Source organism: Lathyrus oleraceus, chromosome 6, assembly GCF_024323335.1.
Source record: "Lathyrus oleraceus cultivar Zhongwan6 chromosome 6, CAAS_Psat_ZW6_1.0, whole genome shotgun sequence".
NCBI lineage: Eukaryota > Viridiplantae > Streptophyta > Magnoliopsida > Fabales > Fabaceae > Lathyrus > Lathyrus oleraceus.
This window is the reverse complement of record NC_066584.1, coordinates 3264805-3336893: the sequence shown is the minus strand read 5'-3', so window position 1 is coordinate 3336893 and position 72089 is coordinate 3264805. Positions and strand designations below refer to the sequence as shown.

The following is a 72089-nucleotide window of genomic DNA, read 5'->3' as shown; positions in this document are numbered from 1 at the left end:
ATGATAACAAAGGATGAAACCAAAAGTGGTACCCTAACGAAAAGTTTCTAAGTGTGCAGGGTTTTAAAGAAAGAAGAAACAAATCTGATGATATCATCAGATGCAAAACAAGATCAGATGCAAAATCTCAAGTATCAGAAGTATCTAAAGAGGAATCTCATTCAAGAAGCTCTGACTCTGGACAAAATCTCAAGTATCAGAAGCATCTGAACATGAAGTAAAGTCTAGAAGCTCTGACTCTGAACAAATGCCTTCTGAAAATTCTGAAGTTATCAGCGATTTCTGAACTCTCAAGAGATAACATCAGAAGCAAGTTTCTCCAGATACACAAAGACTCTAATCAGAATTGTTAATCATGATGAAGTAACGTTTAAGCCAAGTTAAAGTTCTGCAAATGGATTTCCTCAATTAGAAAGAGACGTTAATCTCCACTTCCAAGAGAGAAGATACTAATTGTGGTAAGTAGTCACTTCTAAGTGAAAAAGTCTACTGCAGAAGCTATTAATGGAATGGCGTAATTACATCTCAATATCCAACAGATTCAACGCTACTTCAACTCTACTTCAACTCCTATAAATAGAGAAGAAATCTCATTCAGTATACACGAAGAAATCACTAGCCAAAACTATACTGAAATCATATCACGCTCAAGAAAAACATCTTTGTTCTTCAAAGATTTTCACTAAGCTTTTGCTTATCAAGTGAAAAATTTGTTCTTAAGTTTGTAATATTTGCTTTCTTAGAAGCACTCTAGATTACACATCTTGTATCTTATTTTTATTTGATTTCCTCAAGTGACTCTTTGTAGTCTGTAGACTTGAGAGGACTAAGAGATTTTCTTCTCTCTTAGGGGTTGTTTGTAATCTTTCAAGATTAGTGGATTAAGTCCTTGTTGAAGGCGAAATCACCTTGGCCGGGTGGACTGGAGTAGCTTTGTGTTATAAGCGAACCAGTATAAAATCATTGTGTGATTTCATTTTGCAAAAGCGCTTATTTTTCAAACAATTCAAACCCCCCTTTCTTGTTTTTCTCACCTTCAATTGGTATCAGAGCTCCGGCTCTGTTATTGATTTTCAAATCAAACACTTAACCGTGTAGAGAGATCCAGTGCGAGAAAAACAAATGGCCCACTCAAATGAGAAAGATTCTTACAATGCCAAGCCTCCTGTTTTTGATGGAGAAAAGTTTGATTACTGGAAAGATAGAATCGAAAGTTTCTTTCTGGGTTATGATGCTGACCTCTGGGACATTGTCACAGATGGATACAAACCTCCAACCTTAAATGGAGCTGAAGTTCCCAGAAGCAAAATGTCAGAAGATCAGAAACGTGAGTTCAAAAATCATCACAAGGCCAGAACAATACTTCTAAATGCTATATCATACAACGAATACGAAAAGATCACCAACAGAGAGACGGCTAAAGATATACTTGACTCTCTGAAGATGACCCATGAAGGAAACTCCCAAGTCAAGGAGACGAAGGCTCTGGCGTTGATCCAGAAATATGAAGCCTTCAAGATGGAAGATGACGAAGCTATAGAAGCTATGTTTTCCAGATTCCAAACTCTTATTGCAGGTCTTAAAGTGCTAGACAAGGGATATACGACTGCAGATCATGTTAAGAAGATTGTCAGAAGTCTGCCAAAGAAATGGAGACCAATGGTTACTGCTCTGAAGCTATCAAAGGATCTGAACAACATCAGCCTTGAAGAACTTGTTAGCTCTCTCAGAAGTCATGAGATAGAACTAGAGGAGGATGAGCCTCAGAAAAGGAACAAGTCAGTGGCGCTGAAGTCCAGACCTGAAAGACGGAAGTCAGACAGAACCAAGGCTTTTCAAGCAGAAACTGCAGACACTGATGACTCTGAACCTGAAGACTCTGATGATGAAGAAGAGCTGTCTCTACTAACCAGAAGAGTTAAGCAACTCTGGAAAAGAAGGAACAACAACAACTTCAGAAGATCAAGACCCAGAGGGGATAGATCAGAGTCAACTTCAAAAGGTAAACCTAATAAAGATATTACCTGTTTTGAATGTAAAGAAACAGGTCATTATAGAAATGAATGCCCCAAGCTGAAGAAAGATAACTCTAAGAAAGAAAGCTTCAAGAAAAATGCCTTCAGAACAAAGAAAGGATTAATGGCCACCTGGGACGATAGTGAATCAGGATCATCAGAATCTGACTCTGATGAACAAGCCAACGTAGCATTTATGGCTACCACATCCAGCAGCTCAGATGAAGAATCTGAAGAGGTATTTTCTGAACTTTCTAGATCTGACTTAGAATCATGTTTATCAGAAACTCTTACCTCTCTTCAGAAATTAAAACAAAAAGTTAAAAGCATTAAAGGTCTTCTTAAAGCAAAATCTGAAGAATGTAGTGAACTTGAGACAACAATTCTAGCACATGAAGATACAATCAAATCTTTAACGTTAGAAAGAGATGGAGCTAAAACAAAAAGCTTAGAATTAGAAGAAGTGTTGTCTCAAGCACCACAAACTTCAAATGAAATTATTTATAAGTATGAAGAAGCCTTTCAACAATTTCTGAAGAATGGGATAAATAGGAGTATTATGGCATCCATGATTTATGGAGTAGGTCAGAATAATAAAAGGGGAATTGGGTATGATTCTGATTCTGATAAAACTTCTACCAGTAACCAAATTAAATCGCCTTTCTCATACCACTACACACACACACAAGAACACAAATTTAAAAATGCTAGAAGACCCAAAGTTGTAAGAAACTCTGGGAAAACTAATCTGAAAGGACCCAAGAGATTCTGGGTACCGAAAGATAAGATTATCTATGTTGCAGATATCCTATGCAGCAAAGTTCAGACACCAGTCATGGTACCTGGACTCTGGATGCTCGCGACATATGACGGGAAGAAAGTCTATGTTCCAAAGCCTGGAACTTAAAGACGCTGGCCTTGTAGGCTTCGGAGGAGATCAGAAAGGAAGGATCAGAGGCTCCGGAACTATTGGTAATGGTACTCTTCCCTCTATATCTGATGTTCTTTATGTAGAAGGATTAATGCATAACTTGTTATCCATAAGTCAATTAAGTGATAACGGTTATGATGTAATCTTTAATCAAAAAACGTGTAAAGCCATTAATCAGAACGATGGCTCTGTCCTTTTCACAGGCAAGAGGAAAAACAACATTTATAAAATAAATCTTTCTGATTTAAAAGATCAAAATGTTAAATGTTTAATGTCAGTTCACGAAGAGCAATGGGTATGGCATAGACGCTTAGGCCACATTAGCATGAGGAAACTTTCTCAGCTAACTAAACTTGAGTTAGTCAGAGGCTTACCTAAACTGAAGTTTTCTTCAGATGCTCTGTGTGAAGCTTGTCAGAAAGGAAAGTTTTCAAAAACATCTTTTAAAAAGAAAAATGTTGTTTCTACCTCCAAGCCTCTGGAGCTTCTTCACATTGACTTATTTGGTCCTGTGAAAACAGCATCAGTCAATGGAAAGAAGTATGGACTTGTAATCGTTGATGATTACAGCCGCTGGACATGGGTAAAATTCCTAAGGCACAAGAGTGAGTCTCACTCTGTATTCACTAGTTTCTGTTCTAAAGTGCAAAAAGAATTTGACTCTAAAATTATTAGAGTCAGAAGTGATCATGGTGGAGAATTTGAAAATAAAGATTTTGAAGAATTATTTGATTCTAATGGAATATCCCATGATTTCTCCTGCCCTAGAACTCCACAACAAAATGGAGTTGTAGAGAGGAAGAATAGGACACTCCAAGAAATGGCCAGAACCATGATCAATGAAACAAATGTAGCAAAGCACTTCTGGGCAGAAGCTGTAAATACAGCGTGTTACATTCAGAATAGAATCTCTATTAGACCTATTCTGGATAAGACTCCCTATGAACTGTGTAAGGGAAGAAAACCCAACATTTCATATTTTCATCCTTTTGGATGCATTTGCTTTATATTAAATACTAAAGAACATCTGAACAAGTTTGATTCCAAAGCACAGAAAGGTATTATGTTAGGATACTCAGAACGCTCTAAAGGCTATAGAGTATACAACACAGAAACCAAAATTGTGGAGGAATCAATTCATGTTAGATTTGATGATAAGCTTGACCCTGAAAAGTCAAAGCTAGTTGAAAAGTTTGCAGATTTAGAGATCACTCTGGTAGAATCTGAGAAAACTCCAGAAGCAACTGTCACTCCAGACTCTGAAGAAATTAAATCTCCAGAAATTCCAAGGAAAGTCAAGAGTCGTAGCAACGTATCTGAAGATTTGATTCTGGGAAACAAAGATGAACCTGTTAGAACCAGATCTACCTTCAGAACTTCTGAAGATATTCCTCTGGGACTAGTGTCTCTGATTGAGCCTACGTCCTGTGATGAAGCTCTTCAAGATAATGATTGGGTGGCAGCTATGCAAGAAGAGTTAGATCAATTCTCCAAGAATGATGTCTGGGATCTTGTTCCTAAACCCAGAGGCACTCATGTCATTGGAACCAGATGGGTTTTCAGAAACAAACTGAACGAGAAAGGAGAAGTTGTCAGAAACAAAGCACGACTGGTAGCTCAAGGTTATAGTCAACAAGAAGGTATTGATTATAATGAAACTTTTGCTCCAGTCGCGAGGTTAGAGTCTATTCGTCTTCTTGTATCATTTGCTATTAATCACTCTATAAAATTATACCAAATGGATGTCAAGAGTGCATTTCTAAATGGTTATATTTCAGAAGAAGTGTATGTAAATCAACCTCCTGGTTTTGAAAACTCAAATTTTCCAGAACATGTTTTCAAACTTAAGAAATCCTTATATGGACTTAAACAAGCTCCCAGAGCTTGGTATGAACGCTTAAGTAATTTTCTTCTGGAACAAAATTTTATCAGAGGGAAAGTTGATTCTACACTCTTCTGTAAAAATCACAAAAATGATCTCATGATATGCCAAATTTATGTTGATGACATTATTTTTGGTTCTGCTAATATCTCTGTTTGCCAAGAATTTTCTAAGTTAATGCAGGCAGAATTTGAAATGAGTCTAATGCAAGAACTAAAGTTCTTTCTGGGAATTCAAATCAATCAAACTCCAGAAGTCACATACATTCATCAAAGCAAGTACATTAAAGACGTTCTGAAGAAGTTTGATATGTCTGAATGCAACTCTGCAAAAACTCCTATGCACCCAACTTGCATTCTGGAGAAGGAAGAGGTAAGCAACAAGGTTTGTCAGAAGCTCTATCGAGGTATGATAGGCTCTCTTCTCTATCTGACTGCTACTCGTCCTGATATTCTCTTTAGCGTTTGTCTTTGTGCCAGATTCCAATCAGATCCTAGAGAATCTCATTTAACAGCTGTTAAGAGAATTCTTAAGTATCTGAAAGGAACTCCTAACCTGGGCCTGATGTATGAGAAAACATCAGAGTATAGGCTTTCTGGTTATTGTGATGCAGATTATGCAGGAGATAGAATAGAACGTAAAAGCACATCTGGAAATTGCCAGCTTCTGGGAAACAACTTAATCTCCTGGGCTAGCAAAAGACAGTCAACAATTGCTCTATCAACTGCAGAAGCAGAATATATCTCAGCGTCACTATGCACAACTCAGATGCTCTGGATGAAACATCAGCTAGAAGATCTACAAATCTTTGAGAGTAACATTCCTATCTTTTGTGATAATACTGCTGCTATTTGTTTAAGTAAGAATCCCATTCTACATTCCAGAGCCAAACACATAGAAATAAAACATCATTTTATTAGAGACTATGTTCAGAAAGGGATAGTAACGCTGAAGTTCATTGATACAGAACATCAATGGGCAGATATCTTTACTAAGCCTCTAGCTGAAGATAGATTTCTTTTCATCTTAGAAAATCTGAACATTAAAAATTGTCCTGAGTAAAATCTGGCTCTGAACATGTAAAATGAGACTCTGATAAAAACAAATACACTTCTGCCTCTGACTCTGATACTTCTACCAAGTTAAGAAGATATCTGAGTTAGAAATCTTCAGAAATCCTTTGGTATTCCTGAAGATCAGAAACATCAACACGTGGGGAACATGCGTCTAACCCTAGAACTTCTAGACAGCTGTCTAAAGAAATCAAAGGTCAGAACGCTTGAAATCTCTTTGAGCAGTGTGCTTACTGTTGGGATTAGACATTCATTAATGAGCTGTAATCATTTTTCCCCCAAACGTGCTATTTTGGTTTTTGTGCTAACGCTGGTATGTGTGTCGTTTTGCATGTGTTTTTACCCTTAGTATATAAACACTTTTCTCACATTTCACACACTTATCACTCTCACTCACTCTTAAACCCTAAACCCTCTCTCGAAGTTTTCTCTGCAACCTTCTCAGTTCTTCATCTTCTTCATCAATCTTCGTCATGAATCCTCAAGAGCAAGCAGTTTTTAACTTCTCCCAACAAATGGAAGCTGCTTCTAACCCTCAAACCTCAAACACTCAAACACCCATGGTTGTAGATGTTACCACAACCCCAGTCTACAAAGAACCTCACATTTTGGAACGCGAACAACACATAAACCTTTCAACTCCCTTTGAAGGTTTGGATGTACTGTGTGAATCACTGGTGGATTTTGAGAACTTAAGAAGAAACGGTGTTGATCTTACTGAAGATCTTCACAAGCAAGGTTGGGAAACCTACTTCAACAGATTGTATGGTCCAATCTATCCTCTTCTGGTGAAGGAATTCTGGAGATGTGCAGATGCTGATGATGAGTTCATCGTTTCTTTTGTTCTGGGTGTGAAGATCATTATCACAGAAGCGTCTATTGCTTCTTTGCTGAATATGGAAAAAGCTGGAGGTAAAAGGATTTACAACATTCCTCCAAGGTCCAAGCGCATCACAGAAGTCATTAACCCTACTATCTTCAAAGCAAATGTTGAAGGAAACCCATCTAAGAACAAGGAGCTTCATCAGAACCTCCGAGTTTGGCTGAAGATTATCCTGGGAACAATCCATCATCGTCCAGCCTCCAACTCTTCAGATTATATTAATGCTGATCAGAAATGCATCCTCTACTGTATTCAGAAGGGTATTCCAATCAACCTCCCTGTTCTTCTCTTCAGATATCTGAGGGATTCTGTCAGAGAAACAAGGAATAATATGAAGCCCAGATCCTACATTCCTCTGGGTAGATTGCTCTCTGACATCTTCATTGAGCATGGGCTGGTAGATGCTCTGGAGAAGACCAGATGTATGGATGATCTGGCAATTGATGTGGGAAAGCCTCTGAATGCCAAAAATCTGAGGAGTATGGGAATCATCAAGGACATCAGAGTCAAGCCCACTATGAATGTGACCTGGGAAGCTCTGAAGGATCAGAGGAAGATGCCTCATGGCCTTGAGAGGTTCTTCAAGAATGAACCCAGAGATGCCATTGCTATCTACCTTCAGGATCGTCTGGATGAAGGCATTGACATTTCTGATTTCCGCCTTGAAGACTGTCTGGACTCTGTAGAAGATCTGGTCAGATACAAAAGAGGTCTTTCTGAGAAGAAGATAGCTGAGGAAGCTAGGAAGGCCAAGAAAGCCAGACTTGGAGAAACCTCTGGCACCAAAGCTTCAGCACCTCTGAATGTCTCTTCTGGTAAGTCCATTCCTCCTGTCTCTTCTGAATCTGTAATGGCTTCCTCTAACCCTCTCTCCTCTCAACCAATATATACCACCTCTGAAATACCACCCTCAATCACCAGAACCTCTCAACCTCCACCTGTTCTAAAAATTGCCCGTAATTTCACAACAACCTCTGACCCTAACCAACTATATCACCACAGCTCTTCCTCATCCTCCGAGTATGAATCACCCCCTTACCTTTCCCCTTCTTCTAACCAAGAGTCCTCTGATCATGAGTCCTCTGATCAAGAACACTCTGACCCAAACTCCCCAACAATAGCTGAAATTTATGCTAAAAATTTCGCCCCACAAACTCAAACACAAACTGAAGTAACCTCTCCCCTCCGAACTTCTCTTCCACAACAAACAACCACCATCTCCTCTGAAAATCAAACCTCACTTCCACCACAAACAACCACCACACCCTCTGAAACCCAACCACCTGTGATTCAACCATCTGAACCTTATATCACTCCACCACTTATTCCCGCTGTACCTGGACCAGACTCTGACCCTTTAGACCTAAATCCACTATATGCTTCATCCCCTAGTCTTCAACCAGACGCAGATTCTGAACTTCAAGCAGAATCTGAACCTCATCAAACTGAACCTCAACCTCTAAATCTCAGCCCTCAAAACTCTCCACCTCATTCACCTGAACCTGAACCTAAAATTATCATACCTACCCTTGAGGAGGCCATTATACAGGTTGCAGAATCCTCAGTCCAGAAGATCAAGTCTCTGGCTAAAAATTCTGAAGTCAGTGATGATCCTAAATCTGTTAGGACACACTGGAACAGAGTTATTAGTTGGATGACCTCTGAGTCTTATAGGCTGAAGAGTATCTCTGAACAAGTCAGAAATGGCTACATCAGAGACTCTGAGGAAAGACTTCAAGAAAGACTGGCTAGAGAAGCTGAGGCCAGAAGGTTAGAGGAAGAGAGACTGGCTAGAGAAGCTGAAGCCAAGAGATTAGAAGAAGAAAGGTTGGCTAAGGAAGCTGAAGAAGAAGCTAAGAGGTTGGAAGAAGAACGCCTGGCAAAGGAAGCAGAACTTCTGAGAATTCAGGAAGCTGAAGCCAAGGCTAAGGCAGATGCAGAAGCCCAAGCTGCTGCTGAAGCTGAAGCTCAGCAGGCTCTGATTCAGGGGGAGTCTTCCTCTGCGATCCCTCTGATTCTTAACACTCTGAAGGAGATCAAGCAAGATCAGAAAGAGATCAAGCAAGATCAGAGTGAGCTCCGGGCAAGGATGGACAAGCAAGACGCTCTGAATGAAAACCTCCAGAATATGTTTGCCTTGCTACTACAGAGACTTCCTCCTCCTCCAAACCCTTAGGCACTTAGGATTTCTTTTGTTTGCCTAGTGTTTTTGCTTCTGTCTTTTCTTTTTTAGCTCTGATATTTCTTTGAATCTGTTGTTTTTGACTGCTGTTTGCCTTTGTGCTTTTTAATGAAGTGTTTTTCTCTCTATTATTCTTTTTATGTTTTATGCCTTTTTGATTATGCCAAAGGGGGAGAAATTATTAAATAGCTCTGATGAAAACTATGTCTAAAACCTTAAGCATTCTGCAACAATTGTAGAAATAGTTCTGATAAAATTAGCTCTGATTAAATAATAGCTCTGATTAAATAATTCTAACATTAAATTAAGAAATTGCAGAAAGTTTTCAGAAATCTTATTGCTTGGAAAGCTCTGGTAAGAACTTCTGAACTCCCTAGTACTAACTCAGGGGGAGCTTTTGTCTATCTGATCTAATATTTTTCATGTTTCATCTGATAATTTTATTTGTTTTGTCATCATCAAAAAGGGGGAGATTGTAAGAACAAAAATTGTTCTACAACAGACTCCATGATTTTGATGATAACAAAGGATGAAACCAAAAGTGGTACCCTAACGAAAAGTTTCTAAGTGTGCAGGGTTTTAAAGAAAGAAGAAACAAATCTGATGATATCATCAGATGCAAAACAAGATCAGATGCAAAATCTCAAGTATCAGAAGCATCTAAAGAGGAATCTCATTCAAGAAGCTCTGACTCTGGACAAAATCTCAAGTATCAGAAGCATCTGAACATGAAGTAAAGTCTAGAAGCTCTGACTCTGAACAAATGCCTTCTGAAAATTCTGAAGTTATCAGCGATTTCTGAACTCTCAAGAGATAACATCAGAAGCAAGTTTCTCCAGATACACAAAGACTCTAATCAGAATTGTTAATCATGATGAAGTAACGTTTAAGCCAAGTTAAAGTTCTGCAAATGGATTTCCTCAATTAGAAAGAGACGTTAATCTCCACTTCCAAGAGAGAAGATACTAATTGTGGTAAGTAGTCACTTCTAAGTGAAAAAGTCTACTGCAGAAGCTATTAATGGAATGGCGTAATTACATCTCAATATCCAACAGATTCAACGCTACTTCAACTCTACTTCAACTCCTATAAATAGAGAAGAAATCTCATTCAGTATACACGAAGAAATCACTAGCCAAAACTATACTGAAATCATATCACGCTCAAGAAAAACATCTTTGTTCTTCAAAGATTTTCACTAAGCTTTTGCTTATCAAGTGAAAAATTTGTTCTTAAGTTTGTAATATTTGCTTTCTTAGAAGCACTCTAGATTACACATCTTGTATCTTATTTTTATTTGATTTCCTCAAGTGACTCTTTGTAGTCTGTAGACTTGAGAGGACTAAGAGATTTTCTTCTCTCTTAGGGGTTGTTTGTAATCTTTCAAGATTAGTGGATTAAGTCCTTGTTGAAGGCGAAATCACCTTGGCCGGGTGGACTGGAGTAGCTTTGTGTTATAAGCGAACCAGTATAAAATCATTGTGTGATTTCATTTTGCAAAAGCGCTTATTTTTCAAACAATTCAAACCCCCCTTTCTTGTTTTTCTCACCTTCACCCTTTTGGTTCGCCGGGATGCCCTTACTTTTGCCTAGGTACGTCGACCTAGCGGGTCTCTTTTATGCGTAGTATTTTTTAACTATGTCCGCGTTTACAGGATGCGGGAAATCTTCGCCATCCATTGTAGCAAGCATCATGGCTCCACCAGAGAATACCTTCTTAACTACAAATGGCCCTTCGTATGTGGGAGTCCATTTGCCTCTGGGATCACCTTGTGGTAGAATGATACGCTTTATTACCAAGTCGCCAATTTGATACACCCGTCTCTTGACTTTCTTATTAAATGCCTGGGTCATGCGCTTCTGATATATCTGTCCATGACAAACAGCCGCGAGTCTCTTTTCATCAATCAAATTCATCTGATCGAGCCGGGTCTGAATCCATTCATCTTCATCTAAGCCTGCATTTTTCATAATTCTTAGAGAGGGAATCTGGACTTCCACTGGTAAAACGGCTTCCATGCCGTAGACTAAAGAGAAAGGAGTTGCCCCCGTCGAAGTTCGTACCGAAGTACGATAACCATGAAGAGCAAAGGGTAACATCTCATGCCAGTCTTTGTATGTTACTGTCATCTTTTGTATGATCTTCTTAATATTCTTATTAGCAGCTTCTACGGCGCCATTCATCTTTGGCCGGTACGGAGAAGAGTTATGGTGTTTTATTTTGAACTGCGTGCAGAGTTCAGTAATCATCTTGTTGTTCAAATTAGTACCATTGTCAGTGATAATTCTTTCAGGGATGCCATACCGACAAATGAGACTATTTTTGATGAACCGTGCCACCACATTCTTGGTGACAGAAGCAAATGAGGCTGCCTCTACCCACTTTGTAAAGTAATCAATAGCAACAAGGATGAAACGATGTCCGTTGGAAGCAGTAGGTTTAATCTCTCCAATCATATCAATGCCCCACATTGCAAAAGGCCAAGGGGTTGTCAACACGTTTAATGGAGCAGGAGGCACATGTACTTTGTCCGCATAGATCTGGCACTTGTGACAAATTCTGGAGTGATGGTGGCAATCAGCTTCCATGGTAGACCAATAATATCCTAATCTCAGAATCTTCTTGGCCATCGTATGTCCACTAGAATGAGTCCCAAAAATACCGTCATGCATGTCTTCCATAATCTTTTCTGCTTCCTTTTTATCCATACAGCGAAGCAAAGTCGAATCATGATTACGTTTGTATAATACTCCATTACTCAAAAAGAATTTAGCGGAGAACTTCCTCAGGAATTTTCTGTCATTGATGGATGCCCCTTCAGGGTATTCCTGAGCTTCTAAATATCTTTTCACTTCGTTGAACCACGGTTTCTCCTCTACTCCCTCAGTATTAAGTTCACAACAATGTGCTGGTTCATCTAATCGTTCAATGGTGATCCTGGGAGCTTCACTGTCCCATCTGACTCTGAACATAGATGACATGGTAGCTAATGCGTCTGCCAACTGATTCTCTTCTCGTGGAATATGTTTGAATGTAATCTTTTCAAAGTATGGGATTAATGTCAACACCCGCTCTCGATAAGGGATGAGATTCGGATGTTTAGTGTCCCATTCTCCTTTGATCTGGCTGATTACTAATGCTGAGTCTCCGTACACACTCAAAAACTTGATTCTCAGGTCTATAGCAGCTCTGAGTCCCAAAATACATGCTTCATACTCGGCCATATTGTTGGTACAATCGAAACATAGTCTAGCAGTGAAAGGCGTATGGCAACCCTTGGGAGAAATAATTACAACACCAACACCATTGCCCAACGCATTCGAAGATCCATCGAAAACCATAGTCCATCGGGATCCCAGTTCGGATCCTTCATCCGGTCCAGGTTCTTCATAATCAGTAACAAGCATGACATCCTCATCTGGGAACTCAAAATTCATAGATTGGTAATCATCCACCGCTTGATGGGCCAAATGATCAGCTAGCACGCTTCCTTTGATTGCTTTCTGGGTAGTATATTGGATATCATACTCTGTTAAAATCATCTACCATCTCGCTATTCTTCCGGAGAGGGCAGGTTTCTCAAATATGTATTTGATGGGATCCATCTTAGAAATCAACAAAGTGGTATGATTCAACATATACTGTCTTAGTCGGCGAGCAGCCCAGGCCAAAGCACAGCAAGTTCTCTCGAGCAGTGAGTATCTTGTTTCACAGTCGGTAAACTTTTTGCTAAGGTAGTATATGGCATGCTCTTTTCGACCAGACTCGTCATGTTGCCCCAACACGCACCCCATTGAATTTTCTAACACGGTCAAATACATGATTAGAGGTCTTCCTTCAACTGGTGGTATCAGGATCGGAGGTTCCTGGAGATACTTCTTGATTTTGTCAAAAGCCTCTTGACATTCGTCATTCCATATTATCTCTTGATTCTTCCTTAGTAGTTTGAAGATGGGTTTGCAGGTAGCGGTCAAATGGGAGATAAATCGGGCAATGTAATTCAAGCGTCCCAAGAAACCTCTGACTTCTTTATCTGTACGGGGAACTGGCATTTTTTGAATAGCTCTCACCTTAGCCGGGTCTACCTCAATTCCTTTACCACTGACAATAAAGCCCAAGAGTTTACCGGATCTTACTCCAAAGGTGCATTTGTTCGGGTTCAATCTCAACTTGTACCTCTTCAACCTCTCAAACAGTTTGTATAAATGATCGAGATGTTCTTCTTCAGTATGAGATCTGGCTATCATGTCATCCACATACACCTCTATCTCATGTTGGATCATATCATGGAACAAAACCACCATAGCACGCTGGTACGTTGCTCTTGCGTTCTTTAAACCGAATGGCATTACTTTATAACAGAAAGTGCCCAATTGCGTCACAAACGTAGTTTTCTCCATGTCCTCAGGCGCCATCTTAATCTGATTATAACCTGAGAAGCCGTCCATGAATGAGAACACCTTGTGTTGAGCGGTGTTATCTACCAGAACCTCAATGTGCGGAAGTGGAAAGTCGTCTTTGGGACTCGCTTTATTCAGATCTCTGTAATCTACACACATTCGTACCTTACCATCCTTCTTTGGCACTGGTACCACATTAGCAACCCATTGCGGATAAGAAGTAACGGCCAGAAAACCTGCATTAAATTATTTCATAACCTCGGCTTTGATTTTCTCAGACATTTCAGGACGCATGCGCCGAACCTTTTGCTTGACGGGACGACAATCTTCTTTCGTTGGCAAACGATGCACTACTATGTCAGTATCCAGTCCTGGCATGTCTTCATAAGACCACGCGAAAATCTCTACATAGTCATGTAACATCTGAATCAATCTTCCCTTGACACTGTTTTCCAAGCCTGCTCCTATTTTGACTTCTTTCTTGTCCACTTCGGTACCCAGATTTACGGTTTTAATTGATTCCTCATGCGGCTGTATAGTCTTTTCTTCTTGCAGTAACAGTCTGGCAAGTTCTCCAGGGACTTCACAATCTTCCTCACTTCCATCCTCGGCTTGGTAGATCGGATTTTCAAAGTCATAATGAACAGTAGTAGAACTATTATCAACAGGATCCAGAGTGGGTATGGATCTGCAATTTGTTACGTGAGTGTGTGTAAGAAAACATAGCTTGTTTAAAAGATGACAGGAAAGATAAAGAGCGCAATATTTGAATGCAAAAAGGTCAATTGATTTATTGAATATGAATATGCTTATGAAAATGACAAAACCTTTAACAAAATTTAATACATTAAAATAAGCAATAACAATTACTCTTGACTAAAGGAAATCAGGATAGTGTCTTCAGCCTTCCAATTTCCGAGTCCATCACCAGTTGTTGGGAAAATCCAGCTATCCAAGTCATAATCGTTATCAGTATCTTCCACAGCATTGACAGTCTCGTCATGATTAGGCAGAGGAGCAGTGATGACATTAGGAGTCTCCGGAGGATCAGAGGTAGCTGCCTGTATCTTTCCACTTCGAATTCCGCTTTCAACATGTTCACCTGTTAATATAAGTTCAGTGAAACCCAATGAGGAACTCCTCAATAGATGGCTGTAGAATGGGCCAGTCAGTGTGCTCATGAACATGTCCACTAATTCTCGATCAGTCGTAGGGGGTTTGACTCTGCCAGCCAAATCTCTCCATTTTTGAGCATACTCTTTGATGCTTTCTTTAGATCCCATAGTCATATTCTACAACTGTAGCCGAGTAGGTGCTAATTCAGAATTATACTGGTAGTGCTTGTAGAAAGCTGTCACTAGATCAGTCCAGGTGCGGATGTTAGAGCTTTCGAGCTGATAATACCATTCCAACTGTGTGCCAGATAGACTCTCTTGGAAGAAATGGATCCATAGCTTCCTATCAGTGGTATACGGCTGAATCTTTCTCACATAAGCTCTCAGATGCATCTGAGGACAAGACGCACCATCGTACTTAGTGAAAGTGGGGATCTTGAATTTGCGAGGAATGACCACATCAGAGACCAGTCCCAAGCTTTCGAAATCCAGACCGGGCGCCTTCTGACCCTCCATAGCTAGCATACGTTCTTCCAGCAACTTGTACTTGCCATCTCTTGGAGAGTACTGTTCATTCTCATAATCTTCATCATCGTCCTCAGGATTGAAGAGATCAACATTCTCCTATTCTGAATCATTCTCAGTCTCATCTTCTTTGTCCTTCGGAATTCCCAACTTGAATCCTGCAGCCTGTCCTTTAAGCCTTCTTCCCGGGTTGATGTAACTCACAAATTTCTTGTCTTTCTTCTTCTCGAGCAAGAGAGCCTTCAGTTCTTCCTGCCCCTTGGATAAGCTTAGCATCATCTCCTGGAATTGAGCATTCTGAGCCTGGAGATCTTTGACAGTTTGTTCGAGAGCCATTTTTCTGTTTAGAATGAAGACCGTGAGAACATTGATCTTTTAGAATACCTGTTATGCAATGCTATGTTATGCTATGCAATGTATGAAATGTTTTCAAGGACTCTTGGAATTTAACTTTGCGTAAACCACCAAAAAGAGATAAATTTTTATTAATTTTAATCATTGTTCATTACAAGAAATAATAAAAATACAATGAAAGCTCAAGTCTCCCAGGGACGACTTCTTTTTGGGCGAAGGTATGCATTGAGTCTTCGTTCCTCATTAAGCTGGCTGGTAAGTTCTAACACTTTCTTCCTTTCTGCAACGAACTGAGTCTCGAAAGTATCCCTTTCCTCTCTCAACTGGATCCAGGATCTCTTCAATTCTTCAACATTGGTAGGCATATCTGGATAAGGAATGATCTGAGGAGTACCTCCTTCAACTTCTGGTCCGACAATCTGAGGTCCGATTGCAAGGTATGGCATGACGAGTTCAGGAGCTCTGGCGCGTACCCATCTGAGATAAGGTTCCATAGGAATAGAGTTTTTCTGTCCTAAAGTACTTCTTTTCACCATGCCCCAAGCTCGTACAAACCTTTGGCGGAGACCTTGGGAATCGTTGTCATAGTCAAACACAGTGCCTTGGATAATTATCTCATGTGGACCATCTCTTCGAGCATAACCGAATTGACGCAGGGCTAAAGCTGGGTTATAAGTGATACCTCCTCTTATCCCCAAGAGTGGTATGTTAGATAATTCTCCGCAACGGTCAATGATGATAACATTTTCTTTGGGTTGAGGACACCAATGGATGTCTGAATGTGAGAGCGACATTATCCTTTGCGACCATTTCAAATTTTGCTCATTCTTCAAGACTGATTGAGGAAGGTGCGAAATAAACCACCTAGATAATAAAGGTACGTAACACATGAGAGTCCCTTGCCTTTTCATAGTACGGGTGTGAAGGGAATGCAGAATGTCTCCAAGCAAGGTAGGTACAGGGTTATGAGTGAGAAATATCTTAATAGCATTCATGTCTACGAATTGGTCTGGATTAGGGAATAACACCAAACCATAGATTAGTAATGCTAGGACATCTTCGAAAGCATGGACATCCATAACTTTTAAGAATTCTCGGGCCTTATTTATCAGAAATTTGGCAAGTAAACCCTTAACTCAACTTCTTGTTACCCAATTAGTTTCAATGTCGGACTTTGTCATGTGTAAAGCCGCGACAACTTCTTCAGACTTCGGAATTTTTTCTAAACCACTGAAAGGTGTTTGATCAAGGATAGGTATCCCAAGCAGCCTGGAAAATTCTTCTAATGTGGGTACCAACTGATAATCTGGGAAGGTGAAGCAATGATGTTTAGGGTCAAAGAACTGGAATAGAACTCTCATCATATCTTCTTTGAAACCAGTGGTAACCAAATTGAGGAGGGACCCATGTCTCTTGATGAACTGAGCCTGATCGGGAAGTTCTGACACTAAATCCTTGAGTTGAGGAGAGATGGCTACAAAATTGATCCGGATGGTCTTCCTGGAAGTCATAACCCTGTTAAACAGAGCAAAGTCAAATCCCTAAGTCCTTGAAATGGTTAGTACAATGCCATGATGTTATGATGTTATGATGTTATGATATTATGATGTTATGATGTTATGATGTTATGATGTTAAGTGAATAACAAGCACAAGCAAGTCACACAACCATCATTCCTAAGTTTTAAGGCTTGCATGAGTTCCATAGGTAAGTACCCTCCCCACTGAAGTTTAGTTGGTTCAACCTGTCCTAGAATAGTAACCGGGTTCTAGAAGGATCTCAAATCATTGACCTTCCTTTAAGTCCACTTCAGTGCAACACCAAGTGGTTGACCGAAGCTTCCCTAAAGTCCAATCTCAAAGAGTGTAGTATCGAGTCTCAACCAACCCCAGTCGGAACCGAAGTCAGTTATCTCACTACTTTCTAATGGCTAGGATGAGTCAATTAGGGTTCTAAAGGTCGGGTTAATGCTTTGATGACACCACGCGGAAGCCAAATTTTTCCTCAAGTAAACATGAGGAACATCAGGACATCCAAAGTGTCACATTAACCGTAGCCATCATTTTAACCATTCCAGTATACGCCGGATAGTCGCGATGATCTATTGCTACTTACCTAAGGTACACTAGATCCGGGTGTAGGATCTTTCACTCAAAAATACCCAAGCAATCCCTTAAAAGTAAATCAGACAATTTGAATAAGTGATCTTGTTTTTAAGGTAACCTCTCTTTTTAAGGATCCCCAGCAGAGTCGCCAGTTCTGTCATACGGTGAACTGGACTTTTTGTGTTTTGCTTTGGAAAGCAAATGTCGCGGTTAGCAAGAGTCGCCACCGACTTTTCTTTTATCCAATAAGGAAAGGTGGAAAAGAACAAGAAAGACCTTAATTAGATTTTGGGTTCGGGAGGTACATTATACAAAGGGAAGGTATTAGCACTCTTTGTATCCATGGATATCCATGGGCTCTTAATCGCTGGATCACTTATGTTTGTCTGAAAAAGTGTTTGTGAGTTGCTTAAAAATGTTTTTGAAAAAAGAGTTTAACTTTGTAATGATTCTTATGCGAATGTATACAAAGTATTTATCTCGTTTAATTTTGAAAGCGGTTTAAAAAAATATAACTTGGCAATGATTCTAGTATGAATGTATACCAAGTGGTGATTTTCTAGTATTTGCAAAGTGTGAGATATGGAAAATGTTTTAAGTAGTGATTCAGCATTTAAGAGTTATACCTACCCAAGGTCTTTATGGGCATTTCCTATCCTTATGAGGGTAAAACCGCCCTTACTATTGAGAAGTAAGTAGTTTTATCCTTTGGATGTAAAAGGGTCATCGTAGGGTCATCGATCGGTCATTGAAGGCAACATTCGTAAGGATACCTTAGCATTCGGAGGGACGATCATCATTTAACCGTAGGCTACACCGAAGGGTCATCGAGGGACAAAATCATATTCGAAGGCAACATCCGAGGGACTATGATTTATTTTATAGGGACATGATGATTTAATCGAAAGGTCTTTGCTAAGTGTATCCCCACGTTCGCGGAACATGACCGTAATACCGTAAGGCAACAAAGAGAGGTCCAAGATCACATATTTAAAGGCAAAGTTTTACAATTAATTAGATAGCCGTAATCAATTAGGTAGTTAGGGTGAATTTCCACATTAAAATCAATTAAGTAATTAGGGTGAATCTCCACAAGGGTATCCCACAAATAAAGTGGAATACCTAGCAAGCTACTTGTTCCTGGGAATATGTGAACCCTTACAACATTCAGCACACAGGTCAGAATACCAAATGGGGGTGCAATCGAGGATTACACCGCAAAGGAAAACACAGCAGTAGGAATGTCAGGCAAAATAACGCATGATTAACATAGAACAGATCATATAAGCATAGAACAGAACACCCGAAATATTAGCGACTGTCACGTTCGCCTCTGCCTCGCCTAGCGAATACTCGCTACATGCTCACTTAGCGATGTGCTAGCGAGCGACTGCGGGTTTTGAATTTCAGAACAGTACGACCTCAGCCTGCTGCACGCCTTATGGCATCCAATACATAAATTACATGGTTCAGCATTCACAATATTCAGGCACACTTAAATTTATATGCAAAACCTCACAAATGTTTATGAATTCAATTATAATATCACATGCAAATTAAGAACATAAAGCGGTAATAGTAATGCAAACCTGTTTGCAATCGAATTGCAACCTTGAATTGGCAAGTCGGATTGAGTTGGGCGGAGGTGACCTTGATGCAGATGAGTTTCCTTCAGGGTTTCCTTTAGGGTTGCTCTGAATTCTCTGGGTTAGCCTCCAGGGTTTGCTGTGCCTTCTCTCTATTCCCGTCTTCCTTTTTCTCTTTTTCTCCCCTTCTTCTGAATGAAGCTCTGCTATTTATAATGCTCTTTTTGTGACCTAATGGGCTCAGAATGAAGCCCAGAATTTTCTGATATCCGCAAGCTTCGCTAGGCGAGCGGTATAGCGAGGGGTTCGCTAGGCGAAGGATTTGCTCGCCTAGCGAGCAAGCCAGTTTGGGCCATTTTCTGGATTTGGCCATCTGTGAGCTGGGCCTTTGTTCTTTTAGGGTCAATGCCTTGAAAAATAAGTTGGGGTGCCTTAAGAGTGTCTTGAAAGATTAACGGGCAAATTTTGGGGTATGACATTACTCAAGTCCTAGTTACAAGGTGCGAGTGATGCACAAGTAACAGAAGGTGAATACTTGAGTTAGAATCGAGTGGAAACCCTGTAGAGGCGAGTGGACCCATAGATAGGAGAACTCACTGAGATTATTATCTCATCCCATTATTGTTGTTATTTTTCAGGTATTTCTTGCAGGTTGAATTCAAGAGAGAGGTCGTCTACTGATGTTTCAAGGGATGTTGTTTATCGTGATTTTCCGCTGTGGAATTGTGTACAATGAAGACATTGTACATCGTTCTTAGATATTTATTTTTAGGCATTATTGTATAGCATGTCCCATTGATGTTTTTAGTTGGACACGTGCATCTAATGATGCCATTGGGCAGTTATGTTGTGTCAGTACCAATTAATAACACTTGTATGATATTATTCTAGGTATATATTATACGGGTTGTTACAGTTTGTATCAGAGCAGGTCGATTCTCGACCTAGCCTTGAAGCATCATAAGTGAATCTATTCCTGCCTCATATGTGTGTTTAGCCAACATGATTCTTAATATCACTGTATGTAGTGTTGGACCTGATCAACCTAATGCTATGTGCGTGGTAGGTAGGATTATGATTGAGCGACCACGAGGACTCCGAAGTGTTGGTGAAACTTGTGCTTTAAGGGTAGGCTCAAGCCAAAAGTTATAAAGGAAGAAGACCCGGATAACTTAGTTGATGTTTTAGTAGGAGTCACGATTTGGGTAATGTAGAATTGAAGGGTGGTTTATGATTCAAACAATCATGTAGTGCTGAGGGAGTCGGGAAGTTGAGGATTTCTATTGGATACATTATTAGAGCTTTAAGAGAGACATGAATTTACTAGTGGAATAAGATATACCCGCTGATATGGAATAAGTATTGTAAGTCATTCCATATGGTGAAGGAGAAATGATGGTTATGTTGCACATATGTCATAAGGTCTGGAAGTGAGGTAGTGTATCAGTGTTTCAGTTTCTAAGGCCACTAAAACATTTTGGAAGAACGAGAGTACTTCATGGAGTGTTTTTGGAATGGTACCTTGCAGGTGGTTGAGAACTTGAGAGGTAAAGACGTTCAGTTTTGTTAGAAGCCTAAGGTAGTGGGTAAGTCTAAGGAGAGACTCGAGGACATGGCTTCCTATTCCAAGTGAAACAGGTATGGACCAAATGAAGGTTAAAAGACAAATCAAGTATATTCAGTCTTAGAAGGGAGATCGGATTCAGGATAGCTCGTCAAGGGTTTAGTGTTGGTAAGAAACTGTTATGGAATGTTGAGTTACCAAGAACCAGTTGAAAGGGATTTGTGTCGAAGAGAGAGAATAAGCATTATATGACAACAAAAGCTCTAGTATGATTGGTTGAAGGAGATTTGTGTTGAAGAAAATAATAAGTAATTGGATTTAAGGTATCCTAGTAGAATTGTTATGTAATTGGAACTGAGAGAATTACCATAGGAAGATAAGTGAACGCAGAGTGTGGAAGTAGTGTGAATATTGCAATACAATTGTTGTAATGAGGTACACTTTAGATAAAGGCACAATGGGATCATCAAGATTCATTAAGGGTAAGTTATGGGTGTGTAGTTGATGATTGTTCGCATAGAAGATTTCTAGAGTATGTAGTGGAGTGGAGGAAGTTATACCTTGGAATTAAGAGAAGTATGTGATAGCGGCATTATGGTCACAAGTATGTGTAATGGATTCTTTGTCTTGAGATGGATGTGAAGTAACACACACTTTGTTGAGTAGTGAGTCTTGTATTCCGAGAAGTTAAGTTTATGTTAGACAACAAAAGACAAGTCAAGCATGAGTACGGAGCTAAGTGTAGAATGTGAGACAAACTATGTCGTATGGACTCATAAGGAGGCGATAAGGTTGTTAGTAGCAGGTCATCTAGGTAAGTGGCTTTTGTGTGATAAACTATTCAATAGACATCGGTATGGAAGAGAATCCAAGTCAATGAGTATGTGGTAATATTAAGATTCATCTTAAGTGCATTTTATTTATATGGCAAGAGTAATAGTGGCTTATTCAAAGTCTGGTTGTTATTTATCTTCTTGAGGAGTGTTTGATTGGTTGATCACGGAGTATAAACATTCACACCTTGTTGGAGCTAAGGGTATCCTGAATCTCATAAATGTACCGTTGTGGATGTACAAATTGAGGATAGAATTACAAGTTACCGCAAGTCAGATTAATAGTTTTGAAGTTGGGATTTTTGAAAGTGTAGTGTGTACTTGGTCATCTCTAGAGATATCATAGAAGTCAGATGTTTGGGGAACCCGCCCGGTGAACCATGCTCAGTTTAAGTAAGTCTTGGAAGTACCACTATTATGACTATGAATAACTATAAGGAACAGAGTTGAAAGAGACTTATCGAGTGACGATCTTGAGGAGGTTGGTTATGTATTATACATATGCGTTACTAAGGTGTAAAGTGGTTGGTCATAGTATGGTATTGGTTAATTCATTCGGATTCATGGTCTTAGATGTAGATTCCATGAGAATGGTAATGGATGTGTACGATGATACTCTACCCTATTGGAATGATTCATGAGTTATACTTCCGAGGAGAACGGGAATAAGATATTCCTGAAGTTAACCATGTAACTCAGGTTGAATATTAGTAAGAGCATGAGCTAAGACTATTGAAGATGGATCTAGACGTTGAGATGAAGGGTTCTAGATGAGAAATGCAATGTTATTTCTAAAGATGTGAAGCGTTGTGTGACTCTGAGGCTAGTATGAAAACTCACAGTTACAATCTAGTTGCTTAAGGTTTCTTTGAAGTGGTGTCTCATTGATGACTCAAAGTTCTTTGATAGGTGTTATTTTGTTATTTGTCGGGATCCTGTGTAAGCAGAAACCTTGAAGGAATCAAAACCCTATAATAGGATTTGATATAGAATATAGTAACGAGAATTGGATATTGTCAAACTAATTTGGATAAGTTCATTTGAGCACATGATAAATCTGAATGTCATACACCTTTATGGTTGTAGTCGTGTGGCTCCTGTATATATATCTTATGGAGGATGTTGGTCATATTCTAAACCTTTGTGTGTCAACGAGAAATTTATTCTACTAATGGATGTCAGTGAGCTCGAATTAGTCCCTGGATAAATGAGGCATGGATTTGCAAGATCCAATTCAACCAAAACTAAAAATAATTATAAAAAAAATTCTTATTAAAAAAAGAGAATATAGAAAAATCTGATTCAATGCACCAAACTATCGATTTAGATAGTTTTTTCGGTTTAATATTGGTTTTCCAATATTCTTACTTTTAGTGGTCATTTGAACCAGACATAAGTGAGGTTTCTGGTTCAATCGATTTTTAGTCATGAGTCAGTCTGATTTTTATTACTATACTTAGGTCCACGGGATCGTGGAACTTAAACGCATGGTTCATGAAATTTATGCATCTGACAAAGGATTTTAATCCTAGCATGCAACATATTCTTTGGCACAAGTATGAATGAGATTTAATATACTCTCTCAGGAAGATCGATGCCCAACGATCCTATTTGAAATTGCAACTAGTATGATGCTGCTTCAACTATGTCTATGGTTGACAGAACCTTTGGAAAATTTATAAAATGTTCTTTCTTTAGAGAGGTTCACTATGATAATTTACCTTATTTCTGCTCCCATAAAAATAAGATAGATCACTGTTTAGAGATTTTAAAAATATAGAATATAGTAATAAATATATAATCAAAGAAAACATTGAATAAGATTTATTAAGAATCCAAAGTATAAAATCTAAAATATAATAAATATGTAACTAAAATATTATAGATTAAGAATGTAGAAAGAAATAACTGGATTCATTTTTCCCTTTATTTTCATGATAAACATGTATGATAATTTTTTTTTGTTTGTTCTTAGTATTTTAATATTCTTATATTCTTACTTGGATTTTAGAGGGTGTATTGAATTTATATTTTAAAAGATTATTTTAGTAAAAAAAAAGTATCGGAGATTTTAAAAGATTTTGTACGAGACTTTTATGACTTATTTCAGTAAAATTATTTCCAATCTATATCTTTTCAATTTTGATTTGGAAGAATTTATAACACATATTTTTAAATCTTAGAAATATTTATGTATTTTCAAGATTTAAAAGGATTCTATGAATCTTTGTATTAAGAAAGTAAATAAAAGTATCAAAAATAAATTTTAAAATTGATTAAAAAGTAACGATGATTTTAATTTCATATTTTTATAAGTAGCCTTTCTCTTTTTCTGCATATCTAAAATATAGCACTCCTCAATAAATCAAAACCTTTTTTTTAGTTTATGCTCTTGTGTTTGAACAACATATTCATAATGAAGGTTTTTGTGGCTTTTTTATAAACTACAAATTTATTGAAGAAAAAAAAGATGAAACAATGAAAAAAAGATTGAAAACAATGAATTTTTTTTAATAAGTTCAACTTACAATTTACCAAAACACGATTTTTTATAAGAAAATTACAAAATGTTGCAAATATGAAACAAATTTGTTTTTGTTTTGAATAAAATGAAGATTATGGATTAAAATTTGTGATTAAAAATTTAAAAATACAAAACATTTTGCATCACCACGATCATATTTTATAAAAAAAAGATTTTGTACAGTCACATATTCCAATCATACTCAAAGCTAAATATTAGTTTAGATATATTTTTATAAATATGATAATTATAAAATATACAATAATTTATCAAAAACTTTTCACTTATAGCTCGTCAACCACATTTACTATAGCCAAAGTGTCAATAGACTGCTTCTTTTGTATGGAGGGCTTTATATCTAAAGGTCCAAACTCTTCCTGATAACCTAGGCTCTTCTAGAAAGTCTCCAAATTTTCTTTCATTAATATCTCCTATGGAATCAAAGGTTCTAGAAAAACAATGTAGGTATGGGATCGTCGGTCCAAATGGGACAAGTCCATATTTTTTGAATTTGTTCACCAAAATTAGCTTTCCCCGTCTGGAAGAAATAACTCATCGCATACTCATCCGCGAGGACCTTATAGAAGGTGAGATGTGTGGGGTCTGGGGCGCATAAAAATAACTGATCCTTGAAATCCTTCAAATTCTCAGAATAGTCACTAAACTGCTTAACCTCTTGCTACAACAAAACCAGTCCTTGATTTCGAAGCTTGTATAGGGAAGTACATTTATGACAAAGAGGTGGAAGAAACGGTTCAAAGATGGTTTCAAGGTGGAAGAAACGGTTCAAGGAAGAAACTGTTTTTAGATGAATCTTCTAGCCCTTTTTCTGATGAATCTTCTAGCCCTTTTTCAAGGTGGAAGAAACGGTTCAAGGATGATTTTGAAGCACCATTATATACAAAGCTATCAGAAAGAATAACTACACCCAAATCAGGGCGAACATGCGCCCAATAGGTGTTATTCAGTCTGGCACAAGTCTGGCACAATAAGAAATAATAACTACGCCCAATAGCTTTCCACTCCCTGTAAGTCAAACACATCAAGTCTGGCACAAATCTTGGAAGACTTCCCGTTCAACACTTCACGACAAAAGGCTCAATAAAGGGAGACCCGTTTATTACTCTAAAGAAGGCCCAATAACAACTTGATGTAAGGATATAAATACTTCTACATGCATAAAACCTAAGGTACAAACATACTTTTCATACTTCAATCTATAATACTTTGGACTGACTAATTGACTTATGTGTTAGACTGCTAACCTTGCAGGTCCAACCATGTGTTATGCTGCACTAGAGATTTGTAGCACTACATCAAGAGTCTAAAATTACAATGCAAGTATAATTCTGGTTCCGATCCAAAACAAAAAGGTTCAATCACACCAAGAAATTTAATTTGGCAGAAGAACATAAATTAAAGACAATAAACATAATAACTTGTTTACCCAGTTTGATCAAACAATCTACTATGAGGGAAAGAGCAATTATCCAGTTCACTATACTTCTAAGAGTTGGTACAAAAGATTACAAATGAGTTACAATAAAATAATCACTAAAGTTCCTAAGAACAAACCTTACATTCTACCTAAGTGATTCCTAATCTCTCCAACTATTTATATATATATATATATATATATATATATATATATATATATATATATATATATATATATATATATATATATATATATATATATATATATATATATATATATATATATATATATATATATATATATATATATATATATCACACAAGCCCATAGTATTTAGAAGTATTTCCTAATCCCTCTTAGATATCTCCAAGGATTTCTAGAATTCCAAGAACACATTCGTAAGATTTTACCCTTGCATACATAAGATTACCATTAGGATTCTCAAACCCATATTTTTGTCTTCTGCTTTAAAGTTTTGAAGGTTGTGATAATAAGAATGCAAAAGATGCATATTTATAACTACTAAAACCCAACAAATCCATAACAAGCCCAAAACTCAATCTATTGACGAACGGATCCAAAAACCAAAACGAAGAAGCCAAAAATAAATGAGCCGAGATAATCAGACAAGATTACCGAAAACTCGAACCCGCGTCGCCTCCATCAATCGAGCTGCCCACTAGTGCTCACCCACCGCCCTCCGACTCCAATATCGCCGCCACACTGTTGATGATTTTTCAATTTTTGGAAATCATATTCTTCTTTTGCATACCACCTTTGTCAAACCGCCTACACGCAATTCTGACACTTTCTAACAACAACTTCTTGGCTACTTTTATGGCTTTTTGATTTCGGCAATCTTGAATTTTTTTTCTTTATCATAAACACTTAAGGTTTTAAGACATACTTGAAGAATATACACCTTGAACTGAAACCATGGTGATATCAATTTACCCACCAACCACCTTATTACTCTCATCCAATTCAACATCTATTGAACAATTTTTATCAAGTTCAAGCCTTTTTTGAACCTTGATCTTGCCACTTGTATTCACTTGCTCCCAACCATATTTTTTCTGATTCAATAGTTTAAAAAGCCCACAAATATGAAGCTTCCACCATTTTCAACTCCACATACTTTTGAATTCCTCCCAAAAAGGTTTATGTTTTTGAGTTTTGAAACCCTTCAGCCTCAAACCATAACACCTCAAAGCGAGTCTTCTTCGCCATAGTTTCTAAAAGCTCCATCCTCGCGTCTTTACTATTCTTTCCTTGACGAGACTCATTAAAACTATTACTTATGTAATTGATGAACTTTGATCTTCCATATTTAACTCCCATTAACTCATAACCCTTCATACCTCTTGGATAGCCAATGAGGACACAATCCACAATTTTTCCATCAAGCCGAGTTAGTTTGATTTGTACAATAAGAAAAGTTTTGTCGACCTTCAAAATAGAGTAGGCTATAGTATTTAGATATCCATAAGTGTTTAAAAGTCTATTCATGTAAATGAAGACTTGCCAACTAGGTAAGCTTCTTAGGCATTAGTCTTACTCCCAGAAACTTAATGGCAGGTCAATGGTCACATGATTTTTCATCCATTGTCTTCTTCAAAATACATTAAAGTTCTATGAAACTTACTCCAGACATCCACCATGTCTTGACCTCAAATCCTACAACTTGTTGTTTTTATGAAAGTTTTCACTAACTAATGGTGAACGGATAAAAATATTGGAACCTTCTAAAATAAATAAACCATATACTTTAAATCCTTTAGCTATGACCACTTTATCATGCAAAATATTAAACACCTCATGTTTAACTCTAGTGCAATAGCCTAGAAATCAAACATGCTTATGTATAACAAATTTGTCCTGAGATATGAAATATACCTCGTATTTTGGAGAAGAAACTCACGATCATCTAACATTTTAAGTATGACCATACCAATACCATAGACCTTGAAAAAATTATTGTCACCAAAGATAACTATTATACCTTATTCCAACTTCAAAGTCTAAAAGTATTATTTTCTTGGACACATTGATAAGAGCAACCTGAGTTCATGATCCAACCCTCTTCAGTCTCCAAACTCGACACCACTAACACATCATCATTCTCATAACTATCATCATTGGAGAAATTGCAATATGAACAAAGTCATCATTTCCCTTTTCCCTAGACAATCTCTCACGATGTGATTGATTTTCTGACAAGTGAAGCATTTGACCCCTATATGGTCACTTACTCTTCTTGAGACACTTAAACCTTCATCATTATCATCAATCTTCAAATATTTCATCTTTGAACATTCTTTGGATCTTACAATTGTTTAGACTTCACCCAAAGTAATAGTAATTTCCTTAACATAAAGAAGAACATCGTTAAAGTGATCAAAGGATCTAGGTTATCATCTCAACAAAAGTAGAGTCGTGTCCTCATGTTTAACCTCCACCCAGGGACGAAGCCAGAGATTTTGAACTGTGGGGGCAATATATTAATATATAAATTTATTTTTATTTATTTTTAAAACATAAATATATATTATATTTATGTTTTAATGAAATTTATCTCTAAAAAATATTTAATAATTTTTTAAATTTTTTATTTTTGTAATTTTCTAAAAAACTTTATCAAGATTTTTTTTTGTATATATATATATATATATATATATATATATATATATATATATATATATATATATATATATATATATATATATATATATATATATATATATATATATATATATATATATATATATATATATTATGATTATTTTATGAGATAACTATTTTTTAAAAGGTTTAGGGAAAAACTATTTTGGAATTATAAAAATAAAATACAATTCGACTATATTTTAGTCTAACATATTTTAATTTAATTATTAATATTAAAAATAAAAAACTCACATTAATTTCGAACAGTGCCCTAAAAAAATATTTATATACTTTATGATTTTCACCTAATTTTTGATAATATATTCATAACAATAATATTATTTCAATTAATTAAAAAAATACAATTATGATTAAATATATTGTTTTGATTAATCATATATATATATATATATATATATATATATATATATATATATATATATATATATATATATATATATATATATATATATATATTGGTATTAAGGTTTTGTTTTTTTGAAAAATATAGTGGGGGCATATGCCCCCATAGTAATACATGTCCCTCAGTCCCGACCTCCACCTTAATATTCTCAAGATCATCAATAATCTTGTGAAGTTCTGTCAGCTGCTCCACTATAGACTTGATCTCTACCATTCAGAATAAATAGAGTTTTTATTTCAGACACAGTTTGTGAGCCAAAGACTTAGTCTTCATGGCAACATCCCTTAGAACTTTATCTTTGAGGCATAAGATAATTTCACTTTTGGCATATCCACAATCTTGGTCTTCTTTGCTTCTTTTAGGCATGCAGGCATCAATGCACCATCCTTCAATGCTTCAATACAGTTCTCTTAAGTTAAGAGTGCTTTGTATATTCACTTTCCACAATCCAAAATTATTGTATTATGAAAACCTCTTGATCTGTCACTTAGAACACATGATGCTCACTTGCAAACAAAATCCCATTTCCCTATGGTGGGCGCCACTTGTTGTAAAATTGAAAGGTTTAATTGATGTATGGGGAAAAGAGCAATGTCATCCAAAATAAAAGACTTTCAAAAAAATAACTCTCTATGTAATAAGACAACAACTTAATTGACCAGGAGAAGATAAAGTAAAGACAATAAACAAAATGACTTGTTTACCTAGTTCAATCAAACGATCTACTATGGGGAGAAAATAGTTGCAAAATATTAAAAATAAGTTAAAAGAAAATAGCATCTCAAGTTCTCAAGAACAAACTCTATATTCTATCCATGTGTTTCTCAATCTCTCAAACTCTTTATATATGGATCACACAAGTCTAAGGTGTTTAGAAGTGTTCTAAATCCCCCTTAGATCTCTCCAAAGGTTTTCCAAATTTCAAGAACACATTCTTAAAAATTTACCCTTACCTCTATAAGATTACCATTAGATTATGAAACTCTTATCTCTGTTTTCAACTATAATGTTCGGAAGGTTGTGATAACAAGAATGTAAGAGATACATATTTATAATTGTTGAAACTCAAGAGATCTATAACAAGCCCAAACATTAAAAAACATGTCTATGAATAGAAATGGAGAAGCTTAAAACACAAAAACTCAGAAAATCAGATAGAATTTTCGAAAACTCGATACCGACCCAAATCACTGTCACCTTTCGAATCGTGCACTAGAGCTTGTCTGCCTCCCTCGTGGCTCCAACGTTGTCGTCCCTCCCTTGTCAATTTATGATTTTCTATAGTTTTCTTCTGCCGCCAACCACCTCCGTCGGACTGCCTACATACGGTTCCAACGCCATATGACGACCTTCAGCATGCTTTTACGACTTTTCAATTTCTACAATCTTTAAATATATATTTTTTCTTTTCATCACTTAAGATTTTAAGATGCACTTCAACAATTCTATTATCCTAATAATAAAAATGACATGACAATTATAATAGTTCAACTAGTATAATACATGTCATCTATTAAGTGCCACGAATTTTAAACTACAACTTTTTTTTTACCATAACGAAATAAATGATGCAAAATTATTTAAAAATAAAATATGAATTTGATTTCGTGAACATATCATAATAAGAAACTAAAATTGTAAGCTAGTCAAATATTTATTGTAGTTATTTTTTATTCAAAAAAATATTTATTTTAAATTTGCATTATATTCACTTATGTTCCTCAAATAAACAAATCTAATGTATATATAGACTGTTATCTAAATATATATTTTAGGATTACAAATTACTTTTATTTATTTATATTTTTTCATACTTTAATTGATTTTTAATAGAGCATGATGTTTTCACTGTCTATGGTATATTTATTTCTTTTATTATTTTATATATACTATTATTTCCTCATGTTGAAATCATTAGAATTTAGATTTATATATATTTTTGCAAATCGTTTATGATTTTTTTCTTCTAGAAATTGCTACAAATCTGACTTTATTCAACACTTGGATTTATCATATTATTAGTATATAGAATCTACATAATAAGTATACGTATATGATATCATAAATTCATAATCAAAGGAATATTACATAATTTATCAAGAATTCAAAGGACAAAATCCAAAAATAATAAATATTTAATTTTTATATTATAAATTAGAAATGTAGAAAAAAACAATTGGAATACTTTTTCTCTTTATTTCTACAATAAGCATGTTTTTTATAATAAGTCTTTTTTTATTCTTAGTATTTTTATATTCTTATGTTTTCACTTTACTCTTTTTTGATTTTTTTAGATAATTTTATTTTATTTACCTTATTGTTTTATATTGGATTTTTGTTTTTCTATTGGAATTTAGGGGTTATACTTAATTGAGATTTTAAAAGACTATTTTGATAAAATAAAGTCTTAAAGATCTTAAAAAACTTTGTAACATTATAATAAAATTTAGACTAAATTATAGTTTTGATCTCTCAATTTTATTCGATTCACGAAATTAGTCATATTTTAAATTCAAATATTTTTTGTCTTCCTTTCACATTTTTTATAGAAAATCGATGAACAATTGGTCCCCCTATTTTGGACGTTTTAAACAATTGATCCCCCTATTATAAAAAATTCACGAATTTGACTGTGTTTGGATTTGCATGATCCCTATCCAATTTTGATTATGTGTCAATTCATTAATGACGTGGCATATAATATTTGGATACATGTCAGCATTTTCAAATATTATAATTTCCACCTGAATATTATAATGTAGAAAATATTAAAAAATATTTTGGAAAATGAAAAAACAAATTATGAATTACTGTAATAGGAAATAAATCCACCCTCGTTCATTGCCTTTGTTTGTTCTTCAGAAATTGAAACCCTAATCCCCTTTTGGCAACCCCTAATATCCCAATCATTTCCATCGTTTCTTGTGTGCATTTTGTATACACCATGAAATTTATGAAATTTGTGCAATTTATTACGAAGATGAAGAAGTCTGGAAGTCAAAAGGAGAGGGTCAAATACTCTGTAAGGTATGTATTGTTGTCATTGTGGTCCCCTTAGTTTAACATTGCTAAAGTATTGTTGTGGTCCCTGGTGTTAGTTTATGTTTGTTTGATTCAATTTTTGTCAATTTTTTCCAGGTCTGCTATGAGTAATAAGATTAGGTTGTGAATACATCATAAGGGTAAATTAGTTGAGACACCTGTAAAGTGGTATGTAAATGGGGAAGTTATTGAGATGAACTGGAGTTGGGTGGTTGATTATATGTCTTACATGGAGTTAGAGGATATGATTAAGAGTGGGGTTATGTAAATATAAAGTGCTTGTGGTATTGGCACCTTGCATATAGCTTTTCTCGTGGTCTTAGACCCTTGAACAATGATCAGGATCTACTGTAGTTTTCAAAAGATGTTGTAGGATATGATGTAATAGATGTGTATGTGGAGCATAGTGTGAGGATTCCTCAGATTATTGATGATAGTGAACTAGCTGTTGAAGATGATGTACAATGCACTGGATTTAAAAGTGCAGATGTTACTGAATAAGTGAATATTGATCCTAATGGTGTTGCTGAAGAAGGAAATATTGATTCTAATGGTGTTGTTGAAGATGGTGTCACTACTGATCCTAATGGTGTTGCTGAAGAAGAAAATACTGATCCTAATGGTGTTGTTGAAGATGATGTCACTACTGATCCTAATGGTGTTGCTGAAGAAGAAAATACTGATCATAATGGTGTTGCTAAAGATGATATCATTACTGATCCTAATGGGGTTGTTGAAGAAGGAACTACTGATCCTAATGGTGTTGCTGAAGATGAAGTTACTATTGATCCTAATGTTGTTACTAAAGAAGGAACTACTTATATTGATGAAGATTATGTTGCAAGTGATGGTAGTTTTGAGGATAATGAATATCAATTTAGTGAAGAATCTGAGGAGAGTGAGATGGACTGGACTAAGGTACTTCCCCAAGAGACTTTAGGTGAGGTTTCTAGCTGCCAAAACAAGAAAGACCAGGATGAGATGGTTTATGGTGAGAGTGAGGATTCAAACCATTTATATACACCACCAGGGAGTGATGATGAGGATGAAGGCATGAAGTATCCTACCTACAAGTCTGGTCAGGGAATGAAGTTTCAACTAGGGATGATGTTTACTAACAAAGGAATGATAAAGGATGCTGCCAAGGACTATGCCATGAAGAATCAAAAGAATGTATTTATTAAGAAGAATGATTCCAAAAGGATTGTGGTTAAAAGCCCTTATGGTTGTAAGTTCTGCACGAGATTTAGCAAGAGGATTGGAAACCAGTTTTGGCAAGTTGTGACTTTAATTGAAGACCATACATACCATAGGACTGCTGACAACAGGAGTACAAAGACAAAGTGGCTTGCCAACAAGTTTGCAAGCATACTTAGACATAGTCCTTATATGAAACCACCAGGCCTCAGAGCTGAAGCTATTGAGAGATGGGGAGTGAAACTATCACAATTGTGGCCTGTAGATTATTTGAATACAGTGGCACCACCAATGACGAGGAGAGCCATAGGCAGGCCAAAAAAACATAGGAACAAGATGAATGATGAACCTAGAAATCCCCACATACTATCAAGGAGGTTTTCAACTGTCACATGTGCAAAATATGGTGCTATGGGACATAATAAGAAGAGCTGTAAAGTAAAAAGGGCAGTTGATAGAGCACTTCCAAATGGTGGTAATAAGTCAAAGAAGACTAAGAAAGTGAAAGGTGGAATGTGAACAAAAAAGTCCAAAGAAAAGAAATTGCACAAAGTTCACAGGCTCCTCAACCTACTCAAGAATAGTTTCATTAAGACTTAAGTAGTTTATGACTTATTTTGGTTGTATTGTATGACTTAAACCAATCGTACCAACCACAAATCTTAGAAGGAAATTTACCAACAACTAACCAATTCTAAGAGATGAACTTAATAGAATGGACAACTTCATCAACACATAAATATTTACCATTAAACAGGGAATTGTTTCTCCTTAACCAGATGATCCAACAAGCTGTTATCTAAAACATCCCAACCTTCTCCTTGCCAAAAGCCCGTCGCAGCTTCCCTCACGAAGACATAAGCGAAACACACTGACAAGATTGGTCAGCAAAATCACAACCCAACCACACACCTAATTTTCTCCACACAGAGCTAGCAATCGGACATGATAAGAAAATATGGAGCAAATTCTCATCCTAAGTAGAGCAAAGAACACACATAGCATCACTAACACTATTAATGATACCTTTAATCAGCAAACGAATGCAAAAGCCATATAGCTGAATATTTATTTTATTTATCTAACCTTTTTTTGTTTTAAATCAGAAACAAACGAATGCAAAAGTCATAGAAAATATATTGCATTCAACATTTGATCTTACTCAAGATCAATGAAACAAGGATCCTCAGCATTTGCTCTTCTCCAAGATATCCATCATTTGTTCTTCACCGACAGCGATGACGATGAAGAACAACATTTTTACTTTAATATTCTTGTAAAAAAATGTAGTTTGTAAGCAAATTAATTTATTAATATTCTGTGTAAATAATGTAATGAGTATTTAATATATATATATATATATATATATATATATATATATATATATATATATATATATATATATATATATATATCTTTCCTATAGGTTTTGTTATTAAACCGAGAGGTATATGACGTTAGTTTGGAAAATATAAAAAAACTATTACTGGGGTTCGAATCCATGACCATTTAAACTAACTCCTCGGTTATTTTTAAATCGAGGGGTAAGGTTCTCACTTTTCATGTCACCCTTTGTTACCTCGGCATTGTAACTGATGTGAAATCTATTTCGCGTCTGACATGACATGTGTTATTTATAGTAGTGATAAATAGGAATTTATAATCTTTCTTCATCAATACTTTGTGTGCAGCCTTTTCCTCATCTGTCACGTTTTCTTGAAGCGGTGTCAGTCCCTCCTACACAAGATCCCAAAGATCTTGACCACAAAAAATAATCTTCATCTGTTTACACCAATTCTCATATTTATGACCCTTCAGAATTGGGAGAGCTTTAGATACCAGATGTTGGAAATTCTCCAAAACCTATAGAGAGCTTCTCAACACAATTGATAATTGAAAGAAGAATAGAAAAGATGAAAATTGGGGAAGAAAGAGAATTAAGGTTTAAGAAAAAGAAGAAGAAGAGGAAATTGTTTATGCAGAATTACAGTTTGCTTTCAAACTGAGATTTTTTATTCAAGTGTGCAACTGCTCTTCTGTGTTGTGTTACAATCAATAATAGTGATTACTCCCTATTTATAGGTTGAGTTTTCTTGCTTCATAAGTAACATTCCAACTAATCTAATTCAGCTAAAGTTACAGAATTAAGCCTAAGTCAAAAATCTCCGTCGAACAACATATTTCGACATTTCGACCTTTCCTTACTTCTGTCGAGAGATCTACTTCAATATTTTTTATAAAAAAATTAAGAAACTAAAATAAACCTCAAAACTAACCGAACAAAAAAGAATATTATGCAAATTACGTTTGATAATTGTTTTAAGAATCTATCATAATTTTTTTATTCTGAATGTTATTCCTCTCAATCTAAAAAAAAACATAAAAGTACATCGCAAACAATCAAGAGGATAATAATAACATCTTTTTAATAATAGTTAATTTCTTATATAATATGTGAATGATATATATATTGTAATAATTAATTAAGTACTATACACAAGTACTATACACATAAATGTTAAATTTTTTAAATAAGAGCTTTGTGGTCCATTACATTCTTATGTATTTGGCTAAATTCAAATGCATGATATTACAATTGTGTACGAGTTTAATAATTGTGCAAAGACATTCAATTATAGGATATTAACCTTAAAAAACAAAAGTAAATTAATCAATGTTCTTCCTAAAAGTCAAAAAATAGTTTATGTATGTTTTTCTTTTTTGTGTATATTTGAATTTCCATTTGCAAAAAAAGTGATTCTAAATGTAAAATTGATTTTTCTTTTTCAACTCATTTGTTGAATGATTATCCAATAAAAAATTACTTACTTTGGTCTATAAATCTTAACACAATATTCGAGTTGAAATTCGAGATTTCCTAATTATTGAGTTATTAATGATTATTAGTAGGTGTAACAAACGGGCATGCCCGTCTCGTTTAAATTTGTTTTGTAAAAATCTGCAAAAAACTGGATGGAACATGCTTAATTAAAGGTACTTAAAGGTACAAACCTAAAATTGTTGCGCTCCGAACTAAAAGTGAGGTCGAGATGCGACTGACCCGTGGATATTGCATTTTTTAAGTTTAAAAATATAAAATTTCTGTTAATACTCGTGGCTGTAAAATTTATAAAATATGAAGTGGAATGAGACAGACACATTAGAAGGTGCGGGTCTAAACCATTTGTCTGTCTCACACTAAAATGTAAATAAAATGAGTATGTGCATCAGAATGAGTCCATTTTACCATCCTAATTATTACCATATTATCTAAAAATTTAAAAGTTATTTTATCTTCGATTTGTTTTTAGTCAAAATTAATTTTATTAAATTAATTTATTTAAAATTGTTTTTTATTACAAAGAGACACATAAGTTAAGTTATAAATCAACTAATAAAATATTTATAAATTTTAAAAAAATATCTTGTTCATCATAATAAGGGTACTATTAATAAATTTTTTGTCGTGTTAAAATAATTCAATTGGTAATCGTATATGGATATTAAAAGTAGAATGCGAGTTCGAATCTGCGATATTCCACTTGTTCATCTTTAATAAGATCAACTCCAACAACTTAATCAATTTTTTTTTTACATTCTGTCTTAAATTTTATAATTTTAGTATGCTATTTATTTGTTAATATATTTATAAATATTCAATTTTATTTTGTACTAAAAAAATTCAGATTCTATTTGATAAAAAAAACAAAGAGTATCATATTTTATTATTTTTCATATTATATTAATGAATGAGTACACATATAATAATAAAAATAATAATAAAATTGTGTTGCTATTTTATTATCAAAGTAAATTTACATTTTATTTCATTTTAGAATATCAATAATTAATTTATATTAACACATTATAAAAAATACAAAAAATATCACGGCTAGAGATTATACTCTGAATCCATAATTTATATTTATCTAATATTTTTGTATTAAATTAGATGTCACAGTTTTTTATAATTTTAAAATTGATTCTCTCAAATTGAGAATAATACATAGAAATAGATGGATAAATAATAATAATAATAATAATAATAATAATAATAATAATAATAATAATAATAATAATGATAATAGTAATAATAATAATAATAATAATAACCTTTATTTAATAATAGTTAATTATATAAATTTAACTGACATGCATAGATATTGTAAAAATTTTACACTATCAATTAATTATAATTGTTAATTTTTGTTTGATTTTTATATAATCACACTTCCTCCGTTCTTCCTCCATTCTACAATGAGTGACTCATAATTTTACATATATTAAGAAAAAAAAAGAAATGAAAGAGAAATATTTTTACTAAATTATCCATAATCATTACCTTATTAGATGTGTCATCTGTTTAAAACAGGGAGAATATATGTTTTGTTATGCATGGATGTAAGAAAGAATGAATACTCTTGATGTATAAGGATTACAGAACAATGTAAAAGAAGTCATTCATATTGCACTACTTTTTCAAACATCCTGACACCTCAAATCTAATCATAAAAGCTGTCACCAAAATATTGATTAGATTATCTGAATTCATTGGGGAATTTCTTCGATTTTTAATATAGGGTTCTTAGATAGGTGACCTATATGTCACCATATCACTGGTCGAGAAGTACCAACTTCCCCTTGAAGCTCTTCAGTAAAGTCATGTGAGTTCTTAATTATTAGTGTATCCTAGTTTGATTTATTGCGTGAATTGAAGTCATGTAGAGTTTCTAATGTACAATGTTCTTTTCTATAGACAAACCAAAATAGGGTTGTTGTTAAGAAGGCTGAAGATGTGATAAGTACCATGCTTGCGAAGGGTTTCATTTTAGGAAATGATGCAATTAACAAGACAAAATCCTTAGATGAGCGTCTTCAATTGACTTTTAATTCTTCTTCAACAGTTGCTTCCATTGATCGTAAAATTGGTTTAAGCGATAAACTAAGTATTGGAATAACCATTGTTAATGAAAATGTGAAAAAGATGGATGAAAGGTATCAGTTTTCTGGAATGACAAAGTCTGCCTATGTTATTGTTGAGCAAAAGACAAGTAGTGTTGGAACTGCTATCATGAGCAATTCTTATGTCTTAACTGAAGCGTCATGAGTGCCGAATGCGTTTAGTGCTATTGCAAAGAGAACCGAGGATGTCAGCACGATGACCAAGGAGAAGGTTGAACAAACTGCGGTGGAAAAATGCGATTATTTACAATGAAAGTAAAGGGACGGTTGATGAGTTTTCTCATATGCACTTTGAGCGGTCGTTAAACAGCGGCCATGCAGTCGTTCCTGTTAATTCCATGAATGATAGTAAAGTTGGTAATTTTCTAACTTGACCTGACTCGCAATTCCTTAGTATCCTTAAGAGCATAGCTGAATTGACCTTGATGGCATAATTATTTTCAGTATTTTCTTCAGTTGATGCAAATTTGTTGTACCGTGAAAAGTCTTGTCGATTGTTATATCGATGTAAAGGTTTATCCTACAGATATGATTCATATACATGAACATACCTTCATGCATAACAAAACATATATTCTCACTATTTTAAACAGACCACACATCTAATCAGGTAAAATACAAGAAGTAGAAGTTAAAGCTGATGCAATTTTACTCTTAAGCAAGTTCCACATTAATTTTGTTTCAAATATTGGAAAAGTTTATAAAGCTTCAATATACATAAATTATTGCTTAAGTGAAATAGAATGATAATGGGTCTATTGGACTATTGATGTATCTAATGGGCTTTAATTTTAAAGATTTTAACTAATTATTTAGTTTAGAAACATATTAATTCATTTAAAAATATATTAATTAATAATTATCCTAGTCACCATTGCCACATAATAAAAATATATTTTTTTATCCCAATCATCAATGTCACGTATGTAAAAGTGGAGGGACCATAAAAATCAAAGACCACCAAAATTAAGGGACTAAAGTCACATATTTTATAATAGGGGACCAATTGTTTCAAACGTCCAAACTAGGGATCAAAAATGCATTTAAGCCTATTTTTTTTGTTCAAATAAGTCCCTCATTGTGGGATGTGAATGATTGTGATTCATCGATTATATAAAACTTTTTAGATTAACTATGCATACCAATTAAAATCTAATTACTCAGTTTCAAAATAACCGTCATGTTAGAGAAAAAATATTTCAAAATCAATATCTTGAAATGATTTTTATTTTTTCAACTGTGTCATCTAATTATTATTTCGTAGACTAATTCTAACCCATTAATAAGATTAATTTAATAAAACTACAATATTTTACGATAATATTATTGAATTTCTTATTTCGCGGTAAGAAATCTTAAATGATAGTCATTTTAAAACGGTTGAAATATATAATACGTGGTTGATATATATTTTTTAATTTTATTTCATTTTTTATATAGAAAAATATTTTTTCATTCTTTTCCATATTTGATTGTTCATGTTTATGAAATATTATCTTTTGTATGAGAAATTAAAGTTTTTACTAATTTTTTTACATGAAAAGAACGGGTCTTGAATCTATAATTAAAAAGAGATGTAAATCACGTGAAGCGGTGATTGCTGACGTATGAAAACGCGTTTATCAACAACTACTTCTGTGAAAAACCAAAACTTCAATAGTCAAACTTTGTTGAATTCTCAGAATAATCAAACTTAAATAATAATTAAAACATAAAACAAAACAAGGCGGAAAACAAGGAAAATAATAAACTATCTATGTCCTAACCAACTTTAATTGATTAATTTAAAAAAAAATCACTCTTATGTTTTCAACAAAAATAAAAAATTAATGTATCTTCATTAATTTTGACCTCTCAATTTAATGAACATTAACCTCTTATTTTAATCAATTTTATTTAATTAACAAAGAATTTAGCAATTTATTTTTAATTTTTTTCATTATTAATTAGATAAAAATAAATTAATATGATACATTTTAAAAATTAAAAAATCAATATAGACTATTATATTAAATCAAGAGAACAAAATAAATCCAAAATTAACATATAGTTAAAAAACATATTAAGCCAAAATTAAATTTAAATTGTTACTTAAATGCATTCAGACTAAATTTTATAAAGGTTTTTTTTTACTTACACATGAAATCAAAGAGAATATTAATTTAAAAAATATAATAGAAGAAAAAAGTTACGTTAATAGTTTAAAAAATAAAAAATAAAAGAGTTTTTCAAAATATATAATTTAATTTACAAATTCTGCAGTATAAATTGGCATGTTATCACTATCAAACATAACCTATATTTCGTTTTCAGACAAAGAAAATGTTTTTCTCATCTAAACGCATTTCAACCCTTTTTCAACCGCTGATATTCTTTCTCTTGTTCACCACCACCGTTGGATTTTTCTGAGGTATAAAACTCTCTCTCTCTTAAGCTTCTTCTACAAGATTAATTAGTGGTAAGTCTTTGTCATTTTGGTTTTGTATAAACAAGATAGGGTTTTCCATTTTTTTCATTTTTATTTTTACATTTTAATCATATCAAAAACTAACTATGATGACCAGGTACATAATCTACTGTAATTAGTGCAACCTTTCATCAATCATTTGAAGTTTAAGGTTTGTTTTGGTTTGGTTCATTCATCTACTTCTTTATATTTTGATTATTTGATTGATTGATTGATTAGTAGTTGTGGTTGTTGTGAGTAGAAAAGTTATAGTGCTTGATAAGTGTTTGATTTAATGCATGAATGAATGGAAGCTTTTGATCAAAGAGGTAGTGGTAGTAATAATCAAAAAATTATTCATGCATTTAGTTCTTCTTCATTAGCTTCATCTCCCAAACCCCCAATTCAATTGAATTCTATGCCTATCAATCAAGTTAATCAAATGGGTTTTCCTGAAAATCACAAAAGTTATAGTATTGGTATACCACCCTCACACCCTAATACCAATACCAGTTTATCACCTAAACCTTCATCCGCTTATCCCCAGTTTTTGTCTTCTTCACAACCCCAAACCCATTCTAGGTCTTTGTCTCAGCCCACTTTTCTCTCTCTAGATTCCTTTTCACTGCCTCCATTGAGTCCTTCACTTTATCCTTTAAGTCCCTCCCCTTTTTTGGACTCGGGTTCTAAAGATGTTTCCATGGAGGAAAACTTGGCTGCCTCTCATGCTCCTTCGCCTAACCGTGGTCATGCTGTTCAGCATGGACATTGTCTTCCACCTCGTAAAGGGCATAGACGCTCTAGCAGTGATACGCCTTTAGGGATCTCGGAATTTGTTAACTCTGTCCCTCAGTCGGGGAGTGATCGTCAGAATTTGGTTTCTGGAGGGGAAAAATTTGGTTCTGAGAAGCCAATTCAGTTGGTGTTGAAGGATAGGAGCTGTCTCGATGGATTTGGGAGAGAGAGTTTTAATGCGAGGAAAGAGGACGATGCAGCTGCAATGGATGATTTGTTTAGTGCCTATATGAATTTGGAGAATATGAATAATATGAGTTTTTCTGGTATGGAAGATAGCCGAACTAGTGGTTCAAAGACGGTTGAAAGCAGTGATAATGAAGCTGAGAGTCATGTAAAAGGAATCAGTTCTAAGGGTGCGAGTTCAAGCTGTTCAGATGAGAGGAGGGAAGGAATCAAGAGGAGTTCTAATGGAGATATTGTATCCACTACTCGACATAGGAGAAGTTTCTCATTGGATGGCTCCATTGGAAATTTTCATATTGAAGATGGATCGCCTAAGCTTCCTCCTTTACAAGGTCGAGCTGGTCGACACTCGCCTAGCAATTCAATGGACAGTAGTAAAACAGCGGAAATTGGCATGGAGTTTGGAAATGGTGAGTTCAGCTCCGAGGAGATGAAGAAGATAATGGAAAATGATAAACTTGCTGAAATTGCCCTGTCTGATCCCAAGCGTGCGAAGAGGTAAGATTGGTATTTCTAGATTCCTTGTTTCTGTGTCTTATTGAAAAAAATTAAAAATTAAAACTATGAGTTGTCATTAATGTTGAATTCTCTTATAGGATTTTGGCCAATCGTCTATCAGCTGCTCGCTCTAAAGAGCGGAAGACGAAATATATTTCTGAATTAGAGCACAAGGTCCAAACTCTTCAGACAGAGACTACTACATTGTCTACTCAGTATACCAAATTACAGGTGTGTATCATCTGAGTTGAGCTGAGGTTTCCTTTTCTTCGGATTGTGGATCATATTTTATTGGCATAAATCACGTAGGCTACCGTTAATTCATTGATCTTTACTTTTTTATCGCACCTGTATCCAGATGGATCATGTGGAGCTTAAGAATGAGCATAACGAGTACAAATTGAGGCTTCAATCCTTGGAGCAACAATCCCAACTGAAAGATGGTATGTGTATGCATTTTCCTTCTACTTTATGTTTTGGTTAGCTTAAATCTATTTTAACTTATTCCTCCCTTTGAAGTGCAAACTGTTTATTTTTTAAGTGGATGATTGTGTTTTTTTATTTTTACGGAAATGACCTGCATATATGATCATGCTCAAAGATGTCTGTTTTTCTCTATTTAGATGGATTTTATGCGGAATAATAGTCTTTTACTTTGATATTTTTAAGTGTTTGAATGTAGTAATTCAATTTTTTGAAATGGTTTTGTTAACCGAAGAAAAAACAAATGACTTTTGATCCAATCTTGTTCAACAATCTCTGCACAGCTGCACCTTTTACGTTTTCCTGCCTAGCATAAGAATTTGATTTCATCTTGAGTAATATCTGCATATTTGGAACCCAATTGCTCTTTGTACTAGTACTACTCTGTTCTGAAGCTCTGTTTTGCGTGTTATATCACTTTAAAACTGTATATATGTTTTCGTCTTCAATCAAGCGCAATAGAAACAACAATTACCAAGCTTGATGGGATCAGCTATACGGTTCAAATGACGTCATAATTTTCCATCTTAGTATCATGTGTTAAGTTCAATGATATATTGTTTACCTTCACTATAATCAATCATGGATCGCTTAGTCTGTTAAATTCCGCTATGCTACAAGGCTATAGTAGAGTTATACTAAAGCCTTTATTTGACAGCACGTTATACTCGATAGTGAACAGTAATTATTTGTTCAAATTCGCAATGAAATAGCGGCCTCTATTTGACACCATTAGTTACCTATAAATTCTCTTTATGGTTTGGCCTTTTGTTGTACTTGATCTCTCGGTACACCTAATTATTATACTTATTGTTGTCAGACCATCTTTCAGTTGGTCAACCTTCCTTAGATGTTAAATAGCCGCTATAGTGGCTCTATACCGCCAGAGCATAGCGGCCGCTATTGTTCCGCAATACGCTAGCGAGTACAAATGTTATCAAATAGACACTATAGCAGCTTGGACATGATTCTATTTATCTCCATTTCACCACCATCCCTCTAGAAGCACTTTTCTATTTTGATTTTGTGCTGAAATTGAACATCTCCACCAGACCAAATATTTAGCTATGTATTCATCTGTGTTCTTATTTTGGCAGCTCTGAACGAGACTTTGGATGCTGAAGTCCGGCGCTTAAGACGCACCGTAGCAGATCTTGGCGGAGAGTCCCTCCTCTCTAGTCTCATGACTCGGCAGCTAGTTATTAACCAGCAAATGCTCCAGTCACAGCAACAGCAGCCAAACCAGCTTAGAAATTATCAACCGCAAAACAGCCAATCTCTGGAAGAAACGCAGACTCAGATGCAGCAGAATATTCAACGCAATCATGAATTCCAAACCCAGCATCAGAATGGCAAAACTACTGCATAATCTTCAGTAAAAGCTTCAAAACCAATTCATGATTGTATATGGTTTCCCTTGATTCAAACATATTTTTTTATATGTAGCTGATGGCTTATAATCAGTTGTATATTAAGCAGTGAACTACACCAGTTTGCCTATTTAGGCCTGTTCATTATCTCTAGACTTTAGTTTAAAATAATTTTACCCATGTTTGAACTGGGAATGTTTTTTCATGTGGAACTGGTAATGTTTTTTCATGTTGATATACCCTTTTGGTCATATTATGAATACATTATACACACATCTTGGTATCACTATCAGCTATATGTTCAAATTTGAATGGTTCAACTAGTAAAATGTTTAATGTCAAAGTACATGATAATAGAGAATTTAAATATAAAAATGCTATTGTCGGTGTTGAATTAATTTAGAATCGAATTAAAATTGAACATGTGCTTGTGTTGAATTAGTTTAGAATAAAATGAAGATTGTCAAAGTCATATTAAAAAAATACAATATAAAAATCCCTCTACATGTACACATTTTGACAATGACTTTACTCTTTTAAGAATCATTATTTTATGTATAGTAAGTCATGCACATTGTTGACTAAATATTTTTTTTTAGCAATATATCCAATACAAAAAATAATATAGCAAATATGATAATTTTTTTATGAATATTATTTAGCATTGAAATTTCAAGGCACGGAATAAAACAGAACAAATAGTCAATAGTACACACACTAAGGTTTTCTTTTCCTAGGAACAAGATAAAGATCAATTTTCTTATGCATAGTAATTCCTGGTTTCACTTGTGTATCCAAAACCTCTTCCTCATAAGGTAGTTTCCAATCAAAACAATGAAGAATATTAGCAAGTGAAAGTTCAACAGTCACAACTCCCATGTTCATTGCAGGACACATTCTTCTTCCACTTCCAAATGGAATCAACTCAAAATCCTTCCCTTTAAAATCAACTCCACTCATAAAGAATCTTTCAGGATAAAACTCTTCTGCATCTTCCCAATTCTCAGAATCTCTTGCTATGGCCCATGCATTAACATATACTAGAGTTTTTGGTTTAATCTCATAACCATCTATGTTACAATTTTCTAATGTTTCTCTTGGTAATAGTAATGGTGATGGAGGGAATAGTCTTAATGTCTCTTTCACCACTGATTTAAGATAAGGTAGCTTTTCAATATCATCTTCATATAAGTTTCTCATTTCCATTTGAACCTTGTTCATCACTCTTGGATTGTTCATCAATGCTGTCATAGCCCAAACCACTATTGCTGCACTTGTGTCTGTTCCTGCTATAAAGATATTCTGCATATATAAAATATGAATATGTTTTAATTAACTCATAAACACGACAACATAAAATAAAATTCACCCAACAAAGCTTGAGCTTCATTAAGCAAAACATGTAATCTACTTTTCCTTTCTCCACTTCCCAATTCAACTTCTCCATAATCAAAATCACACTTTTTCCCAAAAGCTATCTTACATATAAGTGTATTTGTGAAAGACATCATTGCTTCACTCAAGTTAACACCTTTCTCATCACCATCATATTGTGACAACTTTTGAATCAATAGGGCCACTTCATTTTCTCTAACAGGCCTAAAAGATTCAACATGCCGAGAACTAAAGAGATGAAGAACACAGTTTTTTCATTTCTCTCCAATAAGGACTATAATTGTGTTTTAATTAACCCAAATCGTGAGGATATTGTGTTTCAGTGAAACAACTTTCAAAACGTAAAGTAACCTTTGCAACATTATAGTAATGTCTCTTTCCTACTATAGCTCCTTTTTATAAAATGTTATATTTAAATTATGTAATTTTAATAATAAAATTAATATTTTCTCTCATTTTTATTATTAAAACAAGTTTATTTTTTAAATTTATTGAACAAGTAATTTTATTCTAAATATATTAATTTTTTTAATAAATTTTAAAAATCAAAATTTTCAAATGCGAATATAATATATTTATTAAAATATTCTTATTAATTATAATAAAAAAATATCTAAATAAAATTTAAAATTTAAAATTAAAATTATACTAGCAAAAATAATATATTAATAATATAAAGAGATGATTACTTTAATATTAATAATATAAAGAGATGATTACTTTAAAAGACGAAGAAAATGTATAAATGTGAGAAGTTTTTATGAAACTAAGAGAATACTATTAGACAGTAATTCAGTCTTAGAAGTTAGAAATTAATTATAATGTTGCTTTTACAATTATAATTAAATTCACATGTAATTACTGCTAGTGTGGTTCCGGCTAGTTATATATATCTGGTTATTATTAACATTCTATATGGTTATTAACTAGAAATTAGTTTGTTAATAGTATGATCCTATATAAATGATGTAACACATGTTTGTAACATACATAATTCCATTCCAATAAATTCTCTTTCAATTGCTTTTAATTCACTCTTAATTTCCTTAATTTCAAGTAACTTAGAACATAAGTCACCTAATAAATTGGTATCAAAGGATCGTTCGATCCTCAATCTCCATCCATGCTAAATGAAAACACAATCTCCAATCAAATTTCAATCAATCTAGCAATTTTCAAGAGAAAACATTATAGATGGTGTGCGCAGATGAAAATCATATCTATCTTTCAAGATGTGTTTGAAATCGTGGACGATGGTTTCTTGACATTATAGAAAAATGATGTTAAGGCACAAAGAGCTACTCATCGTGAAATGAGCAAGAAATATGAGAAATACGTGTTCTTGATCCATGAGTGTGTGGATTCAAATGTCTTTTGAGAAGATAATTGAGCAAGAAACGACCAATGATCAGTAGGATACTCTAAACAAGTTGTATGGCGGAGATGAAAAATTAAAGAAAGTCAAGTTGTGATCCTTGAGAAAAAAGTATGAGAGTTTCTAGATGAATAACAATGAAGCAATTGTTGAGTTCTTCTCAAAATTGGTGATTTTGATCAATCAAATGAAGTCGTGTATATTTTAAACTATAGAAAGTGGAGAAGGTTCTAAGAGTTCTCCCTACCAAGTTTGATCACATTGTTGTGGCTATTGAAGAGTAGAAAGATTTGTCAAAAATAAAGATTAAAGAATTGCAAGCATCTTCTAGAGTTCATGAGTTAAGGATGAAACAAAGAGATTCATAGAAGGTGTCTGATCAAGTTTTGTAGGCCAAATTTTTTAAGAAAATGAAAGAAGACTCCTTATGTTATAGAATGACGAGGGTGCATCAATCATATGACAAGAAATAAAGATCGGTTCAACAAGATTTATGAATCATTAAGATGTGTCAATATTTAAGAAACCATAACAAAACATTTGGGAAACTTTATGTATATTATTCACCTCTTAAACTTTGTTACAAAGTACTATCTTTTATACAAGTTTGAAACTATGATAGCTAATTAATGGATAGTACCCTCCCTCAAGTTGGACTTGGTGAAGTGTGAATATCACAAAGTTGCAACTTGGACAATATAGATTGAAAGAGGATGCATAGTGTAGGGGTTAGGTGAATATTGTCATACCCCAATTTTGTCTCACTTTTTTTTTCCTTTTGTTCGGGCTAAATTCATCTGATGCACCATAAAAAGTTTCATCTGATCAACCTTACATTTCATTTTACTTAATTATTCAAAGGTTCTTCGTTAATATTTATATTTTGTTGGTTTGTGACTTATAATTGACTATTGATTGACTTTGATCATTTTAATATTGTTAATCATGTTCTAAAAAATGTTGACTTTTACTATTATTATTGACTTTTTCCATGTGTTGACTTTTATCATAACTGTTGACTTTATCATTATCATTGAATTTTAATTATTATTGACTTTTCATCACTGATTCAATGTTATTGACTATGAATCGTTGTGAACATTAATCATTGTTGACTATTTCCCTATTATTTTCACTTTGACCATGCTTTGACTTTTGTTGATTTTTTGGAAAGAAATGAAATATCTCCATTCATGACTAATTGGAATACATTATAAGTATCACAAACTTTATTACAAGGAAAGAGATCAATTACAAGAAAAACTGTAAATTTTGGTATAGTTGACTTTCGAGTCAACTGATGACCATTGACTCGATTTTAACTCCTGAATTTTCCTAGACCTATTCTACAAATATTTGACCAAATGACTCATAATTATTCATCAAAAATCAATTATTCTATGATTATGTTATAAATGTTGATTTCTAACAACTCAAGATTTCATCTTTCATCAAGCTCCATTCTCATGGTTTTTTCTTCATTCTCTGGTGTCCCCTCAAGGTCATACTTCCACCATAATGCTCACTTTAATACAAGGAAGAAGGTACACCAAGTTAGACATTTATATCATGGATTAAAATCATCAAAATACTATGAAAAAGTCATAAACAATTATGTCCTACTTCACAAAATTTTGCCCTACTTCACAAAAATTATGCACTATTCCTTAAATTCAATACTTTTTTTCAACAGTTTCCAACATTGATTCATTTTCAAAAAGTCGGAATTTGATTCATAAGTTTACACGATTCAAACGTGCATTTTTTCAATGCAAAATCACTTCTCAAAAGCACTTAAAGTCATGAGATAATTCACCAAAAATTCATGAGCAAAAACATCCAAAAATTCCAAGTATCATGCATAATAACCAATGACCTTCTAATCTTACATTCCAATTTGATACTTTTTGTAAAAATCAAGCATCATTGATCTCTAAATACCTATGCATTCATAACTATTCAATTACACAATTTACCCTTAACTATCATAACTAACAAACTAACACAAATTCCAACTTCCATTTTCAACCAAATCTCCATTCAATCCTAGCCATTCATAAAAATCAATCCAATGATTTGAAATAGTGATCCGCAACTAAAGCTTAAATTAATTTCCAACCATTGATAAATCTCTTACTTGGATCACAATCCAATGGTCCTCATTCAACCACAAAACATATATAAGCAAGTTATTTTCACAATTTGGGGAGACTAGAAAAGAAAACATTTTTCACCATTTTTTCTCACAATTCTCTCTTTTCTCCCTCACCATCACCAAAATTAAATTTCTCACCATTTAGAACTTCACATTGAAGTTCTAAGTTTGGTGGAACTTAGCCACAATCAAATCTCAATAATTCATCAATCAAAATTTATTTTCATCATTCAAGATTCAACATCAAGTTTCAATAATTCAAGCAACATCAAGTTTCTAAAATTCAACCAAATTTATACAATCATCAAAGCTTCTACATTCATCATCTATATTCAACCATAATCATCAAGGAAAGAGTAATTGAAAGCATAGCAAAAAGGCTTACTTTCAAACTTTTCCGGATTTCTCTTCGACACTCTGTTAGCAATCTTAAACCGGAGCAAATCTCCACTTCATAGATAATTCTTCACCTATTTTCTTCCATACCATTTTCATAAGTTGTTGGGTGCTTCTTGCGATTAATTTAACATACAACCAAAAATAACTTATTTAGAAAAACACTTATTTCACAAAAAAAACAAATTCAAGTAGCATAAAAATCAACATAGCATAATTTCTAATATAGTTTAGCATATAACTGAATTAGGCATTGTATTAGCGGAGAGTTTGGACATAAATATCTTATTAGAATAATCACTTATATGAGCCAAAAAAACCAATTTTGACATAGAACACAAAAAGCTCTCTCCTTGAATTTTCAAAACCCAAATCAAAATCCCATGAATGAATTAGTATAGAATTAGCATTAGAATCATAAAACCCATGAAAATCCACACTACCAACTCTATTTTTGGACCAATTTGAAGAAAAAAGAAAAGAAATATGTGGTTACTAACACAATATGTGGTTTATACTAGTTATACATGTGGTTACTACTAACACAATATGTGGTTATTAACTAGAAGTTAGTTAATAATATGATCATATATAAATGATGTAACTAATGTTTGTAATATACACTCAATTCCATTCCAATAATACTTCTCCCACTCAATTGCTTTTAATTCTCTCTTAATTTCTTCAATTTACAAGTAACTTTAAACATAAGTTACCTAGCAAATACAATATTAATTGACATGAACATTAATTGACATGAAAGATATTGTTATATTACAAATTAAAGATCCAAGGTGAATTTGGGAACAAGGAATCCAAAAATTCATTATTGATGCTACATTTGTCTTTATTTACTTTCTATTTTATGTAAGGCTACCATGAGTATATGTAGCTAAATCTATCTTTTGTTAGGACTAGCTTTAATTATTTGTACACTAATGTATTAAAATTGATCTAGTGATTATATATATTATTGTTAATCACGATATCATTGTTTATCATTATTCTTACCGCATTCATAAATGAGGAATTCATAATATGATTTTTTGATTTAGATTGACATTGTAAAATTCCTTTTAAATATTGGTATATGATGATTCATCTCTTAAAAAAACTAAAATCTAATCATGTTTTAGTGTAATAGACGTTGGAAAATTATGTCCTACTTTAAACAACTCTGCTCTTACATACCTCGTGCATGAGGAATTATAGACTGCTACATTATAGCTAAATCTCATTAAACATAAATGGTCTCGTCCCATTAGGCCCCGTTTGAAAAAGGGAACAAAGAAAACTAAAAAGAGGTTGGATGTAACAAAACACATGTCAGACGTGGGGAGAGCTTGCCATGTTCCCATTATGTTAAGAGGCGACACGTCAAGCACTTCCTTAACAACTAACAAGATTCTTGTCATAATCAGATAGGCCTAAGTCTCGCTGATTGACTAACCACCTCACTTACATTAAAGGTATAAGCCATTCACCAAGCTCCCTAATAGGTCAAATTCGGGTTGTGTGTGATCGATGTTATAAACAAAAAAATTGATATTCCTCAACGTGGGGATAAATTTATAAATACCTAACTCATAAGTTAGGTCATGGTATAACTTATTCGCATACCAGAAACCTAAAGGTTTGTTGCTTGTCTTATTGTAGGGCGTGTCACCTCTATTATACTCAACACAAGTATAATTGGTGTCCACCGTAGGGTTTAGTAATACAGACCTGAATCACACTATTCCTAAGAAATCTTTCGATTAGCTCAGTAGAAAGAAAGAGAGTGGAAAATCTTAATATTTCTATTTGACTATGTGTAAGTATTTACTATATTGGGTTGTCCTAAAGTTGCTTCACCAAAAAGAAAGAAAGAAATGGAGTTAAAAAGTATGACATTTAGTCATCATGTAACTTTGATGAGCATTTTCATGTATTTTGAACTATTATTAGTATAATTAGTCTTATTTTTAGTGGATAAATTGGTAGTATTTGAGAATTGGAGAAAATATTATATAAAGAGAAAAAGGTTGAAGAATTTGTGAGAAAATTGGCAAATAGATTCTGGAAAAATTATATCTTAAATCATGCCACGATCCTGCATCCCTTTAACCAATCGTGCCACAACAAAAAGGATCGTGATGCAATCCTACAAATACAAGCCCAACAAATTGTGACGCAAAAAAAAATCGTCGTACGATTCTTTATGCGTTTTGATTCCTTTAAAAGAGAAAACAGATAATTTGCAGGGGTTGGAAATTTGGAAGAATAATTTTTACGACAAGGAAGTGAAAATCAACTATATAAGTGAAAATCAACTCTAAAGTTCTTACGAAGATTTTGGCCGTTGAAGACCAAATTCTGCTATGAGTTCCATGTATTCTTTCTTTAAACTTATTGCTATGAAATTTTATACTATGAGTAACTAAATTATTTTATATTAGGTTTTATGAGATGAAAATCTTTTGATCTGCTAAGACATGTGGCTGGCTTTGTATTATTTACATATATTGACATTCTCTTGTTTATTCAATCAATCTTGTCATATTGCTTTTTGTGTATTGACGAACATATGAATTGAACATAAGTTTATAGCAATTGCTCAAATTTAATAGTTGATTTAGGAATAAATAATTATGATTTTGTGGCTCAAAAATCAAATAATTGTTATCGTACATTTTAGTTTTGAAGTGACCTAAGGCTAAGCAGTTATAGTTGAAAAGAGTGAGTTATACACCAAAGAATTGAGTATAGCAATCGTGTTAATTTGTCATAACTCTAGAAAATCAATTTAAATCAAATAGACACGGTCATCAACAATGAGATTTCGTGGATTCAAAATTGAACTTAATCGTCTTCTTTATCTGATATTTTTCCAACAATTTTTTTTATTTTTCTGTTTTATCAAAATCTTGAGAGAAACCCTCAATTTTACAATTATAGTTCATTTTTTAATTACATCTAATTTTATTACACTTGCTAAAAATTCTTAAAGTTTTCCGTGTCGTTGCTAAGATTGTTGAATTATTTCAACAAGTCAATTTTTGTGCTCTGATTGATATTTTTAATTTTTAGTTTTTATATTAAATTTTCTTATTTTTATGTAATTTGTGTTTATATTTTATGTTATTTTTAATTGTATACTCTTATTTAGTCATCGTTAATTAGTGCAATGCTAATTACTATTTGATCTATAGATCGAGAAGACTGGGAAATCAACTTTAAAAGTAGTTTGATTAGCAGAGTTAGCAAATGAAGAAAAGAAGAAAGATCCATCACCAATTTCTTCAGATCATGAGAGTTAGCTAGAGAAAGTAGTTATGGCTAATCCAAAACCTATGAGGGACTATAGGAGACTATTACAGGAGAATTAACGTTGGACAAATCTCTCTTAGGTTTCAACTGGAAAACCCTGTTTCTTTTAAGATTAAAAATAATGTTATTGTGAGTTTAAGAGGAAATAGTTCAATGGAAACACCATTAGATATCCATGGGACAATTTGAATATTTTTTTATGAGATTTGTTATATATCGAAACTAGAGAGAATAAGTGATAGTTAAATCAAACTGCGCTTGTTATGATTTTCTTAATTGGAAGGACAAAAGACTGACTACATTGTTTACCGAGTGATACCATTTAAACATGGATTGAGTTAGAAGACACGTTTCTAGAAATATTTTTTACCAACTCTCAATTTGTGGGAAAAAGAGTGGAAATATCAAAATAGTGTCCCAATCACAATATGGACAACATAGAGTAAATGCAACATTTCACTAGAGGTTTGAATGTATTGACAATAATGCTTCTCGGCGCCTGAGCTGGAAATACAATGAGGAATAATACTAAAGATAAAGTGAAAAAGTTGATTGAAAGGATGTGTCATAATGAATATTTCTCTCAAGGTGAAAAAGGTATAAAGAAAAAAAGTTCTAAAGATAGATATTAATAATTCATTGTTAGCTCAGCTGGAATTCCTTACTATAAAGTTAGTTTGAGCCACCATCATTCCAACCAATGTTAGTCAACTTCAAGTTTTACGGTGTGATTTTTGTGGACAAAGACATGCTAATGGAAATTGTGTACTAAAAGGACAAACCTAAGAAGCCCAATATGCGAATAGTTTTCCAATAAATAACCCTTATTTGAATACCTAAAATCCAGATTGAAAAAGTTACCCACACGTTAAGTGGAGCAACAACCATAGTTTAAATGCAAACTAACCAGCTCATCAAATCCATCACAAGGGAAGCCATCTCATTTAGAACAAGCTATAACTCAATTCATGAATATGACCCAAAGTAACTTTGAGTCAATGGGCAAGCATCGAGAAGTAATGAGCAAGCATCGACAAACAATCGGCAAGAAACATGAAGCATCGATGAAAAATCTAGAAATGCAAATTAGACAGTTAACTAGACAATTGGCATATCAAACAAATGGGGATTTTAATGTAAATACTTTGGATAACCTTAAGAATGAGAGTTTCAATGTCATTTAGTTAGGAACAAAATAGTTTCCAATGTAATAGATCTTAGGAGTGAGAAGAAAATTGAGTAGAGGAAGAAGTGGATGATGAATATGAATTAGTAGATAAGAGATTAGTTGAAAAGGAGAAAGATAGAAAAACAAAGGGAAAATGGGAGAAAACAAGTGAAGACTCGGTGATGGGATAAACACTTGGCAATATGATTTATAAAAACTCATCTTTGAGAAAAAATAAAGAAACAAATTCTCAACGAACCAAATCCAAGACTCCCTTATGATGTGAAACCACCTTATCTTATCTTGAAGAAAAAACCAAACAAAGAAAATAAAGATGGCCATTTCAAGAAGTTCATGGAGAATGTCACAAAGCATCAAGTCAATCTTCCTTTTGGTGAAGATTTAGAGAAAATGTTAATTGATACAAAGTTCATGAAAGATCAATTACCTAGAAAGAGGAAACTGAATTATGATGGGAATATGGCATAAATAGAAGAGTGTAATGCAATCATCTAAAAAAAATTCCACCAAAGCTTAAAGATTCGGGGCAATTTACCATTCCTTGTAGCATTGGAAAGCTAAAGATCGGAAACGCACTCTATGATTTAAGAGCAAGTATCAATTTTATGCCTCTTTCCATGATGAAAAAGCTTAACTATGGAAAAATTAAGCCAAACGAGATGATCGTCATATTGGAAGATTAATCCATTATTTATCCTTATGGTGTGCTTGAATATGTGTTGGTTAAAGTTGATGATTTACTATTTCCAACTGATTTTGTTATTCTAGACATGGGTGAAGATGTAGAAATACTTGTAATACTTAAAAGACCTTTATTGGAAAAAAGTAAATATTTGAATAATGTGGATTTATGTGAAATTATACTAAGGTTTAGAGATGAGAAGGTGGTTTTTAATGTGTTTGAGGAAATATGTCATCATAATGAAAATCTTCAACATTATCGAGTTGATGTAATTGAAGATATAGGTGAAGGAATGTCTCCAAAATAGTCGTCTTTATTACCTTTTTAATATGTTATGGTAAATTCTATTGAAACGGTTGAAGAAGGATAAGATAAAGAAGTTAAGTAATATACGCGTCAAGTACAAACTTTTCATAGTGTGAAGGTACCAAGAAAAAGTGAGGATTTGAGTACTCCTAAATCAAGTGTCTTAGTGCCAACAAAAGCTAAAAAAATCCATTATCCTTGAAGTGAAATAGCCTCCTCCAAATATAAAACATATATTTCATAAGATAACAATCAATACCACTTGATCTAATGGATATTTCATTATCTAGTTTAAAGAAAGAGAAGTTTATAAGAGTGTTGAGAAAGAATAAGAGAGCACATGGATGGAACATATTCGATTTGAAGGGGAGATAAATACAACAAACTGCATTCATATGATCAAGTGTGATGAATAATTTAACCCTATTGGATACATTGATATGAATTTGAAGAAATTACCTGATTAGAGATTCAAACGGTCAATCTAAGGACCTTAAGTAAGCGTTGTATGGGATCCTGAGACTCTTTCATGCATTTGATGTTTTTTAATTTTGGTTTTCTTACTAATTACTATGTTTTTTCTTTTGTAAGATTTCCGCAGTTTTATTTAATGAATGAGTTTGTTGTTGTTGTTGTTTCTTTAAATTAATAGTATGGTGCTTACCAATAAAATAGGAAAAAGCTACAACAACCAAACACACTAGAAAAGAATCAAAGAAAAAATTTGAGTTTGTAATGAAGTTCCAAATACAAATTGACAAATTAAGAAGAAGGAGAATATTCGACTGACTTGTACTCAATCTCCAGATAGTTCAAAAAGTAAGGTTTGAGCCCAAAAAATTCATTGTTTACCTTCTTATTTATTAGAGTTATGTACAATCGTTTATCTACTAGGATTTGTGATGTTTTTTATTAATCCGTTGGTCTGTTTATTAACACACTGAGGAAATTTTTTTTTGTTTAACTCTGAGTTTTTTAAGCTTATCTATGAAAAAGTTTTATATGTTGTTTAAAACCTTTTATTCCGAGCCTTTTTTTCGATGACTTGACCACATTCTTAGCTAATTGACTTGAAAAATTAATCTTTCCATCCTCTTTAGAGTTAAGTAGAATGTTAGTTTTCCTAGTTGATGCAAAGAGCTAAGTTTGGGGTTACTCTTGAAATTAATAATATTTTAAGTTTGTGGTAGGGGTACTAGAGAAATAAGTGTATTAAAAATGAAAAAAAAAATATATATTAAAAATACAAAAGTAAGAAAGTGTTATAAATAACTTCTACAAAGCAACTTCTTAAAAAAAAACAAATAATAAAAGAACTCAATTTATAGTATGCATGAGTTAATAAGTGGTATGTTGTTAGGTTGGTGTTGAAATAAGGAACATAATAAGTAATTAAATCCAAAGAGTTAATTATTGTCCAAAGATTTATCCTACCCTGACACAAACGCCGCTACAATCTTAAAAACATAAAAAGTATGTATATGAATAAACTTTGGCTGACTTTTTAGAGATATTTCAAATTGATTGCTTGATAACTTTTGTATGTTGATTGAGAGATTAGAATGTTTATTCAATTCGAGTGAACATGTGAGATTGAGAGACAGGTTGAGTATAGGAAAGTTGGAGAAAACTCTTTGGATTGATCTGAATTGAAGTGAGGAACGTAAATGGTAACTTTAACTTAAACTGGTGTATGTAATTGGTTTGGTAAGTGCATCATTTTATATTGAAATTTTATTTACAGATGAGAACCTTGAGGACAAGCAGCGGTTAAAGTTTGGGGTTATTATGACAATCAGGAATCAAATAATTTTGATGAGCATTTTCATTTAAGCTATTTTTAGTATAATTAGTCATAGTTTTAGTGGATAAATTAGTAGTATTAGAGAATAGGAACAAAGCAAGTAAAAGAGAAAAAGGTTGAAAATTTGTGAATAAATTGGCAAATAGATTCTAGACAAACCGTGTCACAAATCGTGATATGATTCTGCATCCCTTCACCTAATTGTGCCCTGAAAAAAATGATCATGACACGATCCTGCAAGTACAACAAACCGTGACGCGTTAAAAAAGAATCGAGATGCGATACTTTACGCGTTCTGACGCCTTTAAAAAATAAAAACGAAGAATTTGCAGGGGTTGAAAATTTGAAAGAAGATTTCATGGAAAAGAAGTCCAAAGTAACTATGAAATGAAGGTTTTCGCCATTGAAGACCAAATTCTTCCCTGAGTTTCATGTGTTCTTTCTATAAACTTATTGCTATGAATTTCTATACTATGAGTAGCTAAATCATTTTAGATTAGTTTTATGAGATTAAATTGTTTTGATTTGTTGAGACATATGTCAAACGTTGTATTATTTTCATAAATTGATATTCTTGTTTTTATTCAATTAATCTCGTTCTTACTGTTTTTTTGTGTGTTGACAAACATATGAATTTAACTTCGATTTATAACGATTAATGACCCTAACTCTATATACCTGAACCTAGATTGGTTGTTCAAACTTAGTAATTGATTTATAAATAAATAATTATAAGTTTGTGACTCAAAAATTAAACAACTGTTATCGTATGTTTTAGCTTTGAACTGACCTAAGGAATTAAGGAGTTGTAGTTTAAAAGAGTGAGTTATACACCAAATAATTGAGTATAGTGATCGTGTTAATTTATTGTAACTCTAGAAAATTAATTTAAATCAAATAGACACAGTCATCAACAATGAGATTTTGTGAATTCAAAATAAAACTTGATCGTCTTCTTTATCTTATATTTTTCCAACAATTTTGTTTATTTTTCTGTTTAATCAAAATCTTGAGAGAAACCCTCAATTTTACAATTCTAGTACATTTTTTAGTTGCATTAGGGAGATATAACAATCCCCGCGGAAACACATCTTTTATTCCGTGGAACTAATTTTATTACACTTGCTAAAAGTTCATAAAGTTTCCGGTGTCGTTGTTGGGATTGTTGAATTATTTCAACAAGTTAATTTTATGCTCATATTGTTATTTTTAATTTTAGTTTTGATATTAAATTTTCTTGTTTCTATTTAATTTGTGTTTATATTTTATTTTATTTTCAATTTTATGCTCTTATTTAGTCGGATTTTTTATAAAAATAGCCCACTTTTTCAAGGAAATTCCCAAAATACCTCTAGTTTCAAAAAAAATCCCAAACTACCCCACTTTTAAGAGGAGTCGCCAATTGAATTGGAGACTCCTCTTAAAAATTGAATGGAGGCGCCAATTGGATTGGCTGAAGGTACCAAGAACAAGTGAGGATTTTGAGTACTCCTGAATTAAGTATCTTAATGTCAACAGAAGCTCAAAAATTCATTATCCTTGAAGTGAAGTAGCTCCCTCCAAATCTAAAAGATATTTTTCTTAAGATAACAATCAATACCACTTGATTTAATGAATATATTTTTATCTAGTTTAAAGAAAGAGAAGTTTATAGGAGTGTTGATAAAGAATAAGGGAGCACATGGATGGAACATATTCAATTTGAAGGGGAGAAATACAACCAACTGCATTCATATGATCAAGTGTGATGAATAATTCAAGCCTATTGGATACACTGATACGAGTTGAGGGAAACACCTGATGATAGATTCGGACGGTCAATCTAAGGACCTTAAATAAGCGTTACATGTGAGCCAACCCACGAAATTGTGTGATTTAATTTTTTGTTTTGTTTCTTTGATACATGTGATGTTTTTTAATTTTAGTTTTCATATTAATTATTGTATTTTTCTTTTTGTAAGTTTTCTGCAGTTTTATTTAATGAATGAGTTCGTTGTTGTTGTTTCTTTCAATTAATAGTATGGTGCTTACCAATAACATAGGAAAAGGCTAGAACAAACAAACACACCAGAAAAGAATCAAAGAAAATTTTTATGTTTGTAAGAAGTTCCAAATACAAACTGACAAATAAAGAAGATGGGGAATATTCGACTGACTTGTACTCAATCTCCATATACTTCAAAAGGTAAGGTTTGGGCCAAAAAAATCATTGTTTTCCTTCTTATTTTTTAGAGTTCTATACAATTGTTTATCTACAGGGTTTGTGATATTTTTGATTAGTCTGTTGGTCTGTTTATTAACATACTGAGGAAAGTTTTTTTTGTTTAACTCTTAGTTTTTTTAAGCCTACCAATGAAAAAGTTTGATATGTTGTTTAAAACCTTTGAGTCCGGGTCTTTTTTTCGATGACTTAGCCACATTCTTAGCTAATTGACTTGAAAATTTAATTTTTCAATCCACTTTAGAGTTAGGTAGAATGTTAATTTTCCTAGTTGATGCAAAGAGTTAAGTTTGGGGTTACTCTTGAAATTAATAATATTTTAAGTTTGTGGTAGGGGTACTAGAGAAATGAGTATATTAAAAATGAATTTTTTATTTATTAAAAATACAAACCTAAGAAAGTATTATAAATAACTTCTAAAAAACAACTTCTAAAAAAATAAATAATAAAAGAATTCAATTTCTAGTACTCGTGAGTTAATAAGTGGTTTGTTGTTAGGTTGGTGTCGAAATAAGGAAAATAATAGGTAATTAACTCCAAAGAGTTAAATCTATTGTCCAAAAATATTCTACTGTGACACAAGCGCCACTACAACTTTGAAAACATCAAAAGGGTGTATACGAATAAACTTTGGCTGACTTTTTAGAGATATCTCAAATTGAGTGCTTGATAACTTTTATATGTTGATTGAGAGATTACGACGTTTATCCAATTCGAATGAATATCTGAGATTGAGAGATAGGTTGAGTATAGAAAAGTTGGATAAAACTCTTTGGATTGATCTGAATTTTGGCAAGGAACATAAATGGGAACTTTAACTTAAATTGGTGTATGTTATTGGTTTGATAAGTGTATTGTTTTTTGTTGAAATTTTTATTTACGGACGAGTTCCTTGAGGACAAGTAACAGTTAAAGTTTGGGGTTGTGATCACACTCAGGAATCAAGTAATTTTGATGAGCATTTTCATGTATTTTAAGCTATTATTAGTATACTTAGTCATAGTTTTAGTGGATAAATTAGTAGTATTAGAGAATAGGAACAAAGCAAGTAAAAGAGAAAAAGGTTGAAAAATTGTGAAGAAATTTGCAAATAGATTCTAGACAAATTGTGTCCCAAATCGTGACATGATCTTGTGCATCCCTTCAACTAATTATGCCCCCAAAAAATGATCATGACACGATCCTGCAAGTACAACAAACTGTGACGTGATGAAAAGGAATCGGGACGCGATACTTTATGGGTTCTAAAGCCTTTAAAAAAGAAAAAGGCATAATGGGGGGATTTGGTAATTTGGAAGAAGATTTCATGGCAAAGAAGTGCAAAGTAGCTCTGAAAGAAGGTTTTTGTCATTGAAGACCAAATTCTTCCATGAGTTTCATGTGTTATTTCCGTAAACTTATTGATATGAATTTCTATACAATGGGCAGCTAAATTATTTTAGATTAATTTTATGAGATGAAACTATTTTGATCTGTTGAGACATATGTCAAACTTTGTATTATTTTTATAAATTGATATTCTTGTTTTTATTCAATCAATCTCGTTCTTACTGTTTTTTATGTGTTGACAAACATATGAATTGAACTCAAATTTATAACGATTATTGACCCGAACTCTGTAAACCTGAATCAAGATTGGTTATGCAAACTTAGTAATTGATTTAGAAATAAATAGTTATAAGTTTGTGAATTAAAAATTAAATAATTGTTATCGTATGTTTTAGCTTTGAACTGGCCTAAGGAATTAAGGAGTTGTAGTTTAAAAGAGTGAGTTATACACCACGGAATTGAGTATAATGAATATGTTAATTTGTCCTAACTCTAGAAAATCAATTTAAATCAAATAGATGCAGTCATCAAATGTGAGATTCAGTGGATTCTGAATAAATCATCAACATTTTCTTTATCAGATATTTTTCCAACAACTTTACCTATTTTTCTGATCAATCAAAATCTTAAGAACCCCCCGATTTTGCAATTATGGTGCATTTTAAATTGCATTGTCGAGATATATTAATTAAAAAAAATTATTACTTATAATATGAGAGAGAGAGAGAGAGAGAGAGAGAGAGAGAGAGAGAGAGAGAGAGAGAGAGAGAGAGAGAGAGAGAGAGAGAGAGAGAGAGAGAGAGAGAGAGAGAGAGAGAGAGAGAGAGAGAGAGAGAGAGAGAGAGAGAAATTTTGTAAAAAGAAATAAGGAAGATGATGTTGTACAGAACAAGGAATATGATTGTTCTTTGTTGTGTGTTCAATCACCTTCGACTTATGTTTGCCGCCAATGCAAAGCCTTTTATAAGTTCATATTTGTAAAATGAGTGTTTGAGGTAAGCGAATGATTTTATAAGAAAATCACAATGTTTTTTAAATAAAAAGTGTTGTCCTGTTTTAGAACATGCTTTCTTTAAAGAATCTCGTGTAAAAGAAGACACCATTTTTACAAAAAGTGATGTTGTATTTCATGTGTTTTCCTAAAAATGCCAATGGAGAAAAAGAACAACACTTTTTTATAATAAAAAACATTGTCATTCTAAAAAACGTTTTTATAAGAAAAACATTATTAAAATGAATATATATTTTTTTTAGAAAAAGGACAACATTTCTTATAAAAATTGTTTTCGTTTTCGAGAGATTTTTTTTACAAAAGCGTTATTGAAATGATTGACAAGTTTACGATTACTTTTATATAAAACATTATAAATCTCTTACAAAAATTTAAATTTATTATTCTTATCTAAAAGTCAACATCAAAATTTTAAAAAGTATTATTATCCGCCTTCAAATTGTTTAAAATCACTTTCTTTCATAAAATCTTGTTAAAATGGCACCGCGAAAGTTCAAGTATGTAGTGATATTTTAGAAAATGATTATAAAAGCATGGTGTCTTAAAGATTTTGTTAAGGAGTTGAAATTTCAAGGTCGAGTTATCGCTGTTAAATGTGATTGTCAAAATGTTATACACATGTCGAAGAATCCAACCTATCATGAGCGAACCAAACACATCGATGTGAAGTTGCATTTCATCAGAGGGGTAATCGAGTGTGGAGAAGTTCAACTGTTGAAGGTTTCGAAAGATTACAATGTTGTTGATATGATCACTAAGACATTACCAAGTTACAAGTATTTTCATTGGATGCAGTTGATAAAGTTGCATGAAGAAAGCTAGTGTGTTCCCTTGATGTTCTAGAGTTTGTTCAAAGGTGAAAATTTGTGAGATATTGGATCGAACTCTAGTATGGTCGAAGGGTGGCTTCTTGATTCGACAATCCGACAGAATCATTAACATGTCGTCGAAATTTGTTCACATGTTGTAGTCGAAATATGCTAGGATTGTTAGCATGTCGAATTTGACTTGTTTGTTATGCTCAATTGTTTAAGTTAGCTGGTTCTCTAAGTTAACTTGAGTATTTAGTCTGTGTATAAAAACTCATTAATTTAGTGTGTTAATTTTCTTATAAATAACATATTAGTCTATCATAATTGTATAATGCAAATCCTAATTAGGGTGAGAGAAATGTTATTTGCTGTTCTATAATATTTGTAATCTTGTTCTCAAAAGAGAGTAAAGAATATCAGTTTATAACCAATTTCATTGTGTTCTTCTTGCTTCCCTCTTTTCTATCCTTGTGGGTTTCTTGTCGATCAAGGAACCGATTATACTTTGTTATTCCGACATCATTTTTTACAACATAATTGAACTTAGATTTATAACGATTATGAACCTTAACTCTGTAAACCTGAATCAAGATTGGTTGTTCAAATTTAGTAATTGATTTAGAAATAAATAATTAAAAGTTTGTGACTCAAAAATTAAATAATTGTTATCGTATGTTTTAACTTTGAACTAGCCTAAGAAATAAAGGAGTTGTAGTTTAAAAGAGTGGATTATATATCAAAAAATTGAGTATAACGATTATTTTAATTTATCGTAATTCTAGAAAGTCAATTTAAATCAAATAGACATAGTCATCAACAATAAGATTATGTGGATTCAAAATAAAACTTGATCGTCTTCTTTATCTCATACTTTTTCAACAATTTTGTTTATTTTTCTGTTTAATCAAAATCTTAATAGAAACCCTCTGTTTTACAAATATAGTGCATTTTAAATTGCGTTGTCAAGATATATAATTTATGTAATTTTTTTTATTACATGTAATGTGTGAGAGATATTAAAATTTTGTGAAAAGATAAAGATAAATAAATATAGAAGATGATGTTATATTGAACAAGTATATGACTGGTCTTTGCTGTGTGTTCAATCGCCTTCGCCTTGTATTTGCCCCCGGTGCAAAGTTTTTTTATAAGTTCATGTTTGTGAAATGAGGGTTTGAGGTAAACGAATGGTTTTATAAGAAAACCACATGCTTTTTTTAAAAGAATATCATGTAAAAGAAGACATCATTTTTATAAAAAACGATGTTGTATTTCATATGTTTTTTTTATAATAAAAAATATTGTCATTTTAAAAGAATATTTTATAAGAAAAGCATTATTAAAATGAACATTTTTTTAAAACGACAACATCTCTTTAAAAATTATTTTCGTTTTTAAGAGATTTTTTTTACAAAAGAGTTATTAAAATGACTGACAAATTTACAATTCTTATATAAAACATTGTAAATCCCTTACAAAAATTTAAATTTCTTACTCTTATTTAAAAATCAACATCAAAATTTAAAAAAAAAAGTGTTATTATCCCCCCTTCCTATTGTTTAAAATCACATTTTTCATAAAATCTTGTTAAAAAAATGGCAACGCTAAATAAAGTTCAAGTATGGAGTGATATTCTAGAAAATGATCATAAAAAATACATGAAAATATAAAATATATAGTTAAAGGAGAAGAAATTTGGATGGAAAAAAGACTAAATGATATTAGTTGGATATTATTCAATAGAACCGTACATATTGTACAAGTCTTACAAAGAAAATTAAATTATAGTAAGCAAAAATGTGAATTTAGAAGATAAATAAAGTTGGAATCGGAAGAATAAAGACATTGAAAGAAAATCCTATATGTTTTTATCTGGTCTCAGGATCATATTTAGTGAATAAAAAGAAATGATTTGGAGATATATTGAAAATGTTGAATGTGTTAAACTACAATGTAGTTGTAAATCCAATGGAAGCAAAAATATGGGTGGTGCAAAAATGAATTAGAAACAAAGATGACAACACTTCGTAGGTGCAGCTAATTGAGTCCCTAAGACAGACCATATGTGCTCTTCAATGTTGGCTCAATGGATTACTATTCAAGTACAAATTCAGACACAAGACATTATTCAGATTCGAATACTTCGACATTGATAATATTAAAAATATAAGATATACTCCGACATTGATAATATTAAAAATATAAGATATTGATACTCTAAATATAATATTTTACTTTTATTTACCTATATATTATTTAAAAAAACTTTAAAATATTTTAATAAAAATTATTATCTTTAATTTTTTATTGATAATATTGTTTCAATATATATTTAATCATTTTAGATGTATGTGATATTAGTGTTCGATAAATATTATATAAGTGTAATACGAGTGTTGAGTATTAATTTAAAAAGTAATGCATAAATATTCGTACATCTTAAAATTCTAATATAGAGATGAATTTGAAGGGAAAAAACCCTTAACTATCACATTGTTAAAAAATTATGTGTGTTAATACTTAATTGAGAAAACTCTATGTTCCACACTGCTATCCACTTAAATTACTTTTCAATATTATATAAGAAAAAGAAAAATTATATGTCTCATTATATAAGGAATACATATGTTTCATTCTAAAACACACAGAAAAAATTGCTTTTGAATTTTTCATTTCTCACTCTCTTTATTCTACATTTTCGGATTGTCGAAGCATCATCTTCTTCCTTTTTTTTTTTCTGCTTGTTGACTTTTCTAAATATTCTTTTGAATTCTCTTTAGAGAATAATTTTAATTTCTCCTTGTTCTATAAATTATAATTTACCATGATGTGTTACTTGAAAATGAATAAGGGATACCACCACGATCATTTACCACAATTGTGGTGATATATAATTTACTTAATGAAATTGTATAAAGAAGCGTCAATTTTTAACCTTTTAAAAATATTAAAACTAAATGAAAAATCTATCACAACGTTGATTTAAACAACTCTAACGATATCACATTTATTTTTTATTTAAAAATAAAAATCAAAAAGAAAGACGCAACTAAAATATTAAGGAAATAAATTATTTGTTAACGCTAAGATTTGAATCCATGAAAGGTTAATTATATCACCACAGTTGGACTAACTAACTGTGGTAATATGTTAATAATTTTTAATAAAAAAATAAAAAAATATATATTGGCCTCTGTGTTTAGAGATGTCAGCACAGTCATTTTCAAAGGACCCGTGGTAAAATAAACATTGTTGTATATATTTTTTATAGTAGTGTACTAATCATATATTATAGAATTGAGTTGTTTTATCTTGGAAGCGTCATGGTTGATCGTTTGCCTTGCACAATTTTAAATAGTACGCAAATATTTTAAAGAAAACAAACTAGTTCACAACTTAATTCAATAATGGATTAAATATACGATATTCATGCAATGTTAGCGAAATTTGGTCTACCCCTTGTAAAAAAAATTGGACCCCCATTAAAATGTTAAAATTTTGTGTCTTTTGTCCCATAAGCGTAAAAGTTATCTCCTATAATATTATTTTTTTTGGTTTACTCCACAGATTCAGTGTTCAAATTGTACGTTTATGGGAAAATAAAAAAACTATTATAGAGAAGAAACCCAAAAAAAAATCACGAGGTAAAGCGAAACTCACCTACATTGAAATGTGGTAGATTTAACTCTTCAATAATTTATTCGGTAACAATTTTTTCAAAAACCATAAAACAACAACAAATAACAAAAAAAAGAAATATATATATATATATATATATATATATATATATATATATATATATATATATATATATATATATATATATATATATATATATATATATATATATATATATATATATATATGATATTCATTTCAAGATAATTAAATTTCATTTTAGTGTGGTCACACCAAAACTATCATATATCTTCCTAAGTTATGAATGCTCTTAAAATTATTTTCATACAGAAAAATCTTTAAAAAAAAATTGGTTGAATTTTAATTAAGATGGTAAACTTTATTCTTTCTTCCCTTTCTATTTACACTACTACAAATAATAAGTTTTATGACGACGATTTCACCTCATGAAATGAAAAATCGAGGTCAAATACTTGGACGCAATCTGTTTTTTTTTATAAAAAAAATATACAATATATTCCGTCGGTTATTTGGAAAACTGATGGGTAAACATATTCAAGGTACATGCTTCGAATCCCAACCGTCTTAATTTATATTTTTATCTCATTAAAAGTGGTGCATTCTTGAATATTTTATTTTTAATTTAAAAATACGCTACTTTACCCCTCGATTTTATTACCAACCGAGGTGAATATGTTTCTCTAATATATATAGTTTTAACTTGTAGTATTCAGTTTCATTTGTCTAAACAACACAAACAGGACCCTAACGATGAGCCCTAAACAACGAGAGTCATAAAGACATACCATCTTCACTACGAATATGTTATATGTTTAGGACTCTCTTTTCTTCTTCAGAGATCCAAATCATTTTTTTTACTTCTTCTTCAAAGATCTGGTACATCAAACATTACTACTAATATTTTTGTCATATTGTTGTTATTGTTGTTATTGTTGTTATTATTGTTGTTGTTTAGGTTGTTGTTGTTGAGATCCGAAACCCTAAAGTTTTTGTTGTTATTGATGTTGTTTTTGTCGATGTTGTTGTTCTTGTTGTTGAGACCGTAAATCCTAGAGGTTGTTTATTGACGTTGTCGTTTTGATATTTTTGTTGTTTATTGACATTGTTGTTCTTGATGTTGTGTTTGATGTTGTTGTTGTTTTCTTGTTCCGTCTAGTTGAGTGTATTATATCTAATATTGATTGTTTGTTTCACTAACCCCTCTTTAACATATAACCTAATTAATTGAGTTTGGAAATAATCATATGCAAACTTATGTTCTATCTGAAACTTATCTTACACTGATTAATGATTTTCTAACATCCCGTAACTCATCGTTCATCTCTCTAATACTTTTAATTTTTGTTCGACTTTCTTTCAATTTTGTTTATTTTTCAAAGCATCAAATTATATGCTTTGAAGAATGAATTAATAGAAAAGGAAGTGTTGAATAAAGAACTTGAAACATTGAAGAGATTTTAAGCATAAAACAACATGAGAAGAATGAAGATTACATGATGCTTCAAAATCATAATCAATATAAGTTGTTCTTCAAATATAACACAATTGTTCATATAATTATTTTCCTAACAAACTTTTAGAAGTTATATGTTCAATGTCGGGTTTGGTGAAATAAGCAATTCACATTAGATTTAATAAACTAAAAATTGTGTCACCACTCGGTTTTATTATACAACCGAAGTGAAAATGTGTTTTCTCCATTTTAGAATTTAAAAAATATCTCCATGTGAATCGAATCCATGGCTATTTCACATACCTGTCGGATTTTTTAAAACTCAGAGATAAAGTGTGGACTTAAATGTGTTTTTTTAGTAGTGTTATAAGACTATTTATATATTTTTTACATTTAAATTTTTTTATAAGATTGTTTATTTTATTTTAATGCAAATCAGTAGCTTTAATAAAAAAATACTTAATTTTTTTTTACAAATAGTAATATAATTTTGAAAAATTGTTGAAATTTTATGTTTAAGTGTAAACAAAGTTTATAATTAGAGATTTTGGTAACCTCATCCAACCACCACCAATAGTGTGGTCTAGAATTTGTACCAAAGAGAATTAAGTGATAATAATTGACATTTTTGTTCTATGTGACACATTCATACCATCTAGTTATGACCCCATCAATGCCATATAACCTTTATTTAATAGATATAATGCGGGAAAGATCTTGCTTCCATTTATGATAATATGGGTGAAATATTTATAAAGAAAGAAGAATGATATGGCTGGTTGAATTTGGTTCACAAGTGACATGTGACATGCATGCATGTGGCTCCACTTATTATTAGTTTTGATTTTAATGGTTGGCTGGTCATGTGCCGTTGTACCTAAACGCTATTTGATTGATGAACTTAAATAAATAAAACAAGACTAATTCTCCAACCTACAATGTAAATAATCATTTTCAATATATTGAAAATACAAATGTATATTCAACTTCATATTTTGTTGATTAAACAAGTCTCATATGTTAAAAAAAAAATAAAGCATAAATTTGATATGTAATCTATTATAGACTTATTTTTAGATTTAAGTCTGATCTTTTCGAATGCCTAATTAGTCTGTTAGCCTACGTAAAAATCTATTTATTTTAGACATATGTAAATAAGTAATTCAAATAATATTTAAATAGACTAACAAACTAAAAGATCAATAAGACTAAAAATTTGTTTGCATTGACTTACAAGTTACCTATTAGCATAAGTTTTGTGAGACTATTTATTTAATAGAATTTATTAAAATAGTTTATGACATTGTTCATAAGGTTTTTCATCTTATTTTCATAAATGCTTCAAGATAATCAAGTTTTATTTATGTGTTTTAATTCAAAGGACAAAATAATAAAAAAATTATTCATATCATTTAAATAGACTGACCTGGCAGCCTTAAACGACTTTTTTTATGGCATGAGACTTAAACTTTTTAACTAAATAGACTTGTTAAAAATCCTAGGTCTTTTCTATTAAAAAAATCTGACATAACCTGAACCTATGTAGGATAAACCATAGGCCCCTGTTAATCGATCTGACATATTTTCATCCCTAACGGTGAGTTGTATTATCTTAGTTTAAGCATTTATACCATGTCAATATGTTTCTTTAAGAGTATGTTTACATGAAATAAGTGGGAAAAAAATTTAAAAAATTATAACTATATATAATTTTAATTATTCAATTAAAATTGTTTCATTTATAAAGTTTATGTTTAGTTAGAGAAATTAAAATTCTTTGTACTTCAATTTTGTTGGGCTATTTTCATGGATTTTAAAATCTTAGGATAAAAACATAAATATATAATGAAAAACAATCCAAAATAAGAATGCTAAATATAAAAATTGAAGGATCCATTTTGCGAAATTAAAATATATAGCAGACTAATATGTAAAGTTTAGAAAAATATAGGTGTTTCATATAGGAACTAGAACTGTGATTGATTCGTTGTGGTAGACTCGTGAAACGGTGGTGCGGATCTCCAACACGACAATATATGGATGAATCTATAAGGTTAGCACTTGAATGCTCAAGTCAGTTACGTAGTCCAAAATGGGGTGTAAGTCTGAAAAGTGTGTACTTTATGCTTTACATATGACAATTATATCTGATGGAAAATTTTAAAGGGTTTAGCCTTGTTGGGCTTAACACTTGGATCTTACCCATATTGGACCTTTGGTCGGTCAATAACAGTTTCTCCCAAGGCTTGTTGGATGTTTTATCATTCGAGAAGCATTTCAAAGTTAAGGTAGGTATCTAATCATTAAAGCGACATTAAGGAGAAGTGTGAAGGCCATGAGGCAGCTACATAAATAGTGGGGAACAAGTGCATCGAATGCACTTTCCATCATTGTCGATTTTCAAACATGTGACCTCAGGCTCGCATGTTAGGGTATGGCACTCGTTTTTAGGGCATTCGAGTGCACTCAGGTGCGCATATATTTCCAAGGTAGAATTTGGCTGTTGATTTCAACTTTACATTTTCCTTTTAATCTAACCCACTTTTCACTTCTTATATATAAAGTTTTATTGATTCTTTGGTTGAATTTTTTGCAACTTCCTCAAATCCAAAACTTGTTTTACCTCTGCGAGAACAAATCTTCCTTTCCCTTCAGAATTTTCTCCCTGAGGCATTAGCTTTCTCTTTGGAGTAAGGTATTCTTCAGCTTACATGTAGCCTCCAGTTTCCTCATTTGCTTTTGTCCCTTCCAGGTATCATTCTTACCTTGAATTCATTTTCGTATTTACATTATTTATTTTCACCTTGACTCATATAGGTGATCCTAAACTAAGGTTCAAGTTCAATAAAGGATCACAGATGGTCCAATAAGGATAAGAGCCAAGCAACCTAGGGCTTGCCTGAATGAAAGGTCAATATGCAATCCCACAAGTTCAAGCAAAATAAAATTTTGTTATTCACGAGCTTTGAATCTATGATGTTTGTGTTAATATGAATGCTTGATGCATATGAGTGAAGCATGAATGGGTACAGGTGATTCTTAAGTCATAGGTTGAGTGAAAAAGATGAAAAGGGGCAGACAGATTTTGGGGTACGACAATGTCCTCCAAATTAGTTCTTTTATCTCAAAGAGGATAACCACTCCAGCTCCATAAGTGATTAGGAATGGAGTCTCATTCGTTGAAGAATAGGGGATAGTTCAATGTGCCCGAAGGACATGCGGAATTTCCTTCTCCAAATTTCCTTTGGTGTTGTCTATCCTTCACCATATGCCTATTAGCAAGACTTTATTTGCTAATTCGAATTGACCTTTGGTATGAGGATGTTTCATGGAGGTAAAAAAATTATTTACCTATAAATCTTCTAGCAATTCCCTAAACCTCATATATGTAAATTGCATTCCATTATCACTTACCATAACCTAGGCACACCAGATGCACACCAGATCTGGTGTGGATGGTTTTTTAAAATAAACGCAAGATGTTATGGCATGTAATCTTAGTTAGCTATTATGCTTCAAACTTGTGAAAGGGCCTAAGATGTTCATCACAACTAGGAGAAAGTCCATGGCGAGAATAAGATGCTTATGGAATTCTTTAATGTGTGTCTTACCATCTTAGTTTATCATCAGTCAATAATAGTCAGCCCAAAGAGATTTCGTAGTTGATGTTGTTTCGCTCAAATGTTGTCCCCCAGAGGCTTCATAGATTTTTTTATAAGACCTCCCTTTCGTCTTTCTTTGTTAAATATTTCTTTTGAGGATTCGTAAAGTCTCACCTATATAATGTGCCTTAAATGAAAGAATGTGAAAAAAACTTTCTTCGGGTCTTTGATGTTTTTTATGTCTTATGATAATTGTCATACCCCGATTTTGGTCCTGAAATTTTTTATTTTTATTTGGCATTTGGCCTAAAATTCATTTGCGTACATTCATTCCCAAATCCTTTTTTTTTATTAACAGACATTGGTCATTATCTAGCTTCTTGATCATGGTGTTTTTTTTTATTATAAAATGGATTTTAATTATTTGACTTTTTTTAATTTTCAATTTGATTTTAATTTCGAATTAAGTTTAATTCCAAATTTCAATTTAATCTTAATTGTTTATTTTACTAATGATTCAAACTCTAATTGATTTTAATTTCCAAATGAATGTTAGAGTTGATATCAAAGTAATTTTAACGAATTATAGATTAATTTGATTTTTATTTGGTTTTTGCTGATTTGTTATTATTATTTAAATTGATATTTAGATTAGTCTTGGATTATTCCTAAAAATCCATATCCATTTTTATAATCAAATATCCAAATTCCTTGAACCCACAATTAACTCCATTTTTTCCAATCCAATAACCCAACTCTATTTTTTTAATTCCATATCCAAAATCCATATCCATTTTCATTATCCATTTGGAACCAATTTAAACCATAACCATCCAAATAGTTATACATTCCATACAATCAACTACATTTTCATTCATAACTTTCCATACAATATCCAATAAACCTTCCATTTAAATTCAAAACGCCATACAAAGTCAATTCATCACGTTCCATACAAAATAAAATGTCATAAATGTTCCATTACATTTCTATCCCCTCAACTACAACATATACAACCTAATTCCAAGCTCCTAACCTAACTCTAAACAAGCAAGCCTTTCATTTCTTCAATAAAACTCGTTGCCCTACTACAAGCTGAAGCATTGCTCTGCGTTTCCTCAGCAGAACACCACCACCTACACCTGTTGCCGGTACTCCTTCATCATTAGCTCTGTTCAGTGGCGACTATGTTCAGTCCATCATTGCGAGCGTGCAATCGCGCTTCGCTTTGAAGTCGTATCCCCATTTTTTCGAGGTGCGACAATAATTCTTCTTCTGTGATATATTTAACAATCAGTGTCATCCAATTGGTCGGTAACTCCCTTTCGTATTCTTTCTCAACATCATTCACACCGTAGTTTATAATTACGTTTATGGATCACAATTTTACTATAGTTTTATGTCTGGGAGCTGACTTGTTTGGATAGGAGGTCCGCTTACGAATTTTGTTCCCTCGGTATAAGGATTTTGTCCTTGTGGAATTTGGTATTTTCCTTATACATGTAATGTGACCAATTGTCAGTAGAATTCGATCACCACTTCTTTAGCTCCCATCTCGAGTGCTATGTGTAGTCCATCCAAATAGGCTTTATACTTTATTTGACTACTATAAGTAGTGAATTTGAATCTTACCGTAACTTCCACGGTGAGACCGTGATCACTTTCTAAAAGAATTTTGGCTACATTGCCTTTTGCGTTTGAAGATCCTTCTATAAATACTACTCCCTCCGTTCCTTTTTAAGTGTCTCTTTTTTGAAAAAAAATTGTTTCTTTTTAAGTGTCACTTATAAAATTCAAGGTAGTATTAATTGTATTTTGTCAAAATTACCCCCTAGGTAATTATTACAGAGAGAGAAAAAGTAAAATGAATGTAATAAATAGTTAAGGGTATTATAGGTAAAAAGAGAATTG

The 72089-nt window shown here is 32.8% G+C and overlaps 1 protein-coding gene and 2 pseudogenes across 3 annotated transcripts; 2 read left to right on the top strand and 1 right to left on the bottom strand.

Annotated features, from left to right (window-relative positions):
• Positions 1-37133: 37133 nt before the first annotated feature.
• Positions 37134-38074, top strand: LOC127091633 (binding partner of ACD11 1-like; annotated as a pseudogene).
• Positions 38075-39983: 1909 nt separating this feature from the next.
• On the top strand, positions 39984-43764 carry LOC127091355 (bZIP transcription factor 29). Of its 3 annotated transcripts, none has more exons than XM_051029974.1 (5): positions 39984-40110; positions 40265-41625; positions 41724-41856; positions 41984-42068; positions 43206-43764. In XM_051029974.1, exons 2-5 carry the CDS (start codon positions 40454-40456, stop codon positions 43475-43477), a joined length of 1662 nt encoding a protein of 553 aa, XP_050885931.1. In that variant the 5' UTR covers positions 39984-40110; positions 40265-40453; the 3' UTR covers positions 43478-43764. The 3 variants fall into 3 exon arrangements, with proteins under 3 accessions (XP_050885931.1, XP_050885932.1, XP_050885930.1); XM_051029975.1 differs by having other exon boundaries at positions 39994-40158; XM_051029973.1 differs by lacking the exon at positions 39984-40110 and having other exon boundaries at positions 40165-41625.
• A 224-nt stretch (positions 43765-43988) lies between these two features.
• On the bottom strand, positions 43989-45235 carry LOC127091632 (cytochrome P450 83B1-like; annotated as a pseudogene).
• Positions 45236-72089: the final 26854 nt, after the last annotated feature.

Bases quoted from the DNA above. Each gene is read 5' to 3' on its own strand.
- LOC127091355 (XM_051029974.1), top strand. From the start codon at position 40,454: ATGGAAGCTTTTGATCAAAGAGGTAGTGGTAGTAATAATCAAAAAATT. The intron at 41,626-41,723 runs GTAAGATTGGTA...ATTCTCTTATAG, and splicing joins GATCCCAAGCGTGCGAAGAG to GATTTTGGCCAATCGTCTAT. The intron at 42,069-43,205 runs GTATGTGTATGC...TTATTTTGGCAG, and splicing joins ACAATCCCAACTGAAAGATG to CTCTGAACGAGACTTTGGAT.